The sequence below is a fragment of the Calidris pugnax genome, unplaced genomic scaffold, assembly GCF_001431845.1.
Source record: "Calidris pugnax isolate Ruff unplaced genomic scaffold, ASM143184v1 scaffold11, whole genome shotgun sequence".
In the NCBI taxonomy this organism is placed as follows: domain Eukaryota; kingdom Metazoa; phylum Chordata; class Aves; order Charadriiformes; family Scolopacidae; genus Calidris; species Calidris pugnax.
In genome coordinates, this window is record NW_015090803.1 from 14575787 (window position 1) to 14647276 (window position 71490).

Below are 71490 nucleotides of genomic sequence, written 5' to 3' on the forward strand. Positions count from 1 at the left end.
TGCAATATCTAAAAACAAAAGGCCTTCCAGTGTTTTGAAGATTTTCTTTTCATAAAGCTTTGAAAAATGGCACAACTGAAAATCTGTTTACTGCACCAAGCACTTGAGTTACATACATTCTTACAACAGCTATCTTAACAGTTTCAAATACAAAGAAGAAAAATCTACTTACCACTGTGCCCTGTTTAATATGAAGGCATCAAAGCAGTTTTTAAAAGCAGAACTAGGAACTCTCTATGAAATCAGCTTTCCAAAGTAAAAAACCCCTGGGAGTCAAACATTGCAATATTGACCACCATCACTCCCAGTCTTCACCACAGTGTGGTCCAACCCAAAACAAGCAGCAGCTCTATAAAAAATTCACACCCATCTTGATGCTAGGACCTTTGTGGAACAAGTAACAAAGAAAAAGAAGGAAATCTTTTATATAGGAGTAACTCATCACTGAAACCTGAATCCTTCACTCCCTTTTCTTTCCTCCATCAGTGACACTACTGCATTTTTGCTTCTCTCTTTAAACTCAGAGCCTTTTGTCTCACTCTTATAAAGGAGGGAGCTGACACTACCAGGCTTACAGGGAAAAAAAAAAAAAAAAAAAAAAAAAAAAAAAAAAAAGAAACAAAAACTTAAAAAAAAAAAAAAAAAAAGAGAGTCAAACCATTTGTTTTCACCTGCCAAAGAAATGTGGTCAGGGTTTAATGCAATTGAGCTGGAAACCTTCCCTGGCTTCCCACACCAAGACCAGCTCACCTGCAGCAGCAGACAGCAGCAGCACGGCCAGCAGGCTCCTTCCAACACATTTCACCAGCTCCACTCCTTCTTCTTAAGCTATAATTTCTACAAAATTAGGATAGCTTGACTGAGAGATGCAACAAAGTGTCTACATTATAGGTGCTAAACCAGAAACCAGCTTTTTAGAGGGTCTTAATAATCCTCTTTATTACAGTAGTTGAGGTGTGGTTCACATCGTCATCCTCTTCATACCTTCACCTGAGCACAGAAAGAGGCCGGTCTCCGTGGAACCCAAAGATACAGGAGCAGCAGGGAGGGGGTGTCAGGCAGGAGTATTTCAGTTCTGCAAGTACTGAAGGAGGAGATTTTTTAAAAGTCAAAAGCATAACTGAAAATTTTTATTTTCACTTGAATTGTAGATACTTCATTTTACTTGTAATCCAGGTTTCTTCTACTAAGCCTGCTGCAGTTCAGGGGATGTCACTTACCCTCTTGAGGAGAAGCAGTAACCCATGAGAAACCACACAGAGCAAAGATGTGTCACTGCCTGATCTTTTTCCTTAGAAATTCTTTCAGATGTGGACTTTTTTCACCTTCTATTCTCATGCTATAAATTTACATTCAGTGCATTCATCAAATTCAGATTTGTACTCCGCTTAAGGGCTCATATAAGTAAGTTCCCACGGGCTAACAAATCTGGTAGGGTTATCAGGTTATCATTAAGCCCAGCATTGCCTGCATTTGTGTGGGGGTGTGTGTGACCCAGAGCTTCACACCAAACATGCTGAGCACATGCAGAAGAAAGCAGGGACAGAGAGCCAATAAGGTCCCACCTAACTGAATAGGTGCTGTGAAGGTATCCAGCTTGGATTTAGAAAGCATTACCATAATTTTTTTCCAGTATTAAACCTCGACAAGGTCCATTTGACCAGGACTGCCAGCCTCTCCATGGAAAGACTGGCAAAGGCTGAAATTATTATCTTCAACTATAGAACACAGAAGACAAATTTCTGAACATTCACCTGCCAAAGAACACTCACAGGTAGCTCAGCACTAATTTTAATCTATCATCTGATTGAGTATCTACTCCTTTACTCCTTGCAATAAGAAACCTGTGCTGTGAAGAACACGATATTTCAAAGCTGAAGAACATAATATCTCAGGGTTGAGCAGCAATACACTTCAGTACACTGGAAAATTTCTGTATTTCTAGTTATTTAGTGATCTGTAATTAGTTGAAGAGTAAGAAAAATTGAAGCTTCAGTGCCTGGAATTTCTACATGAAAACCCAAAGCTTGGATAGAGGGAGGTATTTTAAATCACCCTTGGTTTGACTTCAGATAGTCTTCTTCATTTACTTAAAATTTAAATGAATAAATGTAATATAACACTTTGATTTAAATACCTGCCTGCACTTCTTTTGTAACCAAACTCTGTTCCTTTTTTTTTGCAGCCATTCCAGGAGCTAAGTGTATCATGGATTTCAATACAGTTACTATACTTTTTTTTTAACTGGAAATGCAAGTTTGAATTCTCCATTACAAACGTTGAATAAAACTCAGCACTAAAAATACAGAAAGTCACATTTTGCACTTTTTGGTACAAAAGTAGTTGATAATACATAATGCAAGAACCATACATCATTAATCATATACCTGCCAGTGACAACAAAGATCAGGAGATCAAAGCATCAAAGACAAATAAAAATTCAGACTTTACATGAAAAGGAGGGGGAAAAAGTGTAACCATACAGTCCATATAAACAAATACATGGGAGAGGAAGAACCAAAAGAAGATTGCTTCTGATTCCCTCGCAAAAACTACCCCAGGAGGAGGGAAAAGGTGATCCAGCAAAAATGATGAATAAAGGACTTTGTATTAGTGAAGTTAGGTCAAAATTATATGAAGCATCATGTCCAAAGAATCAGACCATTTTTAAACTGCGATTCAGAGAAGCAATAATCAGATACTTTAAACTATATTTTTGAAATAAATAATTTTATTTCCCTCTCAAAAAAAAAAAAAGTTCCTTTTATTTGTTAATTACATTCCTCTACACAAAGTAACCTTTGTGTCTTCCGATGAGGTTCATACCTATCTCCCAGCATCAGCGAACCCAGCCATTCACTGGGAACAAAAGCACCCACAGTTCCAGCTTTCGTTGGTGGTTTCTTTTTTCACTGGCCATGAGCCAGGCTCAGCCTGTTTGAGGGGGGAAGCAACAGACACACATAAGCCAGTATTTGTTTTCAGTCCTCATGCAAGACACCTGATACAAGCCAAGATGAAGAGCAATCCAAGGGTGCAGTGTACGAGCATGGGAACTCACAGGAGCGAAAGTTGGAGGGATGGCAGAAAAGAAAGGGGGAGGGTGAAAACACGTGAATTTGGTTTTCAGCTAAAAGGTTCCTCTCAGTTTTTCCCAGGTGAATGCGCTGTTGTTGCTACACAGAGACCTGGGCAGCTCAGGTGTTCTGTGCTAAAACCACACTGATTTTTAAATAACCAGTTCCAGAAAAAGGACCTTCTATCAGGAGAGCTGATCGCTGCTGGTGAGCAAATATTTCTCACTCTTAACTTCCCTTTAGTACTGTGATGAGGTTTGCTTGTGCATGTATTACAAGCCTAGTTATACAAAAAAGACAAATGATAGATGCTTAGAGATTAGCTAGAAAAACATTTGTTCTGACAGAGAGATGAAGGCAATCTATATGGCATTGGTTGTCATTTTTTTCTCTTAATCAATTAACTAGCACTGAATCATGTAACATCAAAAATTCAGAATATTTAATTTAAACTGCCTCCAGCTACAGCTCTATAAATTATCTCTCCAAACTCTATTGGGTTTCTGTAAGATAATAATCAATTATTTAAGCTTCAGATTATTAATAGTGTGACTTTAAGAGACTTACACTTTGATTTTTCCACAAATACATCATGAAAGAAAGAATGGATTCACACGTTCCGTACCTGTTTTATCTGGTGTGATTTCAAAGTCATAACTATTTATGGTTAAATAGGACTTTAACATAAATGCTAGATTTTGTTATTAACATCTAATAGGTAAACTGATACTAAAGATAGTTACTAACTTTCACATAGAACTGCTACAAATACTCATTTATCAGGAGTATAATATTAGGGTGTAATGACGTACTTTTGCTGACTGGTTAATGATCTGCACAAACGTGGAAAATTGGAACGGAATTTTTATTACCAAAAAATCCTCATCCCCCAGACTTAACTAAAAGTTATAGTTTCTCCTTAGGAATCAGTGGGAAACTTCACATTTTCTTATTAAATATCCATAATCTGCAATCATCAAATTAATGTGCATAATTAATAAGCTCCAAAGGAGACTCCTTTCTCAAACTCAGTCCACAGTAGCTGATGGGAACGAGCCTGAGGAGGAACGTATGTGAAACCAAGAACAACTCCAGGGTTGTGACACCATGGAGGGGAGAAAGGGACCTGTTGTGAACGAGACACGGAGAAAAATATAATTAATATATTAATTATTTTAGCAACCCAGGGAAATTCCCTCAGAAATATAGAATTCTTACTATGATGCTTAATTTTTTCTAAAATTTTGCACAATTTAACATGCAATCTTGTACAAATAGTGGAAGCCGTTAGTTATACAAAGAGTGGAAGCTGTATTTGAATTTGTTCACTAGAAGTCAAACTGTTAACAGTGATGTTAGCAATGTTGAGGAATTCATTAAATTAAGGATAAAAGCTGCTGCACTTTTCATGCCTCTCTGTTCTAAGAAGCACGGAGCATCTTCTTTTACAAGTGGTCAGGGCTGTAGTTCCATACTGGATATCACTTTTAAATTCAAGTTTGACATTATCAATACAGGCAAAAGTGCTTGGGGGCAGGTGTTCTTTTTTTATTATTTATTTAAGTCAAAGCACTTTCTCATCCTGGCAACTACTAAAGCTCAGCCTCTGAAAAGTGAAATCTCCAGTGAGAACTGATGAGCCAAGTGAGTGGTATCCTGGGCTATATGCATTATATTTTTAAACTTAATTCAAGTCATCAGGTATCCACCTGAACACAAGAGCTTAAAGATGATTGTACGGGGAGAAAGAAGACTTACCACTTTAAAAAAATTGGCTTTGTAATGCCTTTCCTCAACCATTGCTTTTGTTCTCTGACTTTATCAAGACCAGAAGTCACTGAATTTCTTATAATGATCTCTGTCAGGAACAGAAGCAAACATCTTCAGAATACCGAAGCAGCCAGGAGCACAGGCAGATTCTCTTATTAAGCAGGATTTGAGCTGAAAATCAGTTTGAAAATGCCATGAAGAATGGGGAAATTTTTGAGTTTCATTATGAAAAACAGCTGGAAGTTTCTTTGACGTTTATCTCACAATCTTTAACATCCTGTTTCACAGAGTGCAGGCTAAAAAAAATGATGCCAGTTTCAACATTCTAGAGGGATTTTCCAATTTAAAATGTATTATAACCGGAGGCATATACTTGTCAATTTTCCTATCTTATTAAGAAAGATATCATGAGACATCTTTTCACCAAAAAACCTACTGTGCATGTAAAAGATCCCAAGCTGTTATGTTTCACTGACAGTAAAAAACTAACAGAATGAACAGAATGAGCAACTAGTAGCGCTGTCTTGAAATTTTCATGATCCAGTATGACAACATTATAGTAGCTCTCCAGAATCAAATGCTGGGTCAGATTCATGTAGAATCAAATGAGCTGAAATTCACTTTGCTCCCCAGATTACACTGGAGTGAAAACTGTCCCCTGCAGCCTGAGTTTGATAACCGAAAGCAGTCCCACATGATAAAATTAAGAACCTCCATTTTGCACTAATCTTACAAAGAAACACATTGCTAGAAATAACCAAAACTGTCTCTGTAGTATGGATTGTTAGGGGGCCTACAGGAGAGATGGGGTGGGACTATTTATGAAGGAGTGTAGTGATAGGATGAGGGGGAATGGTTTTAAATTGGAAGAGGGGAGATTGAGATTAGATATTAGGAAGAAATTCTTTCCTGTGAGGGGGGTGAGACACTGGAACAGGTTGCCCAGAGAAGCTGTGGATGCCCCATCCCTGGAGGGGTTCAAGACCAGGCTGGATGGGGCTTGGAGCAACCTGGTCTGGTGGGAGGTGTCCCTGCCCAGGGCAGGGGGTTAGAACTGGATGGTCTATAAGGTCCCTTCCAACCAACATCATTCTATGACTCTATGATACCACTAACACATTGATTTACACTGCACCAGGTAACAAATCCATGCGACTAAAGCTGTTGCTTTGTTTTCCAGTTCCCTTGCTGTGTTGAGAGGGATCTTCTCAAAGGAATAATGCTCCATTCAACATTGGCCTTATCTCTTCTGCTAATTGCTGTCTCTTCCAACCTTGCAATGGCAATCAAAAAGGAAAAACGAGCACCTCAGACACTGTCAAGAGGTAGTGTATATTTACTCTGGGTAGTTACCTCCTTTTTTTACATATAGGTCAGCAAATGTTTTTATTTGGAATATACTTGAAAGCACATATATACTTACTGAGGTATGTTTCTCTAGTGTTAAGCAACACTCTAAGTAGTGCATCTTCTTATTCCACATCCTTTCTGGCAATTTTGAAAAAAAAAAAAAAAAGTCACAGAAGGCAAGTGTCAGTTTTCCAATTCTGATTTCTGGCCTTTTGGGATGCCTTGAGCACTTTACCTGCAATTTTCACAGATCAAAGGGGAATACTTAAACCTGCTGTAAAATGGCCCTTGCTGGCTGACTCCTCTGTGCAGTTATCATCTACGTCAGCAGTTGAGTCCAGCCAGGGCTGGGAACACGCTGGTCAATGTGCCAGAATCCCACCACCAACCAGACAGATCTGTAATTGAAATCGCTCTCCTGAAAGCAGAGATGACCTCGTAGCATCACAGGCAATTGTCCCGTGAGAAAGCTGATGGCAAATCTCTGCATAACCAGGGCTGGTCCAAGCGCTGCCCAGCCAGCAGAGAAGGCACAGAGCCAGAAGCTGTTCTTCAGTTCCCACGAGGGATGTCATGAATGGAGCAACTCACGTCCTGGGAAGCAGGGATTTACTACACAGGGCCTGGGCGTCTTTGGAGTCTGAAGGCATGAAACCAACTGGACAATTTATTTTTGAGATCAGTGTATCACCATCTATGGATGAACTATGAAACTGATGATTCATTTGGATTTTGTTTCGATGGAGATTTTTACGTAACAGCCATTCTTTTATTAAATTATTTAATTAAATTAAGTACTTGCAACTCCAGGGATTGAAATTCATTACTTGGGAGTTAAGTTTATAACCCAAGCCTGTTCTAACACGATTCATATTAAATTTGATCTTATTTGGCTGTCTTTTTTTAATTTTTTTCTCTTTTTTATAAGCCAACTTTGTCTATAAGCCCCAGGGTCTACATGAAATAAAGAGCAGACAACATAAAGATATAAAGGATTTAAGGACCTCTGAGTATTTAGAAGGATATCTAACACATTTGTCAAAGGACATGAACTGGATATGCAACCAGCTGAGGGGTTTTGGGGGTTTTGCTGGTTTGGTTTTTAATCTTCCAGTGCATCTCAGGAGACGCAGAATTAGCAAATCCACAACGTTTGGGAACCTTTGACTAAAATCCCCAAATCCTATTTGTGTACAACTATTGATAAATATAAGAAAAGGAATTTGTTGTGAGTTACTTGCCTAGCCACCAGTTAATCCTTTTGTTATATTTCTAGGGTGGGGAGATGAAATTACCTGGGTACAAACTTACGAAGAAGGTCTTTATCAAGCAAAGAAAAGGTAAGAGATTAAAAAACAGTTTGAAAGACAAAGTTGTTAGTCTTGTATGCTTGAACATACTATAATGAAACAGAATAGAGAAACACCATGACAGCTGATATGCAGACCACCCGGACAAACAAAACAGATTTTGTGTCTGTAAATAAAAGCCACTGTAGGGGTCTTATGACTCTGAAGCAACATCATGGGCTGATAGATTAACATTGTCACTTCTTTGTCACAAGTCTTGTCATTTTCCTCAGTATCATACACCTCTGGTTCCTTCCTTAATCAACGGCTGGAAATCAGTTAAAATAGCTCTTGCATGGTGATCTACTGCCTCTGATGTTTTGCCTAACACTATATTAGTTGCAATATACGAATGGTGTACTCACAGTTTCTCAATGTCTTGGTAGAAAAGAAAGCTCCCATTTGAATCTTCTCTGGGATCCCTTCTCATAGATTCAGCTGAAAATGTATCTGACAATTCATAACAATACTTACTGAAATCCCTTTTACAGTTCATTTTAGATCATAATAGTATAGCATGAGATATTGTTAATTTGAATACAAATTATATTTAAAAATAATAGGCAATCAGTTTCATGTACCCTATGTGAAAATGGTTACAAACTGAACAATGCTTGACAGTGATAGCAGATCAAGCATTCGTAAGTGATTTGCTGAACAGCAACATTAGTCTAAAAAAATCCTACAGAACAAAATGCAGTTTTTATATTTTGACATCCCAAACCATAAACTTCTGCTATTTTACCAAACTATTTACAGAAAAAAAATATTATTGTATATCTGTTCAAGAAAGCTTTAAAACCATAAAAAAATTCATAGAAAGTTTTTGATGATAAACTCAATTTTATAAAAATTATTTTATTCCAGTTCATTAAGATTATTCACATCTAAGCAATGTTTAATACCACTTCCGTTTGATTATATACTAACTGGGAATGAAATTATGATGGCTCTTTTTTTGTTTCTTTTTGCTAGAATCTCTTACTTCATAAAATGTATTTAGATATAGAAATTCTATTTCTCTATTTTTTTTTTCTTTTATGAAGGAGTTATGTTCTTTTCCCTTCCTCAAAAATTTCTGTGATTCCTTATAGAATGTCTGTGTGGTTTAACTGTGGGTTACCATAAGATTAAATATAATTTACTTTTTCCAGTCTGCTACTAAAATCACCCATTTACATACTTGTCAAATGATCTAACTACATCTTTTATTCTTATTAATAAAGTAACAAGCCACTGATGGTAATTCATCATTTGGAAGACTGTCAATACTGCCAAGGTAATTTTGATTTTTTGAGTGTTAAAATTTTGTGAATATTTTTACAAGGAACTGCACTTACCTACATATTTATCTTGCACTTACTGAAAATTATTTAGAGAAATAGGTAAATGAATATGTACTTGAAAAGCTAAGGATTTATTACTGTTATTTACAAAAACTCCGCTATGAAACTGCCCAATACGGAACATGAAAAATATTCAGTGCTGCTATCCCTAACGCAGCGCTCGTCAGTTTAAATTAAGAGACACAGATTTGCTACTGACTCATTGAACAGATTTAATATTGTTTGGCTCTCCTGAGCTGGTAACTAAAGAAGGAGACGAGGACGGGGCTGCTGAAATCGATCTAATAAGAATTTTCTGAGAATAATGCGCTTTTGTCAGGCTGAGACATGGTATCCATTGAGACGACAGGCTTCATAAATAACAGAAGAGAGCTTCCATTTTCATAGCCGGGAGGTTGTGCTGACATGGGTCAAAAAAACCCCAAAAAGGAGTGATAGAGCCCTTAAGTGTCTCCTCAGGAATGTGAATCAGCAGAGACAGGAACAATGTGGCCAGTCTCCGGCCAACGTGGTGCCCAAACGCAGAAGGAAAAGCAGCGTTTGAGATGATGGATTTCAAAATGATCGTGTCTTTTCTAGCGCTGAAGAAAGCCTTTGCAGAAAATGAAGAGATACAGGAAATGGCCCAAAATAACTTCGTTATGCTGAATCTCATGGTATGAAGGGTTTGGGGCAGTTTGACTGATATCTTTTTTTGGCATGTTTTTCTCTTTCTTTGTCTTGCTTTTTCATGTCCTTTTAGCTAAATATCTCTGGCACTTCAGTTACAGGCATTTCCGTATGTGTATACACACACAAGTAGTACCTTTTTCAGTTTTTTCTCTGGTACAAGAGTATTCAGCAAAATTTACAGAAATATTTTAATAACTAGCTTTAATTTCTCTGCCAGCATGAAACCACAGACAAGAACTTGTCACCTGATGGACAATATGTGCCACGGATCATGTTTGTAGGTATGTACAATATTAATGTATATTCAAAGTTGTGATATCTGAATATATGTCCTCCTTTGGGGAATCAAAATGATTCATTTTGCAAAAAGGAAATGCAAAATTGCAAAAAGCTCAAGATTTATCATTGTCATGGCATTAGTCTGGAACTTGGAAGATCTGAGTTCAGGTCTCCCTCTATCTTAGACTTTGACCCTCATAAACTTCATGTTCTGGAGGGTACCTAATTTGTGCTTGGGGGATGTTTAAATATCTGTTAGTATCTGGACTTTTGCTCTCCATGCTTCTTGCTAGCACTCTTATAAGACAAAGTTTACTGAAAACAGTCAAATATCTGATTGAATGTAGAAGCGTACAGTGTGGACATCATTACCACAGGGCAAGTCAATAGTCAGTGGCATCTAAGGAATGATTTATCCCATCATAAAGCCAACTTCTGGAATAGGTTGAATGAATCATGCCCCAGAGTGCCTGTTCCTTTTCACTGACTGTACAGGGACTCTAGAGTGACCAGCTCTCTGGTGGCATCCAAAGTTAGGTGAGATGAAGTCCACACTTAGACAGAGAGCAATGCAGTAACAGGAGGCAGCTAGTTAACAAAAGGCTTGGATGGGGAACTGGGAGAAGAGATGTCCAAAATAACTTTCTCCTATGGTTGAAACATTGAGAATCACAAGATTTTCATTCTGAAGGCTCTAGATAGGTCATGCATTATGAACACACAACCCTCACTATGTATGCAGTGAGTCAAACTGGCCTCCCCTGATGTAAAACAGGATATTTTTCTTAAATATAAATGAAATGCAAGTCTAATCCGTCACTTAAAGTAGCTGCAAAACATAAAAATGAGCATTAGGTTTTGTTCAGGATTTCTCCAAGAGCAGTTAGTTGGAACAGAGCGTAACGGCCTCGTAATTGCCTCATCGATGAAATCAGAGCAGCTCAGAAAGAGGGCTGCCAAAGCAGCACCACTCCCATCACCCTCGGCCATTGTGTGAATGGAAAGCAGTGTTTAACACCATTACTTTTCCAGACCCATCTCTCACAGTGAGAGCTGATATCACAGGAAGATACTCCAACCGGCTTTACACTTACGAACCACAGGACATGCCATTCTGTAAGTGCCCCCTTCATTGTGTTCCTTTACATTTCACGTTTTAAGCAGCCAAATAGACCCCATCCCAATCATTTGTGCTTGAGAACCTGTTAAGATCTCAAAGTAATGAATAAGGACTGTGTGTGAGCATTTGCTCAACCATTATAATAGTCTAACCTGTTCCAGCAAAACACACCTATTGTCCCATTAAATTTATTGGGACCAGTCAGGTAAAACAAGTTGAAAGATCACAGGTAAAAACTTTCAGGATCAAGATCTGAGCAAGTTGTTGGAGAATGGTAAAAGTCACTGTGCTCAAAGGTATCGAGCTGCGCAGTGTAAACAGGCAGTGGTGGGAGGGAATCAGAAAAGAAATGCTGGTGGTTACCTGGGTACCACCTAACACCCGCATTTCAGAAAGGAATGTGATTTTTCAGGCTGAGCTAGTCCTTTCTCTATAACACCTATCTGACACCGATGCCGTATCTCACCACAAATATGCACGTCACATCTGATTACCAGACTTGCTGTTGAGAAATGAAAGGAGTCTTGTCAAATCCCTTTAAGTTAAACATTTTGATTCGTGAAACTTTTTACTTTCTGCTTTGCTATCAGTGTCAGGATTTTCACAATAGAAAGCTCTAAACTATAATGTGTCACCATAAATTAATTTCAATATGAACAATTTAGTAATCAAGGTGGGTTTTTTAATTGTACAAATGCGCTTTAAGTAAATTTTTACTGTTCTTATTTATTTTTCTTTCAGTAATAGAGAACATGAAGAAAGCACTGCGCCTCATTCAGACAGAACTGTAACCATCAACAGTGAAATGACCATAGCCTCTGCGAGGTGAACCTGTATTAGGAAACACAATATTTTAAAATATTTTAGTTAACCTCTCTGTCTCTACTAGCATTTTGAACTCTTACCAAGCAGCTTTGGTATATCAGATTTCACAAGAAATTTATATATGTACAATATGAAGAATAAACATATAAAGACTATTGCACCCATTTGGAAAACAAGAGGAGAAATCTATTAAACACTTTGAAATTAGTTATCTGAATAACTGAAAGTAATGGTTTAAAGTGCAGCAACTTTGAGCTGTATTTTATCAATCCAGCTATGACCTCATTAAGTCAGCCATGACTTCTGACCAAGAGTTACAACCAATATTTTTGATGTCTATTTGCAATTTATTATAGAAGTTCATAGCTGCATCTCAGCTCCTAATTTTTATTTTTTTTGTAAGAACCTTGTAAGTTGTTAGAGTATCTCTGTTTTATGCACTTATTTCTCATGAAAGGAAAAGAAACTTTGCTGGCAAATCAGACAGAAAGACTTTTCCTCTAGATTTTGGAATCGCTTATATAGGAAAAAAACAGTGATTTGGGCTCAGCTTTCTACTGTATAATTCCTTAACTATCATTCTGGTAGCTGAAATCAGAACAGACACTTCACGCTGAGCACGTGACATCACTGAGGTGATAATCATCAAATAGCAGCTACAGGTTTTGCTACGATAAAGACAGAGTGAAGGAAGAGAGGTGGAAGGAGATAGTCCCAGGACTGCAGTCCCGAGGCTAAGTGATGCCTGTGAAGTCTGGTATGGGAAAAATGAGCAGGCTTGTCCTGTATCTTTTCATTTAAGTGGCACTTGAGTCATGTGAAGCTCATCCCAGCAGATTCCCCCATTTTCTGCAACATCCCAACCCAGACATCATGGTGGCAGCTTGGTGAGGGGATCTACATGTATGAAGTCTCCACAGAACCTCCCCAGGATCGCTGTACGCAAAGGCAGATGCTGCTTCTGAGTAAAGAGCTGAAGTCAGTTGAGACAGTTTGTTATCCCAGCAATGTGCTTTCTCATTAGGGCAAAACAGTAAGTGATTCCTTTGCAGTAAAAGCACATAGGTTAGGTTACGTTATGTCTGAAGCACCAGTGCCATTTGTTTGTGCTACCTGCCATTTCCTGTCACATTGCCTATCTACACATATAAAAGATGAAGGAAGGATCTTTGCAGGACAGCTTTGCTGTTTTACAATACCTAGTATTAATTTGTCATGAATGAGTTACATTGTGCCTATCTATGTCTTCATAACTATGTAAAATTTGGGTATAAGAGCATATTTCAACAGAATGGTGAAAAATGACCTGTACACAAAGAGGAAAAAAAAATCTTGTATTAGTCATTAACAGTATATTATCTTCATAGTCAGTTAAATGATTTTATAACCTATGGGAAAATGCTAGAAACAAAATTAAACTGGTAATCACATTCCTTTGGGTTGTGTGTAGCTCTACTCATTTATGTCCATATCTGTTCCAGATTTGGCAACATTTCCCAGTTTGTGGGCATACCCTCTGTCCAGCATGCCAGAGATGTTCAGGAGAAAGGGATGATGTTCAGCTCGCTGCCAGAGATAACCTAGAATAGCCATGGCAGCACTTTCAAAGTAGGGTCAAGAGAAGATTTAGTTTGGGGAGAAGCACAGCACAAAATAGGAAATGTTTAAGTATGGTAGATTCAAAATATTATCAAAAGATTACTTGGAAATTGATAGGTCTTTGCTGTCATATGGCAGGGAAGTTTTTTCCCTCCTTACGTTCACTTTCAATGCCAACTGACAGGGGACATGGGCTTGAAGCATCCTCTGCTCTAACAGAGGCAGGAAATCAAGTGTGGGATAGTTACACTATTAGCCAAAGCCTGCTCCACCCACTTAAGATTCAGAAGACCAAGGTTTCAGGCTCTGGATGGAATACTGCCAAGGTAATTTTGATTTTTTGAGTGTTAAAATTTTGTGAATATTTTTACAAGGAACTGCACTTACCTACATATTTATCTTGCACTTACTGAAAATTATTTAGAGAAATAGGTAAATGAATATGTACTTGAAAAGCTAAGGATTTATTACTGTTATTTACAAAAACTCCGCTATGAAACTGCCCAATACGGAACATGAAAAATATTCAGTGCTGCTATCCCTAACGCAGCGCTCGTCAGTTTAAATTAAGAGACACAGATTTGCTACTGACTCATTGAACAGATTTAATATTGTTTGGCTCTCCTGAGCTGGTAACTAAAGAAGGAGACGAGGACGGGGCTGCTGAAATCGATCTAATAAGAATTTTCTGAGAATAATGCGCTTTTGTCAGGCTGAGACATGGTATCCATTGAGACGACAGGCTTCATAAATAACAGAAGAGAGCTTCCATTTTCATAGCCGGGAGGTTGTGCTGACATGGGTCAAAAAAACCCCAAAAAGGAGTGATAGAGCCCTTAAGTGTCTCCTCAGGAATGTGAATCAGCAGAGACAGGAACAATGTGGCCAGTCTCCGGCCAACGTGGTGCCCAAACGCAGAAGGAAAAGCAGCGTTTGAGATGATGGATTTCAAAATGATCGTGTCTTTTCTAGCGCTGAAGAAAGCCGATGCAGAAATTGAAGAGATTCAGGAAATGGCCCAAAATAAGTTCGTTATGATGAACCTCGTGGTGCTCTTTTTTTGTTTCTTTTTGCTAGAATCTCTTACTTCATAAAATGTATTTAGATATAGAAACTCTATTTCTCTATTTTTTTTTTCTTTTATGAAGGAGTTATGTTCTTTTCCCTTCCTCAAAAATTTCTGTGATTCCTTATAGAATGTCTGTGTGGTTTAACTGTGGGTTACCATAAGATTAAATATAATTTACTTTTTCCAGTCTGCTACTAAAATCACCCATTTACATACTTGTCAAATGATCTAACTACATCTTTTATTATTATTAATAAAGTAACAAGCCACTGATGGTAATTCATCATTTGGAAGACTGTCAATACTGCCAAGGTAATTTTGATTTTTTGAGTGTTAAAATTTCGTGAATATTTTTATAAGGAACTGCACATATCTATATATTTATCTTGCACTTACTGAAAATTATTTAGAGAAATAGGTAAATGAATATGTACTTGAAAAGCTAAGGATTTATTACTGTTATTTACAAAAACTCCGCTATGAAACTGCCCAATACGGAACATGAAAAATATTCAGTGCTGCTATCCCTAACGCAGCGCTCGTCAGTTTAAATTAAGAGACACAGATTTGCTACTGACTCATTGAACAGATTTAATATTGTTTGGCTCTCCTGAGCTGGTAACTAAAGAAGGAGACGAGGACGGGGCTGCTGAAATCGATCTAATAAGAATTTTCTGAGAATAATGCGCTTTTGTCAGGCTGAGACATGGTATCCATTGAGACGACAGGCTTCATAAATAACAGAAGAGAGCTTCCATTTTCATAGCCGGGAGGTTGTGCTGACATGGGTCAAAAAAACCCCAAAAAGGAGTGATAGAGCCCTTAAGTGTCTCCTCAGGAATGTGAATCAGCAGAGACAGGAACAATGTGGCCAGTCTCCGGCCAACGTGGTGCCCAAACGCAGAAGGAAAAGCAGCGTTTGAGATGATGGATTTCAAAATGATCGTGTCTTTTCTAGCGCTGAAGAAAGCCTTTGCAGAAAATGAAGAGATACAGGAAATGGCCCAAAATAACTTCGTTATGCTGAATCTCATGGTATGAAGGGTTTGGGGCAGTTTGACTGATATCTTTTTTTGGCATGTTTTTCTCTTTCTTTGTCTTGCTTTTTCATGTCCTTTTAGCTAAATATCTCTGGCACTTCAGTTACAGGCATTTCCGTATGTGTATACACACACAAGTAGTACCTTTTTCAGTTTTTTCTCTGGTACAAGAGTATTCAGCAAAATTTACAGAAATATTTTAATAACTAGCTTTAATTTCTCTGCCAGCATGAAACCACAGACAAGAACTTGTCACCTGATGGACAATATGTGCCACGGATCATGTTTGTAGGTATGTACAATATTAATGTATATTCAAAGTTGTGATATCTGAATATATGTCCTCCTTTGGGGAATCAAAATGATTCATTTTGCAAAAAGGAAATGCAAAATTGCAAAAAGCTCAAGATTTATCATTGTCATGGCATTAGTCTGGAACTTGGAAGATCTGAGTTCAGGTCTCCCTCTATCTTAGACTTTGACCCTCATAAACTTCATGTTCTGGAGGGTACCTAATTTGTGCTTGGGGGATGTTTAAATATCTGTTAGTATCTGGACTTTTGCTCTCCATGCTTCTTGCTAGCACTCTTATAAGACAAAGTTTACTGAAAACAGTCAAATATCTGATTGAATGTAGAAGCGTACAGTGTGGACATCATTACCACAGGGCAAGTCAATAGTCAGTGGCATCTAAGGAATGATTTATCCCATCATAAAGCCAACTTCTGGAATAGGTTGAATGAATCATGCCCCAGAGTGCCTGTTCCTTTTCACTGACTGTACAGGGACTCTAGAGTGACCAGCTCTCTGGTGGCATCCAAAGTTAGGTGAGATGAAGTCCACACTTAGACAGAGAGCAATGCAGTAACAGGAGGCAGCTAGTTAACAAAAGGCTTGGATGGGGAACTGGGAGAAGAGATGTCCAAAATAACTTTCTCCTATGGTTGAAACATTGAGAATCACAAGATTTTCATTCTGAAGGCTCTAGATAGGTCATGCATTATGAACACACAACCCTCACTATGTATGCAGTGAGTCAAACTGGCCTCCCCTGATGTAAAACAGGATATTTTTCTTAAATATAAATGAAATGCAAGTCTAATCCGTCACTTAAAGTAGCTGCAAAACATAAAAATGAGCATTAGGTTTTGTTCAGGATTTCTCCAAGAGCAGTTAGTTGGAACAGAGCGTAACGGCCTCGTAATTGCCTCATCGATGAAATCAGAGCAGCTCAGAAAGAGGGCTGCCAAAGCAGCACCACTCCCATCACCCTCGGCCATTGTGTGAATGGAAAGCAGTGTTTAACACCATTACTTTTCCAGACCCATCTCTCACAGTGAGAGCTGATATCACAGGAAGATACTCCAACCGGCTTTACACTTACGAACCACAGGACATGCCATTCTGTAAGTGCCCCCTTCATTGTGTTCCTTTACATTTCATGTTTTAAGCAGCCAAATAGACCCCATCCCAATCATTTGTGCTTGAGAACCTGTTAAGATCTCAAAGTAATGAATAAGGACTGTGTGTGAGCATTTGCTCAACCATTATAATAGTCTAACCTGTTCCAGCAAAACACACCTATTGTCCCATTAAATTTATTGGGACCAGTCAGGTAAAACAAGTTGAAAGATCACAGGTAAAAACTTTCAGGATCAAGATCTGAGCAAGTTGTTGGAGAATGGTAAAAGTCACTGTGCTCAAAGGTATCGAGCTGCGCAGTGTAAACAGGCAGTGGTGGGAGGGAATCAGAAAAGAAATGCTGGTGGTTACCTGGGTACCACCTAACACCCGCATTTCAGAAAGGAATGTGATTTTTCAGGCTGAGCTAGTCCTTTCTCTATAACACCTATCTGACACCGATGCCGTATCTCACCACAAATATGCACGTCACATCTGATTACCAGACTTGCTGTTGAGAAATGAAAGGAGTCTTGTCAAATCCCTTTAAGTTAAACATTTTGATTCGTGAAACTTTTTACTTTCTGCTTTGCTATCAGTGTCAGGATTTTCACAATAGAAAGCTCTAAACTATAATGTGTCACCATAAATTAATTTCAATATGAACAATTTAGTAATCAAGGTGGGTTTTTTAATTGTACAAATGCGCTTTAAGTAAATTTTTACTGTTCTTATTTATTTTTCTTTCAGTAATAGAGAACATGAAGAAAGCACTGCGCCTCATTCAGACAGAACTGTAACCATCAACAGTGAAATGACCATAGCCTCTGCGAGGTGAACCTGTATTAGGAAACACAATATTTTAAAATATTTTAGTTAACCTCTCTGTCTCTACTAGCATTTTGAACTCTTACCAAGCAGCTTTGGTATATCAGATTTCACAAGAAATTTATATATGTACAATATGAAGAATAAACATATAAAGACTATTGCACCCATTTGGAAAACAAGAGGAGAAATCTATTAAACACTTTGAAATTAGTTATCTGAATAACTGAAAGTAATGGTTTAAAGTGCAGCAACTTTGAGCTGTATTTTATCAATCCAGCTATGACCTCATTAAGTCAGCCATGACTTCTGACCAAGAGTTACAACCAATATTTTTGATGTCTATTTGCAATTTATTATAGAAGTTCATAGCTGCATCTCAGCTCCTAATTTTTATTTTTTTTGTAAGAACCTTGTAAGTTGTTAGTGTATCTCTGTTTTATGCACTTATTTCTCATGAAAGGAAAAGAAACTTTGCTGGCAAATCAGACAGAAAGACTTTTCCTCTAGATTTTGGAATCGCTTATATAGGAAAAAAACAGTGATTTGGGCTCAGCTTTCTACTGTATAATTCCTTAACTATCATTCTGGTAGCTGAAATCAGAACAGACACTTCACGCTGAGCACGTGACATCACTGAGGTGATAATCATCAAATAGCAGCTACAGGTTTTGCTACGATAAAGACAGAGTGAAGGAAGAGAGGTGGAAGGAGATAGTCCCAGGACTGCAGTCCCGAGGCTAAGTGATGCCTGTGAAGTCTGGTATGGGAAAAATGAGCAGGCTTGTCCTGTATCTTTTCATTTAAGTGGCACTTGAGTCATGTGAAGCTCATCCCAGCAGATTCCCCCATTTTCTGCAACATCCCAACCCAGACATCATGGTGGCAGCTTGGTGAGGGGATCTACATGTATGAAGTCTCCACAGAACCTCCCCAGGATCGCTGTACGCAAAGGCAGATGCTGCTTCTGAGTAAAGAGCTGAAGTCAGTTGAGACAGTTTGTTATCCCAGCAATGTGCTTTCTCATTAGGGCAAAACAGTAAGTGATTCCTTTGCAGTAAAAGCACATAGGTTAGGTTACGTTATGTCTGAAGCACCAGTGCCATTTGTTTGTGCTACCTGCCATTTCCTGTCACATTGCCTATCTACACATATAAAAGATGAAGGAAGGATCTTTGCAGGACAGCTTTGCTGTTTTACAATACCTAGTATTAATTTGTCATGAATGAGTTACATTGTGCCTATCTATGTCTTCATAACTATGTAAAATTTGGGTATAAGAGCATATTTCAACAGAATGGTGAAAAATGACCTGTACACAAAGAGGAAAAAAAAATCTTGTATTAGTCATTAACAGTATATTATCTTCATAGTCAGTTAAATGATTTTATAACCTATGGGAAAATGCTAGAAACAAAATTAAACTGGTAATCACATTCCTTTGGGTTGTGTGTAGCTCTACTCATTTATGTCCATATCTGTTCCAGATTTGGCAACATTTCCCAGTTTGTGGGCATACCCTCTGTCCAGCATGCCAGAGATGTTCAGGAGAAAGGGATGATGTTCAGCTCGCTGCCAGAGATAACCTAGAATAGCCATGGCAGCACTTTCAAAGTAGGGTCAAGAGAAGATTTAGTTTGGGGAGAAGCACAGCACAAAATAGGAAATGTTTAAGTATGGTAGATTCAAAATATTATCAAAAGATTACTTGGAAATTGATAGGTCTTTGCTGTCATATGGCAGGGAAGTTTTTTCCCTCCTTACGTTCACTTTCAATGCCAACTGACAGGGGACATGGGCTTGAAGCATCCTCTGCTCTAACAGAGGCAGGAAATCAAGTGTGGGATAGTTACACTATTAGCCAAAGCCTGCTCCACCCACTTAAGATTCAGAAGACCAAGGTTTCAGGCTCTGGATGGGTATTTGAGGGAAGGCTGCACTTGTGGAAGTATTTGCATGGCTATGCTTTCATTCCAGTGTGAAACAAAAACTTTCCATTTCTGATCTGGAAAGCAGCTGCAAAAGAGACCTTTTCTCCTCCTTTAACTCTTGTAATAACATCTTGGTCCATGGTATTCTTGTTTCCTTGCTTACTACTACTACTATTACATCAATATCAAAGATGACAATGACTGCCATAAAAGACAACTTTCATGGATTACTGTAGTCAGTCCAGATACTCCATCAGCCTTTCAGTAAAAGAAGGGCATCCTCACACATACAAATGCTGAAGAGCATAAACACGCCGAGGGATCCTCTGGGATTATATGGTGGATGAGCACTTTCTCATCTCTTCTTTCCTGTCAAGTAGATCCCTGCACATATATACAGCCCAAACCCAGGTATGATGTCCTTTTTGTGCTGATGGCTGTCACTCTTCACATTGAAATGATAATATATCTCTAAAGTGAGGGAAGCCACAAACACTGTCTAATGTCACATCAATGTAACTCTACAAGATGCAAGAGAAGGCTCAGCAGGTATCTTATTAATGACTATAAGTTATAGATCTTATTAATGACTATAAATACCTAAGGGGGGTGTGAAAAGAGGATGAAGCCAGGCTATTTTCAGTGGTACCCAGTGGTGGGACCAGAAGCAATGGGCACAAACTGAAACACAGGAGGTTCCATATGGACATCAGGAAACACTTTTTTCCTGTGAGGGTGACCAAGCATTGGCACAGGTTACCCAAGGAAGGTGATAGAATCTCTATCCTTGGAGATATTCAAAGTCACCTAAACACAGTCCTGGGCAACTGACTCTAAATGGCCCTGCTTGAGCGCAGGTTGGACCAGGTGACCTCCTGAAGTCCCTTCCATCCTCAACTGTTCTGTGGTCAGCGGTCCAAACTCAGTGGGATTATTTAACTGGATTTATAACTTAACTGCTTTTAGAGAATGCTCAGCTAAAAATAAAAGTCACTACTTTTAGTGAATAGAAAACAAGACCTGCTTGTTTAAATGACGAGCAAAATTGCAAAAGCAACATAATTCACAGCAACAAGGTCTTTACTTTTACAATTTAAACTGTCTGGGTTATAGAGATGAGGGGTGGCCCTCATAGCAAATGAATGGCTAACGTGCAAGAGCTATTCCTAGATACAAGGACACGTGTAGTTGCTCTGAGATAAGGTGACCAAAGCCAACCCACATCTCATGCCTGTGGTTGCCCTCAGTGAATTTACTGTTGTTCTCAGCCATAGCTTTGACAAGTGGGACTAAATCTTTGCAATCCTTAAAGATTCAATTCCAGTCCTTTTGGTGGAGCTAGATATTCAGGTAAAAACCACCCTGTGTGCTGCATACATATTTTCTGTTCACAGCTCAGTTCAACATTCATCCTTAATTTTAGAACTGCTACTATCTTTCTGCCTTCTCCTCTTTGAAGATTATTTTGCCAGGTAATATTTCTCTTGATGGAACAGGAATTCAGATCTCAGATGAAAGTCTCATTGCTCTGGTATAAGTCTGTAGCCTGTGCAATGACAGACACAACACAGTTCTTTCCTCTTTTTTCCTCTGAAATGAATAACGAGACACTACTCCCTTTTTTCTTCCCTTTTTGTCTGCTTGTGTGCCACACAGCTTTACTCACAATATTAGTGGGCAGATTTGTAGTCATGCTCTTTGCTTCCTTCTCTTAAGAAAGAGTGGGAAACTGTTCCTTTTGTTCCCTGGTTAACTGGAACTAAACCAACCAGGTTCATTTCACCTCTGTTGTTTGGGTTAGAGCTGAAGGAAGAGAATAAAAGACTGAAAATGGGAACGTGAGAGCAGTTGTTTTACACAGAATAAATTAAGTCACAATATTGGGACCAATAATTGAGATAGCCTACATGTGTAGGCTGTGTGCTTTTACAGTTTGTAACCTGGATACTACCTGTATAGATATTAATGTAAACATGGGCATAATATAGCATCACCCATGGAAGCCTGTGTTTTGCATAAAAGACTTCTCTGAGTTCTGCCTTTGCTACGGACACGACACATTTCAGGAAGCAAACTTTACAGCCACTAGTTCCCATATCCATACTTTGCTGTGGGGACTTATCTGTTGTAATCAGACCGAAGGTAGTCAAACAAACGTGGGCTTCACGTCAGCGAGGTGAGGCACAGGAATCTGAGAACTGACAGAACAGGATCCTCCCCTATGTATCCGTCTCAGCGCAGAAAGGCGTTGCCTTTTCTGGGCAGATGGCTGATGTATTGGTCTCCAGAGCTAAAACATTTTCCCATGTGCAAATATTTGCGCTTGACCAGAACAAAAGAAAAGCCACCATACCTTTGTGTGCTGTGGAGGCGAGAGACTGTGGGACACCTCAGCAGTAAAAATGCAAAAGCAACTTGAGCTTGCAGAATAAGGCTGATACACTTTGGATTGTTCCATGTGCTACACGTGTTCTTGCCAAAGGCTGACACTGAGAAATTTCCAAATGCTGAGGTGTCCTTCACAGGATTGGCCAAGTCACTGGTCTGCTTCCTTTTGTTTCTTCCTTTGTACAAATGGATGCACAGATCCACGGTATGAGTCAGGTGGGGAAAAAAAATGTCTCCGTGGCAATTAAAAAGTCAAAAAACACCAATCAGAAAGGGAGGAATATTTATTCTTCCACCAGAAGAATTTCCAGAATTTAAAATCTATATATTCATATCTTCTCCTTGCCATTCAAGGTGCTCATGCCATTCGTCAATTACAATCTCAGGTTGCTACTGTGTATTGTAAAGTAATTGACCCACTAGTCACTAAAAGTGGACCTATTTCAGCAGACTGTTTTCTTTTAAGAGGTATCAGACATTTGCTGATCCCTTTAGAATAAGAGACAAAACCCACTGTTTCCCCTACTTTTGCATAATAAGAAAGAACCCAAATACAGCAGAGTTATCCTTTAGTTCACATTGCCGTATCAAACACAACACAAAATTTCCCTATAATTCCAACTCCAGCTGTTCTTAAGTGGATGTTCATCAAGTTACCCTTTCTAGAATCACAGAATCATAGAATTGCCTTGGTTGGAAGGGACCTTTCAGATCAAGTCCAACCACCAACCTAACACTGACAAAACCATGAGTGAACCATGTCACTAAGCACCACGTGTACCTGTCTTTTAAATACCTCCAGGGATGGTGATTCCATCGCTTCCCTGGGCAGCCTCTTCCAATGCTTGATTTCTACACCCTTTCGGTGTAGAAATTTTTCCTAATATCCATCCTAAACCTCCCCTGGTGTAACTTGAGGCCGTTTCCTCTTGTCGTTTCGCTTGTTACTTGGGGCAAGAGACCAACTCCCAACTCTCTACAGCCTCCTTTACATGTACACATTTTTTTTACAAGTGTGACCTGTGAAAAAAAGAAGAGTACCTTACGCAATAATTTTTCAAGGCTATAGTGTTCATGGGACAACACTCCTTGGGTTGGTTTTTTTTTTTTCAATGCTTCGACTTGGTTGTTGCCTCAGGAAAGAGCCGCCTAAAAATGCTTCCAAAAGATCTACTGTGTCTGCTGTTACCTTTCTGCGCTCCCTGAGGATCACTCGTCAGTGGTTTTCACAGCCTGGCTGCACCTCCCCAGGTGATTGTTTGTAAAAGGTTGGCACACACAAATCCACCCTGCTATTTAGCACTCAGCCAGCTGGGGAGAGCCGAGTTCATGGTCACACACACACACCTCTGGCTTCATTGCTTACATTCACATACAGGGAAGAGGAGGTGAGGTGTACTCTACAGGATGGGGAGAAAAAGGAGCCCTGCTAAGGTATTTTTTGCTTCAAGCCTTCAAGCAGGTGGGGCTGTGATTTGACAGAGCTCTTGAGCATTTGTATGAGAGCACAGTAAGAGCAGAACAAGAGCCCGCATCTCCCAGACTTGCACTGCTTCGCTTGGAAGAAAAAACTCCACATTCAATACACACTCAATATATGTTACTGGTATCAAATAGTTTCACATAGACATGTCCACTGAGGAGCACTCTCACTCTCACTGAAAGAAATACTTGCTCATGGCCTCAGGGGCTTTAGTTCTCATTAATTCGTATACCTTCTCAACCTTGACCAAAAAAAGACAAAAATTCCTAAATCCCCTAATGAGTTCTCAAAAGGGAATTCAAAGATTCAGAGCAGCAGTTACCCTGGGCCTGGAAGCTCAACCTTTCCTTCATTGGAAAAACGCCCTTTCTTATTTACTTACCAAACAAATTAATGCGCCAGGAGCCACACTCCAGTGAAAATGAAATATGGGTTGTTCTGCTTTCTGGGACTAAAGATACGGGATGTGGAACAACTCATTCGAAGAGAAAGAAGGCTTTGGGGTTTGTTTGATTGTTGTTTATAAAAGCCAAGAAACAACTTTGTTGGTGTCTCACGGAGATTTTTAAATGAATAAGTATTCTTTCATATGAAGGCAACGGTGCAAATGTGACCCTATCTTAAGTGTTTATGTGGTATCCTCTCTATTAACACCATCAAGTATGACTACTGGGGGTACTCAAGGCTGCCTTTTCTGACCAAATGTGTTGACTGCAGAGATGGCGAGCTGAATCTGTACAGCCCCAGCTACGGCTCTAGGGCATCTCTGGAGCACAGAGGACTGGACAGCTTCAGCATTGGGCAACACTGTTATCCACAGGTAGATATGCTGCCTGAAGGCACGGAAGAGCATGAAAGAGACTGATGGATCCTCTATTGGTTATTTGAATTCTTGAAATTTAGGGGGGAAAAGCATCGTGCTAAGATAAATGAAAGAGAGCACTCACAAGTTTGTCACCAATGCATAAACCTTAAAGCATAAAGCCTTTTCTCCCTCCACTGAAACAAATCAAAGCATACGTGTCCTTCTAGAAAAAGGATGACTCACCAAGAAAGCTAAAGAAAATTCTTCCTGTGCTACCTCGGGACTGCAGTCCTGGGACTAAGTGATGCCTGTGAAGTCTGGTATGGGAAAAATGAGCAGGCTTGTCCTGTATCTTTTCATTTAAGTGGCACTTGAGTCATGTGAAGCTCATCCCAGCAGATTCCCCCATTTTCTGCAACATCCCAACCCAGACATCATGGTGGCAGCTTGGTGAGGGGATCTACATGTATGAAGTCTCCACAGAACCTCCCCAGGATCGCTGTACGCAAAGGCAGATGCTGCTTCTGAGTAAAGAGCTGAAGTCAGTTGAGACAGTTTGTTATCCCAGCAATGTGCTTTCTCATTAGGGCAAAACAGTAAGTGATTCCTTTGCAGTAAAAGCACATAGGTTAGGTTACGTTATGTCTGAAGCACCAGTGCCATTTGTTTGTGCTACCTGCCATTTCCTGTCACATTGCCTATCTACACATATAAAAGATGAAGGAAGGATCTTTGCAGGACAGCTTTGCTGTTTTACAATACCTAGTATTAATTTGTCATGAATGAGTTACATTGTGCCTATCTATGTCTTCATAACTATGTAAAATTTGGGTATAAGAGCATATTTCAACAGAATGGTGAAAAATGACCTGTACACAAAGAGGAAAAAAAAATCTTGTATTAGTCATTAACAGTATATTATCTTCATAGTCAGTTAAATGATTTTATAACCTATGGGAAAATGCTAGAAACAAAATTAAACTGGTAATCACATTCCTTTGGGTTGTGTGTAGCTCTACTCATTTATGTCCATATCTGTTCCAGATTTGGCAACATTTCCCAGTTTGTGGGCATACCCTCTGTCCAGCATGCCAGAGATGTTCAGGAGAAAGGGATGATGTTCAGCTCGCTGCCAGAGATAACCTAGAATAGCCATGGCAGCACTTTCAAAGTAGGGTCAAGAGAAGATTTAGTTTGGGGAGAAGCACAGCACAAAATAGGAAATGTTTAAGTATGGTAGATTCAAAATATTATCAAAAGATTACTTGGAAATTGATAGGTCTTTGCTGTCATATGGCAGGGAAGTTTTTTCCCTCCTTACGTTCACTTTCAATGCCAACTGACAGGGGACATGGGCTTGAAGCATCCTCTGCTCTAACAGAGGCAGGAAATCAAGTGTGGGATAGTTACACTATTAGCCAAAGCCTGCTCCACCCACTTAAGATTCAGAAGACCAAGGTTTCAGGCTCTGGATGGATATTTGAGGGAAGGCTGCACTTGTGGAAGTATTTGCATGGCTATGCTTTCATTCCAGTGTGAAACAAAAACTTTCCATTTCTGATCTGGAAAGCAGCTGCAAAAGAGACCTTTTCTCCTCCTTTAACTCTTGTAATAACATCTTGGTCCATGGTATTCTTGTTTCCTTGCTTACTACTACTACTATTACATCAATATCAAAGATGACAATGACTGCCATAAAAGACAACTTTCATGGATTACTGTAGTCAGTCCAGATACTCCATCAGCCTTTCAGTAAAAGAAGGGCATCCTCACACATACAAATGCTGAAGAGCATAAACACGCCGAGGGATCCTCTGGGATTATATGGTGGATGAGCACTTTCTCATCTCTTCTTTCCTGTCAAGTAGATCCCTGCACATATATACAGCCCAAACCCAGGTATGATGTCCTTTTTGTGCTGATGGCTGTCACTCTTCACATTGAAATGATAATATATCTCTAAAGTGAGGGAAGCCACAAACACTGTCTAATGTCACATCAATGTAACTCTACAAGATGCAAGAGAAGGCTCAGCAGGTATCTTATTAATGACTATAAGTTATAGATCTTATTAATGACTATAAATACCTAAGGGGGGTGTGAAAAGAGGATGAAGCCAGGCTATTTTCAGTGGTACCCAGTGGTGGGACCAGAAGCAATGGGCACAAACTGAAACACAGGAGGTTCCATATGGACATCAGGAAACACTTTTTTCCTGTGAGGGTGACCAAGCATTGGCACAGGTTACCCAAGGAAGGTGATAGAATCTCTATCCTTGGAGATATTCAAAGTCACCTAAACACAGTCCTGGGCAACTGACTCTAAATGGCCCTGCTTGAGCGCAGGTTGGACCAGGTGACCTCCTGAAGTCCCTTCCATCCTCAACTGTTCTGTGGTCAGCGGTCCAAACTCAGTGGGATTATTTAACTGGATTTATAACTTAACTGCTTTTAGAGAATGCTCAGCTAAAAATAAAAGTCACTACTTTTAGTGAATAGAAAACAAGACCTGCTTGTTTAAATGACGAGCAAAATTGCAAAAGCAACATAATTCACAGCAACAAGGTCTTTACTTTTACAATTTAAACTGTCTGGGTTATAGAGATGAGGGGTGGCCCTCATAGCAAATGAATGGCTAACGTGCAAGAGCTATTCCTAGATACAAGGACACGTGTAGTTGCTCTGAGATAAGGTGACCAAAGCCAACCCACATCTCATGCCTGTGGTTGCCCTCAGTGAATTTACTGTCCTGAGAAATCCTGATGTGCAGCCTTTGCTCTGGTTTCTCTGGAGATGGCGCATATTGGCTACCCTCACTCAGTCAAAACCAACTTTATCCATTCTTCACTGCTGATAACAACTGCCAGTAAAATACACACTTGTATATATTTACTTTGGCTGGTGCAGACTTATACTAAATTGGATACTACTGTTGTGCTTCCCTCTCAGCATCTCTGATGCAGCAGGTAGGGTATCAAGTTAAAAGACTAAAATTAAATACGTCTTGGTCCTTATACAAGCACAGAACTCCAGTATATACCCTACACTCTACTCATCTGTCAGCAGATGGACGTCAGCTTGCTTGATCTGAAACTTGTATGTTGACTATTATTTTACACAAACATTTCCATGTTTAGGGGTTACATTTGGGTCGCTTCTTTCAGTGGATCCATTCATAAACAGAGAGATGGCTGTCAAGAATCCAAACCTGGAATCAAGATTCCAAAACTGGAATCCCAAAAGGTTTGTGATACAAGACCACACTCCAGAACTTGTCTGGGCTCAGGAATGCTAAACTCCGTAGTCTGACTGGCTTCAGTGCTGTAACAGAAAATAAGTGGGGGAATTATCATTATTTGGGATTGTGGAAAAAAACAAGTAATACAAGCCATGGACCTACAAGGCTTCTGTTGTCCTCCTGATTTGGGGCATTTGATATTGAGCCAGCAGACAGGAAATAAACTATGTGAATTAAATAAAATACTATATTATAAATAACAAAATTTTCAGAGCATTGCAATGATCACTGCTTTCATTCTTGAACAAAAATTAGCCTTTATATCTACACTGCAATGCATGTTATTGTAACATTTGAATAAAATCTGGGTTAATTGCCAAAGGTATTACTGATACTGGTTGCATCTGTAATCCATAACAGTATTTTCCACTGCAGAAGTTTCTGTCAGCTTTAACAAACAACTCATCCAAGCAGACAGCAGCCAATTTCCACAAATGTCACAGACACATCTGTGTCCAATGAGATCTACTTTTCAAAGGGACTAAAGGGGATTTTACCCTCTTTTTTCCTTTCTCAGATCCCCACAGATACCAGGTCAAAATCTGTTCTCAGCCATAGCTTTGACAAGTGGGACTAAATCTTTGCAATTCTTAAAGATTCAATTCCAGTCCTTTTGGTGGAGCTAGATATTCAGGTAAAAACCACCCTGTGTGCTGCATACATATTTTCTGTTCACAGCTCAGTTCAACATTCATCCTTAATTTTAGAACTGCTACTATCTTTCTGCCTTCTCCTCTTTGAAGATTTTTTTGCCAGGTAATATCTCTCCTGATGGAACAGGAATTCAGATCTCAGATGAAAGTCTCATTGCCCTGGTATAAGATAAGTCTGTAGCCTGTGCAATGACAGACACAACACAATTCTTTCCTCTTTTTTCCTCTGAAATGAATAATGAGACACTACTCCCTCTTTTCTTCCCTTCTTGTCTGCTTGTGTGCCACACAGCTTTACTCACAATATTAGTGGGCAGATTTGTAGTCATGCTCTTTGCTTCCTTCTCTTAAGAAAGAGTGGGAAACTGTTCCTTTTGTTCCCTAGTTAACTGGAACTAAACCAACCAGGTTCGTTTTGCCTCTGCTGTTTGGGTTAGAGCTGAAGGAAGAGAATAAAAGACTGAAAATGGGAACGTGAGAGCAGTTGTTTTACACAGAATAAATTAAGTCACAATATTGGGACCAATAATTGAGATAGCCTACATGTGTAGGCTGTGTGCTTTTACAGTTTGTAACCTGGATACTACCTGTATAGATATTAATGTAAACATGGGCATAATATAGCATCACCCATGGAAGCCTGTGTTTTGCATAAAAGACTTCTCTGAGTTCTGCCTTTGCTACGGACACGACACATTTCAGGAAGCAAACTTTACAGCCACTAGTTCCCATATCCATACTTTGCTGTGGGGACTTATCTGTTGTAATCAGACCGAAGGTAGTCAAACAAACGTGGGCTTCACGTCAGCGAGGTGAGGCACAGGAATCTGAGAACTGACAGAACAGGATCCTCCCCTATGTATCCGTCTCAGCGCAGAAAGGCGTTGCCTTTTCTGGGCAGATGGCTGATGTATTGGTCTCCAGAGCTAAAACATTTTCCCATGTGCAAATATTTGCGCTTGACCAGAACAAAAGAAAAGCCACCATACCTTTGTGTGCTGTGGAGGCGAGAGACTGTGGGACACCTCAGCAGTAAAAATGCAAAAGCAACTTGAGCTTGCAGAATAAGGCTGATACACTTTGGATTGTTCCATGTGCTACACGTGTTCTTGCCAAAGGCTGACACTGAGAAATTTCCAAATGCTGAGGTGTCCTTCACAGGATTGGCCAAGTCACTGGTCTGCTTCCTTTTGTTTCTTCCTTTGTACAAATGGATGCACAGATCCACGGTATGAGTCAGGTGGGGAAAAAAAATGTCTCCGTGGCAATTAAAAAGTCAAAAAACACCAATCAGAAAGGGAGGAATATTTATTCTTCCACCAGAAGAATTTCCAGAATTTAAAATCTATATATTCATATCTTCTCCTTGCCATTCAAGGTGCTCATGCCATTCGTCAATTACAATCTCAGGTTGCTACTGTGTATTGTAAAGTAATTGACCCACTAGTCACTAAAAGTGGACCTATTTCAGCAGACTGTTTTCTTTTAAGAGGTATCAGACATTTGCTGATCCCTTTAGAATAAGAGACAAAACCCACTGTTTCCCCTACTTTTGCATAATAAGAAAGAACCCAAATACAGCAGAGTTATCCTTTAGTTCACATTGCCGTATCAAACACAACACAAAATTTCCCTATAATTCCAACTCCAGCTGTTCTTAAGTGGATGTTCATCAAGTTACCCTTTCTAGAATCACAGAATCATAGAATTGCCTTGGTTGGAAGGGACCTTTCAGATCAAGTCCAACCACCAACCTAACACTGACAAAACCATGAGTGAACCATGTCACTAAGCACCACGTGTACCTGTCTTTTAAATACCTCCAGGGATGGTGATTCCATCGCTTCCCTGGGCAGCCTCTTCCAATGCTTGATTTCTACACCCTTTCGGTGTAGAAATTTTTCCTAATATCCATCCTAAACCTCCCCTGGTGTAACTTGAGGCCGTTTCCTCTTGTCGTTTCGCTTGTTACTTGGGGCAAGAGACCAACTCCCAACTCTCTACAGCCTCCTTTACATGTACACATTTTTTTTACAAGTGTGACCTGTGAAAAAAAGAAGAGTACCTTACGCAATAATTTTTCAAGGCTATAGTGTTCATGAGACAACAGGGGAGAAGCACAGCACAAAATAGGAAATGTTTAAGTATGGTAGATTCAAAATATTATCAAAAGATTACTTGGAAATTGATAGGTCTTTGCTGTCATATGGCAGGGAAGTTTTTTCCCTCCTTACGTTCACTTTCAATGCCAACTGACAGGGGACATGGGCTTGAAGCATCCTCTGCTCTAACAGAGGCAGGAAATCAAGTGTGGGATAGTTACACTATTAGCCAAAGCCTGCTCCACCCACTTAAGATTCAGAAGACCAAGGTTTCAGGCTCTGGATGGATATTTGAGGGAAGGCTGCACTTGTGGAAGTATTTGCATGGCTATGCTTTCATTCCAGTGTGAAACAAAAACTTTCCATTTCTGATCTGGAAAGCAGCTGCAAAAGAGACCTTTTCTCCTCCTTTAACTCTTGTAATAACATCTTGGTCCATGGTATTCTTGTTTCCTTGCTTACTACTACTACTATTACATCAATATCAAAGATGACAATGACTGCCATAAAAGACAACTTTCATGGATTACTGTAGTCAGTCCAGATACTCCATCAGCCTTTCAGTAAAAGAAGGGCATCCTCACACATACAAATGCTGAAGAGCATAAACACGCCGAGGGATCCTCTGGGATTATATGGTGGATGAGCACTTTCTCATCTCTTCTTTCCTGTCAAGTAGATCCCTGCACATATATACAGCCCAAACCCAGGTATGATGTCCTTTTTGTGCTGATGGCTGTCACTCTTCACATTGAAATGATAATATATCTCTAAAGTGAGGGAAGCCACAAACACTGTCTAATGTCACATCAATGTAACTCTACAAGATGCAAGAGAAGGCTCAGCAGGTATCTTATTAATGACTATAAGTTATAGATCTTATTAATGACTATAAATACCTAAGGGGGGTGTGAAAAGAGGATGAAGCCAGGCTATTTTCAGTGGTACCCAGTGGTGGGACCAGAAGCAATGGGCACAAACTGAAACACAGAAGGATCCATATGGACATCAGGAAACACTTTTTTCCTGTGAGGGTGACCAAGCATTGGCACAGGTTACCCAAGGAAGGTGATAGAATCTCTATCCTTGGAGATATTCAAAGTCACCTAAACACAGTCCTGGGCAACTGACTCTAAATGGCCCTGCTTGAGCGCAGGTTGGACCAGGTGACCTCCTGAAGTCCCTTCCATCCTCAACTGTTCTGTGGTCAGCGGTCCAAACTCAGTGGGATTATTTAACTGGATTTATAACTTAACTGCTTTTAGAGAATGCTCAGCTAAAAATAAAAGTCACTACTTTTAGTGAATAGAAAACAAGACCTGCTTGTTTAAATGACGAGCAAAATTGCAAAAGCAACATAATTCACAGCAACAAGGTCTTTACTTTTACAATTTAAACTGTCTGGGTTATAGAGATGAGGGGTGGCCCTCATAGCAAATGAATGGCTAACGTGCAAGAGCTATTCCTAGATACAAGGACACGTGTAGTTGCTCTGAGATAAGGTGACCAAAGCCAACCCACATCTCATGCCTGTGGTTGCCCTCAGTGAATTTACTGTCCTGAGAAATCCTGATGTGCAGCCTTTGCTCTGGTTTCTCTGGAGATGGCGCATATTGGCTACCCTCACTCAGTCAAAACCAACTTTATCCATTCTTCACTGCTGATAACAACTGCCAGTAAAATACACACTTGTATATATTTACTTTGGCTGGTGCAGACTTATACTAAATTGGATACTACTGTTGTGCTTCCCTCTCAGCATCTCTGATGCAGCAGGTAGGGTATCAAGTTAAAAGACTAAAATTAAATACGTCTTGGTCCTTATACAAGCACAGAACTCCAGTATATACCCTACACTCTACTCATCTGTCAGCAGATGGACGTCAGCTTGCTTGATCTGAAACTTGTATGTTGACTATTATTTTACACAAACATTTCCATGTTTAGGGGTTACATTTGGGTCGCTTCTTTCAGTGGATCCATTCATAAACAGAGAGATGGCTGTCAAGAATCCAAACCTGGAATCAAGATTCCAAAACTGGAATCCCAAAAGGTTTGTGATACAAGACCACACTCCAGAACTTGTCTGGGCTCAGGAATGCTAAACTCCGTAGTCTGACTGGCTTCAGTGCTGTAACAGAAAATAAGTGGGGGAATTATCATTATTTGGGATTGTGGAAAAAAACAAGTAATACAAGCCATGGACCTACAAGGCTTCTGTTGTCCTCCTGATTTGGGGCATTTGATATTGAGCCAGCAGACAGGAAATAAACTATGTGAATTAAATAAAATACTATATTATAAATAACAAAATTTTCAGAGCATTGCAATGATCACTGCTTTCATTCTTGAACAAAAATTAGCCTTTATATCTACACTGCAATGCATGTTATTGTAACATTTGAATAAAATCTGGGTTAATTGCCAAAGGTATTACTGATACTGGTTGCATCTGTAATCCATAACAGTATTTTCCACTGCAGAAGTTTCTGTCAGCTTTAACAAACAACTCATCCAAGCAGACAGCAGCCAATTTCCACAAATGTCACAGACACATCTGTGTCCAATGAGATCTACTTTTCAAAGGGACTAAAGGGGATTTTACCCTCTTTTTTCCTTTCTCAGATCCCCACAGATACCAGGTCAAAATCTGTTCTCAGCCATAGCTTTGACAAGTGGGACTAAATCTTTGCAATTCTTAAAGATTCAATTCCAGTCCTTTTGGTGGAGCTAGATATTCAGGTAAAAACCACCCTGTGTGCTGCATACATATTTTCTGTTCACAGCTCAGTTCAACATTCATCCTTAATTTTAGAACTGCTACTATCTTTCTGCCTTCTCCTCTTTGAAGATTTTTTTGCCAGGTAATATCTCTCCTGATGGAACAGGAATTCAGATCTCAGATGAAAGTCTCATTGCCCTGGTATAAGATAAGTCTGTAGCCTGTGCAATGACAGACACAACACAGTTCTTTCCTCTTTTTTCCTCTGAAATGAATAACGAGACACTACTCCCTTTTTTCTTCCCTTTTTGTCTGCTTGTGTGCCACACAGCTTTACTCACAATATTAGTGGGCAGATTTGTAGTCATGCTCTTTGCTTCCTTCTCTTAAGAAAGAGTGGGAAACTGTTCCTTTTGTTCCCTAGTTAACTGGAACTAAACCAACCAGGTTCGTTTTGCCTCTGCTGTTTGGGTTAGAGCTGAAGGAAGAGAATAAAAGACTGAAAATGGGAACGTGAGAGCAGTTGTTTTACACAGAATAAATTAAGTCACAATATTGGGACCAATAATTGAGATAGCCTACATGTGTAGGCTGTGTGCTTTTACAGTTTGTAACCTGGATACTACCTGTATAGATATTAATGTAAACATGGGCATAATATAGCATCACCCATGGAAGCCTGTGTTTTGCATAAAAGACTTCTCTGAGTTCTGCCTTTGCTACGGACACGACACATTTCAGGAAGCAAACTTTACAGCCACTAGTTCCCATATCCATACTTTGCTGTGGGGACTTATCTGTTGTAATCAGACCGAAGGTAGTCAAACAAACGTGGGCTTCACGTCAGCGAGGTGAGGCACAGGAATCTGAGAACTGACAGAACAGGATCCTCCCCTATGTATCCGTCTCAGCGCAGAAAGGCGTTGCCTTTTCTGGGCAGATGGCTGATGTATTGGTCTCCAGAGCTAAAACATTTTCCCATGTGCAAATATTTGCGCTTGACCAGAACAAAAGAAAAGCCACCATACCTTTGTGTGCTGTGGAGGCGAGAGACTGTGGGACACCTCAGCAGTAAAAATGCAAAAGCAACTTGAGCTTGCAGAATAAGGCTGATACACTTTGGATTGTTCCATGTGCTACACGTGTTCTTGCCAAAGGCTGACACTGAGAAATTTCCAAATGCTGAGGTGTCCTTCACAGGATTGGCCAAGTCACTGGTCTGCTTCCTTTTGTTTCTTCCTTTGTACAAATGGATGCACAGATCCACGGTATGAGTCAGGTGGGGAAAAAAAATGTCTCCGTGGCAATTAAAAAGTCAAAAAACACCAATCAGAAAGGGAGGAATATTTATTCTTCCACCAGAAGAATTTCCAGAATTTAAAATCTATATATTCATATCTTCTCCTTGCCATTCAAGGTGCTCATGCCATTCGTCAATTACAATCTCAGGTTGCTACTGTGTATTGTAAAGTAATTGACCCACTAGTCACTAAAAGTGGACCTATTTCAGCAGACTGTTTTCTTTTAAGAGGTATCAGACATTTGCTGATCCCTTTAGAATAAGAGACAAAACCCACTGTTTCCCCTACTTTTGCATAATAAGAAAGAACCCAAATACAGCAGAGTTATCCTTTAGTTCACATTGCCGTATCAAACACAACACAAAATTTCCCTATAATTCCAACTCCAGCTGTTCTTAAGTGGATGTTCATCAAGTTACCCTTTCTAGAATCACAGAATCATAGAATTGCCTTGGTTGGAAGGGACCTTTCAGATCAAGTCCAACCACCAACCTAACACTGACAAAACCATGAGTGAACCATGTCACTAAGCACCACGTGTACCTGTCTTTTAAATACCTCCAGGGATGGTGATTCCATCGCTTCCCTGGGCAGCCTCTTCCAATGCTTGATTTCTACACCCTTTCGGTGTAGAAATTTTTCCTAATATCCATCCTAAACCTCCCCTGGTGTAACTTGAGGCCGTTTCCTCTTGTCGTTTCGCTTGTTACTTGGGGCAAGAGACCAACTCCCAACTCTCTACAGCCTCCTTTACATGTACACATTTTTTTTACAAGTGTGACCTGTGAAAAAAAGAAGAGTACCTTACGCAATAATTTTTCAAGGCTATAGTGTTCATGGGACAACACTCCTTGGGTTGGTTTTTTTTTTTTCAATGCTTCGACTTGGTTGTTGCCTCAGGAAAGAGCCGCCTAAAAATGCTTCCAAAAGATCTACTGTGTCTGCTGTTACCTTTCTGCGCTCCCTGAGGATCACTCGTCAGTGGTTTTCACAGCCTGGCTGCACCTCCCCAGGTGATTGTTTGTAAAAGGTTGGCACACACAAATCCACCCTGCTATTTAGCACTCAGCCAGCTGGGGAGAGCCGAGTTCATGGTCACACACACACACCTCTGGCTTCATTGCTTACATTCACATACAGGGAAGAGGAGGTGAGGTGTACTCTACAGGATGGGGAGAAAAAGGAGCCCTGCTAAGGTATTTTTTGCTTCAAGCCTTCAAGCAGGTGGGGCTGTGATTTGACAGAGCTCTTGAGCATTTGTATGAGAGCACAGTAAGAGCAGAACAAGAGCCCGCATCTCCCAGACTTGCACTGCTTCGCTTGGAAGAAAAAACTCCACATTCAATACACACTCAATATATGTTACTGGTATCAAATAGTTTCACATAGACATGTCCACTGAGGAGCACTCTCACTCTCACTGAAAGAAATACTTGCTCATGGCCTCAGGGGCTTTAGTTCTCATTAATTCGTATACCTTCTCAACCTTGACCAAAAAAAGACAAAAATTCCTAAATCCCCTAATGAGTTCTCAAAAGGGAATTCAAAGATTCAGAGCAGCAGTTACCCTGGGCCTGGAAGCTCAACCTTTCCTTCATTGGAAAAACGCCCTTTCTTATTTACTTACCAAACAAATTAATGCGCCAGGAGCCACACTCCAGTGAAAATGAAATATGGGTTGTTCTGCTTTCTGGGACTAAAGATACGGGATGTGGAACAACTCATTCGAAGAGAAAGAAGGCTTTGGGGTTTGTTTGATTGTTGTTTATAAAAGCCAAGAAACAACTTTGTTGGTGTCTCACGGAGATTTTTAAATGAATAAGTATTCTTTCATATGAAGGCAACGGTGCAAATGTGACCCTATCTTAAGTGTTTATGTGGTATCCTCTCTATTAACACCATCAAGTATGACTACTGGGGGTACTCAAGGCTGCCTTTTCTGACCAAATGTGTTGACTGCAGAGATGGCGAGCTGAATCTGTACAGCCCCAGCTACGGCTCTAGGGCATCTCTGGAGCACAGAGGACTGGACAGCTTCAGCATTGGGCAACACTGTTATCCACAGGTAGATATGCTGCCTGAAGGCACGGAAGAGCATGAAAGAGACTGATGGATCCTCTATTGGTTATTTGAATTCTTGAAATTTAGGGGGGAAAAGCATCGTGCTAAGATAAATGAAAGAGAGCACTCACAAGTTTGTCACCAATGCATAAACCTTAAAGCATAAAGCCTTTTCTCCCTCCACTGAAACAAATCAAAGCATACGTGTCCTTCTAGAAAAAGGATGACTCACCAAGAAAGCTAAAGAAAATTCTTCCTGTGCTATATCGTTTCCTAACATGCTCTACTGAGTCATAACAAACACAGAAGTTACAATGTCTTTGAGAAAGAGTAAATTCCCAAAATATTTACGGTAAAACTGTTTTAGCTACAGTGATAGAGGTCTTATGGTAGCTACCTACCATGTGTCCAGGTAAAGTTAAAATTAATTTAGAGAAGAAACTGTGGTTCCAAGTCTAACAATAGCAAATATTGCCAGTGCCATTAATTCCTTTGGTGTTACTCGATGCGTACATTTCAGTCGTGTAGACTCAATAAGTTTGTGGTGGTATGTTGATAAATCATGGAAATGTTCAAACTACTATAGGGGCAAGTTGCCAAAAAGATGTCAGGCTGAAAACCACATTTCAAAACAGCAAAGTTGAAAAATAAGTCAAATCTTCCATGAAAATAATTACTGTAATTTAAAATGGTGTGGGGAAAAATAAAGAGCTTATGTATTTGTATGCATAAATTCTGAATGTATTGGCAAAACTCATTTCTGAAATCTGGAATAAAAAATATACTTCTAAGGGTATTTCCTTTATAGAGGTGTAAATTTCTTTGCATGCTGGTCTGGGGATGAGGGAATTATGGGTGGCACCACTATGGCTCCCGTGCCTTCTGTAGGCCACCGGCATAACTGGTGCCTCTCTCAAGTGCCTGTCCACTGACACACAGGGCATGGGGAACAAGCAGGAGGAATCAGCAGAATCCCAGTTGCTGGACTTACTAGGACTGTAATGGGGGACAGAATTCAGCCCCAAAAGGAGTACTTAGGCTGATGTGAACTCATTTCCCCTTTTTGGCCATTATACGGCAGCTGCGGTAGCTGCTGTGCTATTATTGTTCTTCTTGGTTCGTTTTGACACATGATTAAACAATAATCTTAATCCCTTGGTTGTTACAAGTTTATCTAAAGTTTATCAAGTAGCTAGTTGGCCTTGTCCAAATTAAGGGATGAGACTTATGTTTAAAGGCAGAGTACCCACTGCAGCTCGAGGCAGGCTACGGGATGGGGAAAGGGACGGTGCTATATCTACCACACATGGAGCTAACTGCTGTTTAGAGAACAGTGATCACCTCAAACCAGAGCCCTGCTCTTAAATGTGCAGTCTTGAAGTTTTTTTCTAAGTTTTTTTTCTCTGATGTTTTTAGTACTACTCTAAAATCAGAATAACTGTTAGCATAAAGTGCCTGAATTAGAACAGGTGCACTGAATTCCCTATTTTTACCCGAATGTGAGCGTACACAAGCTACGAGAACCTGTCACTCTGTGTGACTTACCTACACATGAAGTGCTTTGATGCCATTTAAGTACATATTTGTAACATGTTATCTGTCCTGTAATGGGTGTTAGTATTTTTAATTACTAATTTTATTGCCTATAAGAAGATTATTCTAAGTGTGTTTCTGCAGTTAAATTGTGGGGGTGGTTATAATCTCTTCTTATAAAAAGCTTGATATAGAAAGGCTGTGTCCTCCTGGTATATTTTAGCTTTAATCACTACTTTATGCACCTATCAGGGGAACAAAACATCTCTCTAATTATCCGAGTAGTTACCAAGGTGATTATCATACAACAATTACAGAAAATTTTCAAGCTCATCTCCTATATAAGCCAGGCTTTGTGCAACCAGAATAGAACAGCAGATAGAGATTACCTTCTTTAACAGAAAAAGGACATCTTGCACAGTTGAAGTCATAATGCTAGGCAAGAGTAGGTGCTGAATTAACATACAGATTTCTTTTTTAATTTTGGGTGCCAATTGATGTAAAGAAGTGATAACTTACATAAGTGTAACTTTTATAAGTAACTTACTTAGTATAGCCACTTGACACTTTAATTGAGCTTGAAGAAGGTATTCTCTTTCTACAACTGTTTTTTTTTCTTTTTCATTTTGACAAAACCACAGATACCTGATTTTAGGGTAATGGACATATAACACGTGGTCCCAAGGAGCTTGGGAATCTGGCCTCCCCATTAACACATCGCTCTCTCTCTCATATCACTGGACCAGGCAGCTTCCTCACACAGGCAGACCGTGTCTTGGTCCTTCCCAGGAAAAAGAAGATAAGGAATTATAGGCATGGCCAAAGAGAGGTCACTTGGATTAGTTGAGCTGGTAAATGAATCAAAGAAGGTAAGAGTCACAGCTTCTGCAGCAAGGGGTGGTGTAAATAAGGAAATACTTCTCCTGCTGATTTCTCTCAAAAGTGACTAACGTACGATTTTATCACCAGGACAGACAATCTAGGTGTTATTCAGAAACCAAAGGATTTTTCACAATCAGAAAAAAAATACTATAACTAGGACATTATTTTTTAGGTAAAATGATAGATATGATAGAGGGTTTTCTTTCATAAAAACAGCACTTTGTCTTTTTCCGTATTGTAAAATTAGCTGCACAAATGAAATCATCCAGAAACGGGCATGTGTGCTTGAAAGCAAACTTCTGGCTGCTGAATAGAGTTTTGATTGTTGCTCAACACCTCTTTGTAATTGTCTGGTTTATTACATTACCATCTATTTGCCTTCATTTACCTGGAGATCCTTCTTTCTGAAACACCAGTGAGAAGTGAGCCAAGCCCTTCACAATGCAGCTATTCACTGTGGGCTCCTCTCAGCAGCCGCTCAAGGTTATTCGTGTCAAGGGTGGTTGCAATTCTTCCTAACAGGGTTTGTGGGAGATAACAGAATCCTTTCCTGCGCTACAGGAAGCCCACACCATAAGTGTGTGTATCACCACCCTGATTCTGCATTTCCCTCTCCGGCGGAGCGGCATCCAGCCAGGAAACAGGCAGGAAGGGCTGTCAGTGACCGTCACACCCTCCCTTTTGGGCACAGAAAGCACAGGGCAGGTTTCTTCCCTTTTTGCTGCATGGCAGCTCCTGTGTTTCCTCAAGGATGCTCTGCGTGACAAACCAGGCTGAGCTCCTGCCCGCCTTCCCCTCGCCTCCTGGCACCAGCCATGCTGTTCCTTCTGCAGGGGCACGGCGGGGGCAGCGATGCAGAAGCTTCATTTCCAGACCTCATCTATCCTTTGCACAAAGCAGCCTGTGCCTCTTCCTTCTCTGCCATAACTCCGCTGGATGCACAGCGGGGCCTCACCCTGGGCAACGAACTTCAGGGATCAAAGGTCTAACCGAGCATTTACAGCACACAAAGAACAGGCAAACAACATGACAGGAATGATCGAGTGTTGAAGAACCATTCCCTGCCACTTCGTTTGCTAGGATGTGCTATTTCCTATGCTCCCTGGAGCTCAGAATCATACAGAGAGGAGAAGAGGCACTGATGGAGAGGGTCCAGAGGAGGGCCACAAGGATGATCAGGGGGATGGAGCACCTCTGCTACGAGGACAGGCTGAGGGAGCTGGGGTTGTTCAGCCTGGAGAAGAGGAGGCTCCGGGGAGACCTAATAGCGGCCTTCCAGTACCTGAAGGGAGCCTACAGGAAGGCCGGGGAGAGCCTGTTTAGAAAGGCCTGCAGTGACAGGACAAGGGGAAATGGCTTCAAGCTGGAGGGGAACAGATTTAGACTGGAGATTAGGAGAGGGTTCTTCACTGTGAGGGTGGTGGAGCACTGGAACAGGTTGCCCAGGGAGGTGGTTGAGGCCCCTTCCCTGGAGATATTCAAGGAGAGGGTCGACGAGGCCCTGGGCAACCTGGTCTAGTTGGGGGTGTCCCTGCTGACTGCGGGGGGGTCAGACTAGATGACCTTTGGAGGTCCCTTCCGGCCTGGGAAATTCTATGACTCTATGATTCTATTATATTAATCTGCAATAATCAGGCAAGAAAGAGACAAAGAGCTAAGGACAAGATGATAGCTATTTTCCCACGTGGGTATATTTAAGGGCTTTGTTGAACAGGCTACCATGTGAAAAAGAAAACTATATTTGCTCCAGTGCAGCAGCTTCACACAGCTGTTTGCTCTCTTGTTTCTGGGCAAGAATAAAATCAGAGCCAGCACTGAAATGCTCCTCAGCCTGGGCTGGCAGAGCTGAGCCCCTGTCCTCTCCCATGCTGGAGAGGAAAGGCAGCAATTTCACTTAACACTAAACGTGCCACGGAACATCACACCAGGCACCGTAAGGCAGGGGCTGGGCACCCCTGAAGACACCGTATCTGTTGTCAATGGGTAGATTCATCCAAGTCCTGGCATGGTTTATTGGTTTGGAATAAGTTCACCCCTGGGGAGCAGGCATTGGCTCTGCTTCGGTGTTTCTCCTCCAAGGTAGCATCACTGGTGGCAGTGCTAAATACTGGCCGTTGACCACCATGAAAAGATCCCCAGATGGATAGCCTTGACATCACTCTTCACCAAACAAGCAGAAAAGTCCATGAGGCTCTTCAATTTTGTAACAGCAAGCGGTGTCCTTAATGGATACCAAATGTTTGAAATGGCCGTGAAAAAAGCTTGCTTCCTGTTCCCAAATACTGACCCAAAAAGAAGCCTGCGTCACTCCTTCAGCAAGACCTCTTGTCCTTTCTGGAGTCGGCATGTGGATAGTCATACATAGACAGATGTTAAAAAAAAATTAGTAGATTTGACAGACAGACACAGCAATCTGAAATTTGTAGAGTAGATTTGAATGATATATGGAGAGATTTGCATTTATTAGAAACAGGAAAGATAACAAGAATGAAAGTAAACAAAATTTAGGATAGGTCTGAGATTTAGGACAAATTATTTAAATTTAACCAACATATAAATAATTGCTTAATATCAAAGGAAGTGCTTTGAAACTTAAATTAGCAGCAGCTTGAGAAGCGGAAACTTTCATGGATAAATATAGCATGGGTATATTGTATCCCTGAAACTGTTCTTGAAAACATCAAGGCAGTAAGGAATAGGGAGGCAGCCATTCACAGCCTGACACGTATTCTCTCCTTCAGTAAAAGTGTTTTGAAAGGGATTTGCACGGCAGGAATTCGGAACAGATTTGCTGTGGCTTAGCAAAACATGCTGCAAGTAGAGCAACATTTGCAGCAGACATATTATCTGACCTAGGTCACCTCCTGATTAAACATATATAGATTGGAAGATTAGTCATTAAACGAAGTAGAAATACAAGCCAAGTCTACAGCTTACAGGGAGAAACTATATCCAATTAGCTTTGCAAGTGAGCTAAAAGCAGGAATTAAGAGAAAGGGAGTTCCAGGACACTCCAGCCAGCACGTCCTGTTGGGGATGCCTGAGCACACGCTCCCTCCATTGCATGTGTCATTTATATTTCCACTTTCTGCTCCACGGGAAGAGTGTTTCAAAGATTATTAAATCTTGACATCTCCACGATTGGAAAGACGAAAAAGGATGGAATTCATTAAAAAGATCGAGACAGGTAACAAAAAAGCTGCTGTGCCACATTACCTTAAAGCCAAGAACTATAATCACATGTCTATGCACTGTCATGTCCCCAGGTCATTCAGGAAGTGGGCTGAGATTTCACTCCAAGCTGGTGCCTCAGTCCAAAGCCAGCCCCCAGAAACTGGCCAGGAACCAGGATGCAACTGAGCACTTCCACATGACCCACGGGCATACCGCAGCCAGCTTAGCCTTAAAACCAGGTCTGGCAGGAGGGAAACTCCTCATACAGTCCTGGTGAAGGAAAGGGGTATTCAGCAACACAACACAGCTCACCCAAGAAGAAAAAGTTCTCCAGTGACTGAGAGAAAGGAACAGTGTAGGAATGAAGGCACCTGGTTATTTGATTTCCTTTTTTGGAGGCATAAATGGTAGAGGTCCTTTAAAGAAAAAGTGAACTGAAGTTGTAGGTACCATGTAGAGATGCCCAACAAGAACTCTAGAATGATCCAGGTTCATATCCAAAACAGGCTTCTCCAGAAAGGGAAAAGCTGTAGGCATTGTGCAGTGCTAAGCATCTAACCCATGTTTAACAAAGCATTTCTAATCATCAAGAGCATGAGGGTGACTGAGTAGAGAGCTTCTGAGTAAATTGAGTAATAGTAGCCACCAAACACAAAACTGGGTTGTGGACACAAGTGCTGAGTCCGAAATTGCTCAAATTTCAGCGATGTTTTGTCATTGTCACAAGTTGCAGATCAAATGAATCACTGCTTCAAAAATTTTAACCTTTTGCTCTAATATTTCCAAAAGTCTCACTGAACTTGAAGGAGCACTTAAATTCACCATTTTATTCTACATGGCAAAATTCCACTATCACATTTTCTATCAAGAGCGGAAGACTCTTGTGAAGAACTACTTATTTCTTCTGTCTTGCCACATTTTTCCCCACCGTCTTCTTACGACTTACGTAACTTAGTTCATCTAACTAATCTCCCACCGGCCTGTCCACCTGGTTAAATCCTTTCTAAAACACAGACTTTGAAAGTGATTCATGCTTTCACTGAAAGCATTCTTCATGCTACCAGTTCTTACTGGATGTCTGTGAGTTAGAGGCAGCCCAGGCAATTCTCTGCAACACAATTTCATTGTGGAAAGTGAAGCCAAAATAAATACTTTTTTAAAACAATTTTTATCTTTGAGAAAATTTGGAAAAGTCTTACTTTTCATTCTCAAGGAGATGTGGGGATTTTTTTCCAGAATGACCATTTGACACAGCAACAATCCTATTCTTTGATCAAGCATTCAAATATTAGGCACAAAAACATGAGCATTTCCCAAAACACTTTAGTGATACCACTGTAAGGCTGCTATGCTTCACACTGTAGCTCTACACTGTGAGGTAAGTACTGGGAAGCTTTGTTTGGATTTTTTTATTAGTAGCATTCGAAAGGTGTTTAGCTGACAGGTAATAGCTCTATGGATCTCCAGTCTTCCCTTTCAAAAAGATTACCTAAGTCATAGTTTTGATCCCTCTACAAAAGTTTGAATGAAATGAAAAATGCATGAATAAAGATAGCCCTGAATCTGACTCCAGTGTTATTCTGAAGATGTACATGGTGACTCTATGAAAAGGTCATGGGGCAAGGGGTGTCTTCACTAAAACAAAGAACTAGTGCTATTATTACAGCTTCCAAATATGCCTGTATTTTCCAAAATATCAATGCTGGCACCTCCAGCTAATGGAGAGAGAAGCATTACTGGGTCTTTCCTTAGTATCTTTAACATGAACTGGAGAATAATGCAATCTTAAAAGGGGAGAATGATATAACAAAAACCAAAAATTGCAGGGTGGAGCTTTTATTTGCATTTAGTTTTATATCCAATTCACTTCCTGTTAGCAAAACTGCAGTAGAATTCTGTGTACAACTTGGCTGCAAGCTATTGTTTAACCAGCACAATAAACCCGGCATTAATTTCCAGCCTTCTCAGGTCAGCTGAGAACTGCATTGCTGCATTAGGATGCCCTCTCCAGTACATCCAGAACGCAATACCGTCCTGCACAAAACACAGAAAAAGAAAGGAAAAGGATATCCTCCTTCTTGGACAGGAGAAAAAAATCTTGCCACCTGTCTGCCATAAAATGTAAACCTAATTACTCTGATAAGCCACAGGTGTGCTCTCTCACCCCCAGCTCCTTCCTTCATAAAACTCAAGGCAGCGAGTAGAGTATTTCAATTATTAATTAAACAAAACCCCTCCCAAATTGCTCTGGTGCCACGCAGCAGAGAGCCAACACCCAGGGCTGCTGCTATTAGAGATTCCTGCTCGCCAGCTCCGCGAGTCGTCCTGGGTGAGACTCACTCACGGGGCAGAATTCAGTGAAACGGGGGAAACTGGGGAGCAGTGTTTTTATGCACGGGCTAGAAGGTTTTACACAATTCAAGCTTCTCCCATGATGTCTCTGCCACTTCCAACCAAAGCATTTTATCAAGCAAGATTTCTATATAAAGCAATTTGTAAGGAGAGGTTTTAATTAATTTATTAGACCAGCTGATGCAAAGAGCAAAGGATGTTCAGTTTGAGATTCATTTAACAAGGGCTGAGCTGCAAAAATGGAGACATTTTCAGGTTCAGGTCACCTGACAGACCATCACAGTAGCATTCCTTTAATGATCTTTTGACAAGTGGTCAAGAACAGAGCCTGGCTTTAATCTAACAATTTTTAGAAACTGTGTTAGGATAGATTTAGGAGAGCTGCACAGAGAAGTTGGAAGCTTAAGCCTCTCTGCGTAGGACGGACTGGATGACTGAATGAACTCAGAGGAGGTGTGTTTGCTCACCAAACAGGCAACAGGAAAAAAAACCACAGCAAAGGGTGAGCTCTCATGAAGGCAAAATTCTGTGACTTCCCTAGAGGGGTCCTTGCTAATGGATTCACCTTGTGATGGTGCTACAGAGAGAAAGGAGTCAGTCTGCTTTAAATGAGCATTAATGACCAGAAAGAAAACCTTATGACCATGCAGTAGAAATAAACCCCCTGGAATACTTTTTTCTCTCAATTTAAATTATCTGTACACACAAAGCATCAGTTTCCTTTTCCCCACACTTTTGTGAATTTAACACCTCATCCCTTAAATGAACATCTTTAACCTTTTAACATGAAAAAAACATCCTTAAGTATCTTTAGTCTTCCAAAACACATGTCAGTTATCTGGAAAATACTTATTAAACAAAAACCTTTTTTTTTCTTTTCTACATTTCCCAAATCAGAAGGATCTAGAAAGCCTGTGAGTAATTCTGACCCGAGCTCTTCTAACCATATGCAGCAAATGATCCCACTGACTTAACTGGAGAACCTCAGAACCTACGCAGTACAACTCAGTTTCTCAGACAGGTTCAAACACTACGGCAGCTCCCGGACACTCTTACAGCCTCCAACTGAAATAGTTAAAAGGTAGAGCTACTTACATCAGGAGTTTCATATTCCTACATTTCCTGTACTTAATGGAAGAAATGGGGTGGTTTTATTTCAAAGCCAATTTGACTGCCTCAGAGAGACAGTTGGAGAGTTCCTATAATTATGGTGCACTCATGCTTAAGTTTCATTGACATAGCAGTGTCAATCACTAAAAGGATGGTCTCCTCATTCAAGATGCAGCTTGCTACTGCTTACATCAATTCTTAGGCTCTTATGATGACTGTACCTTAATTAACCAGGTAGAAGAATGTTATTTATTTTTCGGGCTGAACCACGACAGTAAGAGCAGAAAGTGGGGCTGGTTCTGCCTAACACCTACATGAGAGACAAAGTCAAGCAAACTTGATGCTGATATACTGCACACATTAACCAGGAAGTTTGCAAGGAAATACAGGTGCAACAATCTTATTGGTCAGAAGAAAGAAGAAACCTGAGTATAATGAACAGCTTTAATAAAGCAACAATGAAGGCATCCTTAGTTGAACCCACTGTCTGACAGACTGTCATTTTCTTCTAAAAAAGGAGAGAAGAGAAAGATTTTATAGCAGACCATGCCAGATATCATGACTTCTAACCACAGAGCACAGCTGCACGCATACACAAGCATGACATTTGGAACATCTAATTGTCCACATCAAGCTCATCTAAACGTTCAAGTCATTTTTAGCTTTTAGATGACATCTCTGCCTATTCCTTTGGGGATTTTATATAGAAAAGACAGGGAGCTAGAACAGATGGTAGAGTCACGGATTATTTGATCATCATATAAGACAGGTGAAAGAAGCATGTATCATATAAACCTTTAATTAAATTAATAGTAATACTTACAGGCTCCTATGCCTGAGGTCTGTTGGCATGTAGTACCCCCATAGTTGTACATTACTGAAGAGTAGAGCACAGATTATTTGCTTCTTTCCACGTAACTGGCATCTTCTACCTGACTGCTATTCATTACCTTCAGTTTGCTTAACTCTTTAGTAAGATATTTGACATTTTAAACTTCTAGTCAGTGGAGGGAGCAGCACTGTGTAACGTATCAGCAACTTGCATCTCAGCCCTGCTAGCCAATCCACCAAAGCAGCAGCCATCAGAGCTTCACACTAACCAAGCAAAACCAGGCATAGGAGGACATTTCCCCTGTTCACCCTGTGCTGCTGATTTATATCCCCCCAACCCAGGCCAGAAGGTCAGGGGGTGCCACCAGTTGGCCCCAGGTTATTTCTGCCCAGCAAGAGCTGCAGAATGCAGCAGGCTGGTGGCCACAGACAGGGCTCCACCAGCTGCCTGTTTGCTCTGCAGCTCCAGTAGCCACCCCATGGGAAATTGGAGTGGGGGAACTGAAGCCCCAGCCTGCTGGCATTTGTAATGACTCGATGCATTCAGCTCCAAAAACTTGGCTAATTAAAGTAGGATAGCCACAGGTCTATCAATAGAAAGCAAGGAACGACACCTTCTATCATCTTTTCTTTTCAGACATGTTAAAAGCACAAGTGGCTCCTAACAGACCTCCTAACATTGAGACTCTAGTGTGTGCAATGTTACATAGATAATGTAACTCCTCATGAAGTTTTAAGTGCTCTGCTTTCAAATCATGCTCCCATCCCCATCTTTCCCACCCAATTTTATTGGCATGTAGGGATTAGACCACCTGACCTGACTATGTGGGAATTCCCTGCCTCCCAGGGAATCTCCAAGTGATGCAGCTGGAAACAGCTGGATGCAAAAAGACCACAATGCCTCAGCTCGCTTCGATTTCAGCCGTTCTCAGCTGCTGGGGTGACCTTACGGGGAGGGAGGTGAAATGACAGCTGGATGCTCCATCCCAACGTCTGAGTCTCTATGCTAAGGACAGCTAAAACACATCTCAGCCCTTGGACTGTTATAAACGAAGTATTTCACGAGATTTGGGATAGCATTGCTTATGCCAGCTAGCAAAAAAAAAAAAAGCAGTTTTAAGGGAGCATTGTGCATTTTAATGCTGAGATAGAGACACGTTATCTTCATGCCACTGGCTGGAACTGGGCCAGCAGGAGAGCAGGAACACCCATCCTCCTATCAGCCCTCTGTGACAGGTTCTGCTTACTTAGTGTCACCACCTGTGGGAGTGTGCTTACCATTTCCAGGCCATAACGTTTAAACAAGACTTTAAGTACACGTTGCCTTAAGTCACTCTCATTGGCTTAAACAGCCAGCGAACTATTCCGATAGGGATATTACAACTGTATTTGTACAGCGTATGACCCACATGGTGGTGAAACATGAGCACCTCATGGGTAAAAGTTAATAACCATTCATTACTGTTCCAGCAATAATATCCTCATCTGTGACCACAGTATGGCATCTTTCCATTAATTTAGCTTTTATGTGGCAACAGGTCAGCTGTAGCTGAGAGTGGGGTATGTCTGAATTCAATTATAAATTCACCTTTGCACCAATTAATCTTTCTCTTGTATATGCTACACATGTAGAATCACAAAATAATAAAATTGTGGGATTTGGAAAGCATCTCTGGAGATTGTCTAGTCCAAGATCCCTGCTCAAAGCAGGGTGACCTAGAGCAATTTGCTCAGGGGCATACCCACTCAGGTTTTGAATATGTCCAAGGATGGAGACACCACAACTTTTCTGGGCAGCCTGTTCCAGCCTTCAATCATCCTCACATTACATACACACACAAAGTTTTAGCTTACATTTGCATGAAATTTCCTGAATTTCAGTTTGGGCCCATTGCCTCATGTCCCGTCACTTCATGTCAGAGAAGAGTGTGGCTTTGTCTTCTTTACTTCCTCCACATCAGGTATTTACACACATTGATGAGATCCCCCTGAGCCATCTCTTCTTCAGGTTGAACACTCCCAGCTCTCTCAGCCTCTCCTTGAATGACAGAGGTTCCATCTCTTCAGCATCTTTAAAGCCAGACTTGCTCCAGCTAGACTTCCTCCAGTATGTCCATATCTCATCTGTACTGGGGAGCCCAGAACTGGACCCAGCATTCTGGACGTGGCCTCGCTTCCTTTGACCTGCTGGCAATGCTTTGCCTAATGCAGCCTGGGGGCTGTTGGTCACCTTTGCTACAAGGGCATGCTACTGGCTAATGTCCAACTTGCTGTCCACCAGGAACTAAAGGTCATTTTTTGCAAAGCCTCTTCCCAGCTGGTTGGACCTCACCATGTACTGGTGCCTTCACAGGTGCAGAACTTTACATCACCCTTTGTTGAAGTTCATTAAGCTCCTGTTGGCCCATTTCTCCAACCTGTCAAGGTCCCTCTGAGTGGTATCACAGCCACCTGGTGTATCAACCACTCCTCCTAGATCTGTATCACCTGCAGACTTGTTGAGGGTGCACTCTTCCCATCCATTAATGAAGATATTAAATGATACTGATCCTTGTATTGACCCCTCGGTTACACCACTAGTGACTGACCTCCAGCTTGTTCCTTTACAACAGATGATCTTTGAGAAGCCACCACCATTGATCCTGCTCCTGCCAGCTTTCTGCACAGTCTTCAGCAAGAAACTCCAGGTAGTGTATTGGTAAGGTGTGCTAAGAGATTATTAGCAGTAAAATGTTATACTTCAAAGAAATAGAGGGAAAAACTTTCATCCCTGTGAGATGGTCTATTTTTGCAGTAAGTGGGATTTAGGCAGGAGGAACACTGAAAAATCAGCAAAACTTTATACTCACTCAATCAGGGAATGCAAAAAGAGGAAGAATTCCATCCTGGGACTATTTTGGGATTTCTACTCCACAAACATATTTAGAAGTCATCTTGGTTAAGACATTTTAAATGTGTATGTCCATAACATTTCTGTTATATTGGCAAATCAGAGATTATTGTAGGAGCCAGAATATCAGCACAGCACAGAATACAGGCAACCTAAAAGAAAAAACTAAGGAAAAAAAAATAGAGTAGGATGGCTTTATTCAGCAGGAACACAAACCAGTGGTCTAGAATATGTTGTTAAGATACTGTGTAAGAAAAAGAACTGTATTATGTCAATATTTGCAGCCAAGAATTGTTGTGAGAAGTCTTCAGAAGCTCATTCAGCAATCTGCATTAGGAACCACCTCATAGCATGAACCAGCTGGAACAGGCTCCTCTGTTACTTCAAAATTCTTGTTATAAACTGTTAAACAGTTGAAGGTCAGGGACAGGATGAAGGTACTTTTTCAAGCCCCGTCCCTCTGCATGATGCCTGAATAATGATATTAAGATTCAAACTTTGTTGAACCAGCTCTTAGAAACCTGACGGCAGAGTTGTCCCTCTACCTCTCTGGGTCATTTTTGCCACTATCCTCCTCATGAAGATGCTTTTCCTGATGTCCACAATGAACCTCCTAAGTTAACTTCCTCCTAAACTCTCCCGAGGATGTTTCACAGTCCTCAAACTGATGGAACAGTTTGGATCCTTCATCTTTGTAGCTCCTGTTCAAGTAGTTGCAGGCTGCTCTTAGGTAGCCCTTACCCTCTACATTGACAGATTAGACAAGCCCAGCCAACTTGTTGAATTTTAGTGGAGGAGGTCAGTTGTGACATTAGACAGAAATGTAGAGTACCGCACTTGAGGAGGCGGGGGGAGAACCAATTCTAACCAACTTGCCCAGTTAATAAGACTAGATAAACAGTCTTCTCCACAGGCTGTGGTACATCCCCAGCTTCCCAATCGCTCTCATCAAAGAATCCCTCTTTACTCATTCACTGCCTCCCTGAGGAACTGAATAAGACATTTCAAAGTTACATCTAAATGTTAGGATCAGGTTTTCTCTTAGCAAACACAGGCTGAGCAACTAAGTCCTACATAAGCTGAAAATGTTGAGACTCCTTAGTGTAACAGGTCATGATAGTTTCCTTACTGTTGTGGAAAAGGACATTAAGCAATACAAGAGCAAGTATATTTACTGTGGGTGTTCAAATGACTTGCTGATTTTCAAACACATCATTCAGCAGTGCCTTCCAGACATCCCAGTGCTTCACAGCTCAAAACATGAGTATAATATAAGAACTGGTTACATGATGAATACCCGGCTTTATCTGAAGCTATGTTAAGGATGCTCTGTGCTTGCATTCCAGCTCGCCAATTTCTATATGAAGTCGTGGTGATTTGTATTATAAACATCACATGTAAGTGGGAAAGAATGTCTTCAGAGATATCAAAACCCTGATGGATTTGTCTTTTGTTTTGAAAGCAGTGATTGAAGGCTCAGAATGTCATATTTTAAATCCTAACCATCTCTTCTGCTATCCAATTTGAAAAATATTACCAATAACCTGCAGTTACTGCAAGTTCACTGAGTAATTCATTCAACAAAAAAGAGGAAAGTGTTAAGATGATGTATTTTGGGAAATCATTGTCCTTCAAGATAAATCATCAGATTCTTAGCAGATATTTGCCTGAACTCTGGTTACCAGCTTTAAGTGTTTAAGCAGAAGAAATCTGCTGAATTTTTGACTTTCCTGCTCTGTATTGAAACGCAGCTTTGCACTGAACACAAAGTAGACAGGAGGACGGTTGAACCATCGCCTTCCAACTCCCAGGAGAATATCTGGACCACTTATAAGATACCAGGTCCTTCCTAGTCTTTCCTTTAGTAGTGCTCTCCATTTGCACGTACTAGCAAAAGTTACCTGAGCCAACGTGAGAAAAAACACTTTCTTGCCTAACAGACCGACAGCTAAGGTGGGAAGTGGGGTGTCTGGGGTCTGGTACCTGCTCCAGCATAAACGACTATCACACAAAAAAAAAAGGTCTTGACAGAGTGACTGGGAACATCGCTCACCAAACCACATCCCAATCCAGAGAGCACCTACCTATCTTCAGGGTAAGGATTTGAATTATTTCAGAGGAGGAGGGAAATAGAATGGGACCTGCAGCTGCCATAGGTGTCAGAGGTGTCTCAGCTCCTAAATTTTGGGGTGAAAGGCTTCTACTAGAGATCTAAAGATCTACCAGATAGATTATAGCAGAGAAGGAAAAATCTCCTGGGATAGTCCTGTTTTGGTTTAAGCTCTCCTGGGGCAATTCCTGCAGGATTTAGTCACTGAGGCAGAGAAAGTAGCCCCTGATAAGTGCTCAGAAGCCAACTGAGTGGCTGGGTACAGTCTCAGAACCTCAGAACCTAAACAGGAAGCTGAGGGAGAGGAGAGCTCTCCTCTCCCTTCATTAACAAGGCAATAGAGGTAGTTGAACATGTCTCTAAACCATCTCGGGCAGGAGCCAAAGAGTGGGTGGGGGCTTTGTTTTGAAAATGCATTTTTAGACAAGACCCAATTTAAAAAAAGTGTGTGAGTGGGAGCCTACCTGCTCATTATCTCTTCACACAACCAGAGAGCAACTACAACTTCTGTTACGGGCTTTAAAACTACCAAATGCTATCTGAGAAGATAGTCAATGAGAGCACATTAAATTACAATTATGAATTGCCTGAGCTGAGGCCAAGATTTTGAAAACAGGTACCTAATTTCTGACTGGTACATCTGCATTGAAATGGATAAAGGATGTAACCTCATTGTCCAAAGTAAGTGCTCACATGTCCAAATACGGATCTTCAAGACATATTTTGGTTTATGTTTTAGAAGAAAAACTGAGTGGATGGGATTTGAAGCTAACAAAAATACATCTCTGATGGAGGTGGAGCAGAGATTGATATGCAATTTCTTTCTCTCATTTAATTTCTTTAGCAGGCTGTAGATGACATGAAACATACAGAACAGGGAGTTAAAATGACTGGCCTCCCTGGGAGGTTTGGTTTCACCCTTCTAATAAGTGAAGCATCAAAGCAAAGTACAGTTCTACTGTATATTTGCAAGGAACAGCAATATTAATGGTTTTTTGCTTGAGTTTACCATCTTGCTTCTGTATCTCATTTTCCTAATTACTACCTATAAAAGAACAAGGGGAAAAAACCCACAACAGCCTTGATCCAAAGCACTAAATTGTTTTAGGTATATTCATAAAAAATGGGCACTGCTAGCAGCCATCAGAGAGCACTGTGAATTTCAAACAGGAAAATCCATATCTGATGGATTCCACCTACCCAACAGAGTAATGTTATGCGTTCACTGGCCTTGAACATGTGATTTTAATCTCACTGAAATATATGAGGCATGCACCGAGGAGAACACACTGTAGTTCCAACATATATTGCTGAGGACAGAATCACATTGACCCCTGAGGAAGGACCATCCGCAGTCAGTGCAACACTAGGGATGGCCTTCCAGCCACCTGAGAAAGTCTCATTTTCCTAAGAGTTGTACTGTATTAAATGTTTATCTTCAACCTAAAACGCTTGATTTTCATCTTGTAGTTATAAATAAATGTCTACACAACAAATAAAACATGGAATTTGAAATGAAGCTTTACTTAGACCTCCGCTTATAAGCATAGTTTGTTGTTATAGCTTCCAAATGCGTTTTTGTGGAGATCTTTACAAACTTCCTTTTAGGTTTTATTTCAGTTATCCTATATGGTGTTATACATGCATGTGTACACGCACATCTATATAATGTGCATAGCTAATTATCTAATTAACATCTGAAGTTCCTAGTCATCAATTCGACTTTTTCAGAGGACTACAAGAATGGCAACCCTTACTGATGTTCCAGCCAATCAAAAAAAGACAAATCACTCTTCAGGCAAATCAGGAGTCTTGACTTAAGCTTACCTGGACTTGGATCTTTGCCAACATTGTAAAATCGCCTTTCACAAAATGTCCCAAAATGTCCCCAAACATCTCTGATCTTCAGGTGCAGTGTCTGACAGCAAACTGCAGCGTTAGTTAATTGCGAACTTAACCCTGAATGTTTTGGTGGAGAAAAAAACTGGAAAGTTTAGCTCTTTGGAAGTAGCATTCAAATTCAAAGCTTGTGGGTGGAGTTGGGGTGTGTGAAGGTGCATAAATAGGCAGCAGGAAGGGCAGTGTTCACAGTGTAACCGGGATCACCTTCGCACCCTGGCCCGTGTCTGGGAGAGGAAAGGAGGTAAGGCTCGCACGCTCTCGCTGCCGGGGAAAGTACCTGGGGGAGCTGGAGCCCAGGGTACCCGGGGCTGGGGCAGCTGGTCAGGGGAGAGAAAAATCTGCAACAAGGCAGGCACAGCTCAGCACAGCTTGCTAGGGAGGAAAAAATACTTAGAGAAATGTTGGCTCGGCAGGTTAAAAGAAACAGGAGGGGAAAGGGGGCTTTTTGGGTGTGTTAAGTACTTAGCAAAGCCTTCCAGAGGTGACATTTCTAAGCAGCAGGTTTAACATTCCTCTGCCATTGTTTTCTGCATCAGCAACAGCATAAAATTTGCCTGGTCTTTGATTTCCTGGTTGTCCCATACCTTTTTTTTTTTTTTTTTTTTAAGCATTATTCCCACTATAGAACTCCAGCCAACACAACTCTGGAGGCAACCCTGAAAATCCACTGCGTCTAATTTAACTTAATGCAATTTTCTTCCTTGCCAAGGAGACTTCTCTTAGGGCAGGAAGGCAGCCTGCTGCAAAAGTCGTTTTTCATGCCCTTGAAACGGTGACTCATTGGATGTTTGCGGTCTGTTGGGCATCCCAGTAGCAAAGAGCACCGTACCACTGACGGAAACTCAGCTAATGCCTCCTCCTGCAGTTCCTACCCAGAAATAATGCTTCTCTTTCCCTGCGCTTTCGTTTTCATTGTCTGAATTTTAAAAACGGTCAGCCTGTTGTGATTTTAGCATGAATCTCTTGAATTTTCTGTATTGCTTTTGGAATATCTTAGGTCTTCCTACTGTACCCACTACACTGGTTCCCTAGTTTCCAGGAGGAAATTTAATAAGAAAACACAGGCTCGTGTTGCTAAAGTGTTTTCCCCCTTCAAAGAAGCATCCCAGCTGAAACGCTGAGGAGGTTCTCATCAGAATGTCTCATTTGCTTAAACCAGCAAACTGCATTTCAGCTCTCACTGTTCCACACAGCAGCTCCTCCCCACTCTTCTTGTTATAGGTTCTACTGGGTTTGGCTTTAAGGATTAGATGATACTTTTAAGGGGGAAGACAGGATCTGAAGTTTCAACAGCACCATTAGGCTCTGCTTATGCCAATGGCTCCCTGTAAAGCCTAGCTTAGCATCCTGACTTCTCATTTGAGTCGCTCTTGCTGCAAAAATGAAGGAAGGGGTGAGATAAATTCATTTTTCAGCACCTGGGCCACTAAAGGACTTGGTTACGATAACACTGGGAGGTCGAGGTCTAACTGTGAACTTCTTAGGACCCAAAAGTACTTTTGGAATTACCCAAACTCAGTTGTTTTACTGAGCAAATTCAATAGATGTAAATAGAAGAGAGAAGAAACTAACACATAGGCGCTTAAAAGGCCCACAGCCCAAGGGCACGAGTGGAGTAGTAGAAAGCAGCCAGGTGGCAATTTTCTAAGCAAAGCCCATGCTCCCTTGAGGTTCCCCCAGGCTTGCAGCAGTTGGGCTCAGCCCTGACTCACCCTGCTGCATACCTGGGACCTGACCTGCTGCTCTACCCTGTCCTTATCTGCTGGGTGCCTCCAAGCGAGCCGCAGCCCGGGAGGCACCCCAAGGTGAGGTTTCTCTCCTCTCTCCCTTCCAGGAGCAGCCATGGAGAAGAGTTACGCGTCCCTGTTCCTGCTGCTGGTGGCCATCTCCTGTGCTCTGGCAAAGGATGTGGGCAAGAAGGAGACAAAGGAGACCGCTGCTAAACCAAAACTGCCTCAGACACTCTCTAGAGGTAAAAAAACCAACAAAAAAAACCTCGAAATTTTTAAAAATAAAAATAATAGTGCAATCTGCTGAAGTTTTGACTCCTATGCTGTTTTATTAAATTAGTTTTCTTGCCATTCGTTCTGCAAATACATTTTCTACTATTTCCTAGCATCCCCCTTACTCCTGATTTTAAGCCCTCTGGCAAGCGCGGCTGCTCAGAGCCCCTGCCGGCAGGGGCGGGACGCGAACCTGCCACCTCCGGCCCCGCCTATAACGCGCCTCCCCTCCTTCCCTCTCTCCCGCAGGCTGGGGGGACCAGCTCATCTGGACGCAGACGTACGAGGAAGCCCTTTTCCGCTCCAAGCACAGGTACCCCCTCCCGGCTCCGCGCCCCCCACCTCCTCCCCGACCCCCACCGCCTCCCCTAGGCCACTCTGGCCCCTGTAAACACTTGGCAGTGTGAGTTTTAATCAAACATCACCATTATTTAGCTCCTTCTCAGATTTTGGTCACTAAGTCTGCTTGGAAATGTGATTACACTGTAAGTGATTATCTTGAGTTAATAACTTAATTGTGATAGCCCTGTATCTTTCATAACACATGTATGACAATAAAATCCTCACACCAGTAAGGGTTTGTGACACTGCCTGTAGTGGAAACTGGTGGTGTGTTTGTGTAGACACACAGCATAGAAGGTGCATAAGAGTTGTCCCGGCAATATTTGGACTCTTAGACTCGAGAGAATCTGGAAGGCTGATGATGCAGTTCAGCTGCCACATTTAGCAAAAGAACATCAGGTACTTGAGATTCTTGAGTTGTTCATGGTGATTTTTATCACAAAGTTGAAGTCTTCTTCCCCTACCGCCCCCCTGCCCCCTAACCAGGGCTCTTGTCTTCTTCCAGCAACAAGCCCCTGATGATCATCCACCACCTGGATGACTGCCCACACAGCCAAGGTAATCCTTTGCACTGGAAAATAATAATAGTAATAATACAAACAAAAAAAAATAGAAGAAAAAATTAAAAATCAGAAATGAATCACAAAAAACAGAAATGAAATGAAAATAGTAATTCCGAATGGATACGGAAACCAGCACAGGTCACACGTTCTAACCTGTGACAAATCTGGTTTCACTTCGCGTCACAACCAGCCCAAACCAACATTAACGCCGGAAGTAATTAAGTAATTCAAGTCAACCTTGAATATAAGAAGTTCCACCTAAACATGAGGAGGAACTTCTTTACTTAGAAGGTGGCAGAGGCGTGGAATGGGCTGCCCAGAGAGGTGGTGGAGTCTCCTTCTCTGGAGACATTCAGAGAGAGAAAGAGCTGGAGAGAGCTGGAGGAGGACTCTTTGCCAGGAAGGGGAATGATAGGACACGGGGAAAGGGTTTTAAATTGGAAGAAAAAGGATTCAGATTAGATCTCTGGAAAAAATTCTTTCCTGTGAGGGTGGTGAGACACTGGAACAGGTTGCCCAGAGAAGCTGTGGCTGCCCCATCCCTGGAGGGGGTCAAGACCAGGGGCTGGATGGGGTTTGGAGCAACCTGGTCTGGTGGGAGGTGTCTCTGCCCAGGGCAGGGGGGTTGGAACTCAATGATCTTTAAGGTCCCTTCCAACCCAAACCATTCGATGATTCTATGACTCAACCCCCACCTGGACACGTTCCTGTGCAACCTGCTCTGGGTGGACCTGCTCTGGTGGGTGGGTTGGACTAGATGATCTCCAGAGATCCCTTCCAACCCCTACCATTCTGTGATTCTGAGTAGCGAAAACCAGTCATTTACTGGGAAGGATGTGTACAGCTCCCAGTTTCATGGTGATGGAGACTGAACGTGAGCAGGGACTGAATTAAAGCAGGCTGGGACCCAGTCCTTGCGGGGTTCCTGGTCACTGGGACTGCTCTTTTCCCAGTGCTTCTGAATTGACTCCAGGACCTTTTTTCGGGTGAGATGATCCACACTGTGTCCATCCACAGCTCCTGCAACTCCAGAAGGATCTTTGCACAACCATTAAAATCCTGTCGAACACCTCGGGCTTGGAGTCCGACACCTCCATACTGGGCTTAAAGGGTTAAACGCCCAAATTCAGCCTTGAGCAGATAAATTTGGGAGCTGCATTAGCCAAGGCAGGAGGGATGTTTTGTACCTTTATATCGCAGAATAGAAACGAGTCGCTCATCTTCCCGTGGAATGAACTTAAAAAAAACCCCACCCTTCATTTGCTGTCGGTGTAAACTGGGAACTCTCCCTTTGATTCCATCAGTTTGTTTGAATTCCTTTTCCAAGGACAACAGATTTCAGGGACATGTCTTTAACCTTCACTCTGTTCCCACTCCAGCCCTCAAGAAGGCCTTTGCTGAACACAAAGAGATACAGAAACTGGCAGAAAAATTCATTCTCCTGAACCTGGTGGTAAGTTTCCCAGCTACACTGCAGTAAGTGAAAGCAATGAAGTTCTATTTTTAATTACAGCTTCTCTAGCTATAATCAGTCAGTTTAGTAGCTCAGGTTGGCTGCGAAGATGACCATTGCTGAAGTATAATAGTTTGAGTAAAAAGTTTCTCATCTGCAGCCATCAGAAACTCTAAATATGAGGGAATTCAAAGTTTAATAGTAACACAGGCTGTTGTTATCAATTTTCAACTCCGGCTGTTAAACGATTGCATCCCAGACAGTTCCTCTTTAAACTGCAAAATGTATTATTTAAGCTCTGTTTCATAACACAAACTGCAATGAAGAAAAGAAATATTTATGTACCGTGCCCTCCTGCAGCCTTGACTGGGAACCTTTTCTGTTTTCTTTCAGTATGAAACCACGGACAAGAACCTTTCTCCTGATGGCCAGTACGTCCCTCGGATTCTGTTCATAGGTGAGTAAGTTCCTCCAGCGTCAAAGCTGACCTCAGGTGGAAACCGCTGCTGTGCCACGCAGCAGGAATTTATTCCATGAGAAATATAAGATATTCTAGTTGGTTTTGTTGGAAGAAATTTCAAAGCAAGCCCAGCTGTGTCATTAGCTTCACCTGCCCAGCCTTCCAACCTCGCTGATTCCACCAGCGACATTAATTCCTTCCATCGTGTCATCGAAGTGATGTGATGCCACCGTCACAGGAATGGGCAGGCACCAGCTCAGCCTCGCTCAGCCTCCTGGCTTCAGAAACACTGTAAACCCACCAGCTCTGTGTTTGTACCACAAGTCTCGGGCTCCGTAGGAACCCAGATGCTTCAGGGGCTGATTTTCAAAGCTCCATACTCAGCTCTGTGCCCCACCAACCCGCACAAACTCCTGCTGTTGGCCTTTTGGAGATGCATTAGTGGCCATGCCCACATCCAGGGATTAGAGTCACAGCATCCCCTCTCCCAGAAGAGATACCCTGCACAGGTACCATCAGCACATACCTTTATAGATCGAGGTCACGATGACCATTTTCAACAGACCAAAGAAAATGCCGTATTTTTGCTCCCTTGATTATTTCTTTTTTAATAACCTTTGTAGCCTGAGGGCAGCCTGAGCTCATAGGGTTCATTCAGGTACTACGCGGTGGCCCAGGGTGTAAAATTAATCAACACTGATGAGAATAAAACCCATCCCCTTCTCAATAAAGTTGCAAATACAACTCTTAAAGTTGAAATGGCGGTGACTGTGTAGAAGAACAATCTCTTGGTTGGTGGTGGTGGCAGACTTGTCTTGCAGAAACCTTTAGGAAGCAAGCGGAAGCGCAGAGAGGTTTGTTTCCTCCTTCTTGAAGGTGGGTCCTCTCCTCTGCAACTTCTCCCATCCTTTTTTCCAGATCCTTCCCTGACTGTGAGAGCAGATATTACCGGAAGATACTCAAACCGTCTCTACGCATACGAGCCCTCTGACATTTCCCTGTGTAAGTACCGTATTCTGAAATATCCTGAGAGCAGTCCCATTTTTCACACGTGTGAGCAAAAGCTTCACTATGACATTTTCTCTGCAGTACTTGCAGTGGCTGGCAGAGGAGGTTGGGACAAAAATAACACGTATGAATATTTCATTTCTAGTGTACTCAAATATGCAGAAAGCGCTGAAACTCTTGAAGACCGAACTGTAAGGGGAAGAAGGAAGCCCTTGAATACTATGAAGTCTGATCTTCCATCTCTTTTCCACTCATTGAAATTGGTGAAGAGACTATTTGGGGTGGTATTTAGTGATGTATAGTGCTGGTTTATATACATAAACACTGCAGTTTTACATTAGCACTTTTGTACTGGGCAGCGTTTTTGAAAGCCAGAGGCTTTTAATTTAAGGCATACAGAATAACACTGTATGATCAACTGTAAAAATGATTTTTTAAAAAATAAATCCATTTCAAGTGTTTCCATACAAAACATTGCTGTGGTTTTTTGTTTGTGTTTTCCCTTATTATTATCTATCATTATTAGAAAGAGTAAAATCACCGTGTAACTTGAGACCAGAGCTTGCAAGTTTTACATCCGAGCAAAACAAGGAATTAATTCACTGCTTCCCATGGGCAGGCAGGTGCTCAGCCACCCCCAGCAGAGCAGGGAAGACAAGTGTCCTAACTCCAAATATCCTCCCCCAGCTTTTATGGCTGAACACGATAACATATGGTATGGAATGTCCCTTTGGTAATTTGGGGGCAGCTGTCCCCGTTGTGTCCCCTCCCTGCTCGCTGGCTGGGCAGTGTGAGGAGCAGAGAAGGCCTTGACTCTGTGCAAGCATCAGCTACAACTAAAGCATCCCTGTGATCAACTGCTTTGGTCACAGATCCAAAGCCCAGCACCATACAAGCTGCTAGGAAGAAAACTAACTCAACCCAGCCAAACTCAGCAGAGGAAAGCAGTTCCAGCAGCGAGCCAAGCTCTTTAGTGCTCAGCCTGCTTTATTTCCATTTATTTTCTCATAGCACCAACCTATGTTGAGGTCTCACCATCAGCCTTTTCTTTACAGTTAGAGAACAAGAACAAAACCTCTACAGAAAAATACTTGAGACTAGTGAATAGACTTGGTTCATATGTTTTTATTTCTTTTTTTAAACTGGCTGCATTCCGAAGTAATCCAAGGATCACCTTGTCTACCTGAAGACTTTTGATTTTTTTTTTAAAGATTCCTATTCAGTTACCAGCTATAGATTTTAAGGTGCATTTTTACAGGTATCTATTCAAATTATGCAAGCTTTTTCTTTATTTAAGAAATTGTTGTTTTCAAATGAGAGGAGTCAGATGCTATGCAGTGGTATCAGCATGCTAGTTAAGATGTTTTCACTTTCTTACACAGACAAAGAAGAGCTATATTTTAATATTTTATAGCCAGTTATTTTTATGTGATAAAAATGTAGGTGTCTTGAAAGAAGTCAAGAATAATTTTCCAGAATAACCTTTTTCCAGAATGTATTTTCCAGAATAACTGAGTTTAAGAAATCATCTCAATGTAACTAAAGTCAAAAGACATCTAACAAACATTAAGAATGCTCCAAATTAAACCACTCTGTTGTTTTGCTGCTCTGCTGCTGTAAACAGCTTCTAGGAAATCTGGTTACAATTACACCCAATTCTCAAGCAGATAAAAATTAAAATGCCTCTCTAGAAATCAAACAAAAAACATCTTTATACAACCAGAACTATTTTCTCACGAGGAAAAACTTTGTTCTGCAATGAACAAAGCAAACTTCAAAGACAAAACCCACCAAGAATAGGTATAAATTAAAAAATGAAACAAAACCAAAAAAATGCTCTATTTCAACACATCAGAACATTCCTTGCACACTGACACAGGAGTCAGACCTCTCCTGAAGGAGGCTGTTCTCCCCAAAGAAGTCAGACTATCTTATTGCCCCACTTAAAAATCAGGTTCCAAAAGCAAACCCACATCTCTGGTGTGAATTTCAGGGGTTGTGGGGTTGTTTATTTTTAAATTACAGAAATAAAGAACAAAGTATTGAGGTAGAAAAACATCAATCAAACCATAAGATCCACTGATCTGTGTTTTTTGACTACTTAAAACTTAATGAATTTAAAACAAATTCACACTAAGTGTTCTGACACATGGGAATTTCTGAAGTAATAAATGTTTTCAGTATTTTTTCAGTGATGCACATTTACACTCCAATTAACACCTACCATATTTATGAAACCACAGCCACCCAAAACCAAGCACTAAAAACCAATTAGGAAAAAAGTTAAAATTGAAGCAGCAATACAGTATTATTTTAAGCTTCACTCACCCTCTCCATAAGGCTCCTCCTTTAATTTATTACAGTAACGTATACTCTCTTGACATGTACAGAGAATGGCTGGTGAGTTGCCTAAACAAGACAGCACTTGGGCAAGAAAAGCTGTGTACATGTACATTATACTTCAGTAATAGTCTGAAGGCTCTTAAGGTCTTTCAGCACACAAGTGGGCTCTCACACTGAGTGCACAAGTGTGTGCTTGAAACAGGCACCAACACTTCTCAACACCGGTAGCAGCAATTGACAGCCCCAACACCAGGAGATGGCGCTGACAGCAGATGTTGAAGGACCAGCTACACCTCAAGAGCAGCTCTCTTCAGCAAGCTCTCCACATCCCTCTGCCTTCAGGTTCAACTCTTCCCCTTCCAAACCTCGAGACAAGCCCTTCTTTAGGAGCACTGGCCACACAAAAGCCTGACAGTGTTCTGAGGAGGTGTGTATTTCAGCTTCTTTTTGTCACAGGAGCAAGGAGGCATCTCCCTAGTAAATAGCCATCTTTCAGGCTACAGCAGCCACCTACCGTGCCAACTGCATGAAGGAAAGGTACACTGCAGGTCTGCAATTCCGTGTGGTTAGAAACAAAGGAAACATCACGAACCTTGGGTGTTGCCCTGTCTGATGTTCCAGCTGATGCATCACTTCTGCTCCAAGCTGGAAGAGGGACCAGCTTTCCTTCAGCTCAGACAACACTTACTACACGGATAATGTACTGTTCTAACTTTAGCACATCTCTTTTCTTTTCTTTTTTTTTTAAAGAAAAAAACTACTGGAAACCATCACTTTTTTTTACTTTTTTCTTTCTTTTTTTTTTTAACACATCATTCAATATTCCATGAAATCAAGACTGTTAGCTGAACAACAGAGGAATATATACTGCTGAGTTATTACAACAATAATTTTACGCCATCTGAAAAAAAATAGCTGTACAACAGCTTTCCAGACATCAAGTTTCTTACATTAAAGAGGACAGACCACTATTGATTCTGATGTTGTGCAAATACCAAACTTCATTCACTTGTCAAAGAAAAAAAAAAAGTTTCAAGTTAATCAGCTGCAGATTACATTCTCTCGGTTTTCTTCATTCATTTTCTCATAATGAAGACACCCATTAAGTAGTAAAGAATTACTTTGATTCTCAACAAAATGCTAAAGCTACCAGAAAGCCAAAACAAAACAGGGAAGGGGATGGGTGAAGCTACAGTAGTCATTAACACACACTTACGTGCACTACAGAAAATAACATCTTTATCTTCTATTTTTATCTTAGCAGGAAAGTGGGAGACCATTATTAAGACAAAAGGTTGACTAGAGTTCATCCTAAAGCCTAATCAAATCATACAGCCCAACCATCCACCATATATTTTTATCATTTTAATGAGAAATCATGTGAATTTTTGTGATCAATGAATACAGCAGAAAATACTCTCAGATTGTTTTGGACGACAGAGAAGCCAGTAGTGCTATAAAACTCACTGTCTAGAGTTCACCATATCCATTTATGAAGTTATTTAACCAGCTCAGAGCAGCAGTCTGACTCTGCCCAGCCACTGAATGCACCAGTCTACTTCAAGATAGAGATTCTTCCAAGTAAAATAGCGGGAAATTAAATACGAAAACTACACATTTGTTACAGAAAATAAAGTTTTCTTTTGCGTATATGTAGAATACCTATTATGGAGAAACACCAAACTGTGGCGAATCAGTAGTTTGAAGTAGATAGTGCAGAAAGAAGATTCAGTCCTTTATAAACTTATCAAAGAAATGCACTGGGGTTTGCACGGGGATCCTTTTGGTTCCTGTATCTATACGTCAGCCAGATTCCCAGAATCTGAAAACAAAACCCAAAGATTTTATTAAGCAGAGGGTCTTCACCCCATCTTCCATCAGTTTTACAGAATTTGTTTTAAACATACAATCCTGATGACAAATCTCCACTACATGAGTTGAGGATATTTTACTATTGCTAAAATTGCACAACCAAACACCAGCTTTCTTCATTAGAAAAAAGAATACACCCTCTCAGAATGAATTCAAGAGAGAGATGAACAAAGAAAAAAAAGACAAAACCGTATCTGCAATGCAATGCAAAATATTTCTCATAGGCATGTCTAACCTTATATTACTCTCCCCTTCCCCAAATGATAAATATTCATAAACCTGTTTTTAGTGTAATGGTAAACAAATCCTCCAAATTGTTTCATTTTACAGTTACCACTATTTTTCTAGTACATTTTCAAATCCTGTAATTCCCTCCAACTGCCTTCCCCCCTCCCAGCAGCATCACATTTTCAGTAGAGAAATTGAGGGCAGATGCCAGAGTGATTCTGTTTAAGTTGCTCTATCTTTCTCATTGCTGTAATATCTACAATCCTTCTGAAAACTGCACTAAGGAGCAGCAGGAGTATCTTCACATGTGCTGCTGTGAGGTTATGAAAGACCTGGTCTGCATATTTTTTTATTCACTGACCAATAAAGCAAGTATAGTTGCAGTTTGCAGCCTAAATAGCATAAAGGTGCAAGAATTCCCCGTGTTAAATAATGACAAGCCGTCCTTTTGGCAGACTTAAGCAAACTTTTAGTCTGGAAAAATTTGACATAATTCATTATATGACTCCTTAGATAGTACTGAGAGTTCCTGTAATGAACCCCCTAAAATTAACTGTTTTGCAAAACAATGCCTTAAAAGTAGGGAAAAACCACCCAATTTTCTAACTTCCTACTTACCTCTGTGAAACTGAAGAAGAGTCCTATGCCTCCAACAAATCTCAGCACCATTCCAGAATATTCTTCTATTATTGGTGCACACGGTTGACAGTGGTGACTTCTAAAGCAATCCTGGAGCAGATTACAAACACAGAATTGCATTCCATTTTTCAATGACTCCTCATTGATTGAAAGCATCTACTTAGCTCTATAAAAGACTGCCAGCCATGCACAAACTCTAGCAGTTTTAAAAGACTCCAAAAAACCAAGTACACAAATGACAACGGAGTACAAGCTCTGCAGGGTGCTGGGTTATTATGTTTCTAGTCAGTTAACTAAAGAGCTTAGTATCATTGTAACATCTACCTCACACATTTTTTAAAAAAACCCTCTGCTTTCTGCCACTATAAACCCAGTTGTATCTACTTGAACAAACACAATGAAGTTGTAAGTTTTTTTGCACTTGAAGAACTTACAGAGGCGCAGGTTTCATTGGGATCAAAGACTCTGAATCCACAACAATTCAGATTTCTCTCAATGTCTGTTCTCGCGCTGTTAGTGTTATTCCATCCCACCTCCAGAAGTTGACTCTAGAAGGCATAAGCAAATACATATCATATCAATTGAACTGGCTTGCATTTCATTGGAAAACAATACATTAGGCCAAGTTGACAATTCCCTAACTGAAACCTTCAGATCCTGAAGTCTAACAGGATAATATATTAAAGAACTTGAATGTTCAAGCAGCCTGCGTAGCTAATGAAATAGAAGCACGTAGCTGCAGCACATTCACAGTTATAATTAATTTTCTTCCTTTCTTTTTCCTAAACTCAAAAGAGCACTAGTAACTAATCTAACTGGGGCTGCTCAGACTTTAAAGAAAAAGCGTGCTTACATATAGGAAGCAGATTACTCAGTCACTGTACCCTTGCCTGCTTCTTACACAGTCAAGAATTAATCTCCATACTGCATGGAATCTGGTTTTACTTTCGTACTTAATGGCCACCTCTGTTCTAATGTAGCCATGACCTTTTCAGTTACAAAAAAACAATTCAGTGGCTTTATCATCTTTACATTATGATTATTGAAGATTTCAGCAGCTTATCTAGCATTGCTGAGCAGACCAGATAGTCAAAATACCATGCTGTTACACTTGTGACCATAAACCTACACAGGAAGCTTAAAACCAAAACAAATTAAAAGGAAAAAAAGGACAGCTGAAAGTAATTTTAGAACCCAGATGTACTTCTGTCTAGCTACCACAGTCAAGCACTGCCTAAGGTCTAGTCCTTATTTAAAAGGATGACGCTGATTATCTTCAAATATGCCCTCCTCATTTTTTGGAAAACTATATACACATTTTAAAAAATAAAAGCGTGTGTACGTACATATATATGGTATTATGCTATAGATTAACTGAGAAGTCAGGAAACTTTTCTTACCTGCTGTTCCTTGTTTAGTGCCAAACAGGCACAGGAGACAGAAAACTGGACAATAAAGACTAGCAAAAGAATAATCATGTACTGGAAAGAGTTGTTAAGGATACACCCTCAATTTAATCTTCCTTTTGTAACACATATGCCTAGTGGTATTCCTTATGTCATTGGATAACAATATTCCCTTTAAAACAAAATAACCATAGAAGTAAATACTGACTGGATGCAGAAAAGATGACCCAAATAACGTTCCCAGAACTCAATCACCACGTATTATTCCTTTTTGGCTTCTACTCTACAGACCTGGTTTCTAGGTTAGGTGTTCTTGCCTAGCAAGGCAAGATGAGCAAAGAGGTTAATAAAAGGAGCTGTGAGAGAAAAATCTACAGCCCATTTCTCCAGTTTTAGGGAGTCATGTTGTTACATCACGATACCACACTTAAATAAAGTAGTAAAGAAAACACTTTTCTGGGTATTACATATTCAGATTTTTTTTTTCTTCAATGACATAATCTTGTAATTAATTTAAAAAGGTAACGTTAGCCTAGATTAAACAAATAAGTGAGAATTGCTTTTGGAACACAGCCTCACACACTTATGTAGTAATTCATCTGAAAACTGCAAAACAAAAAGAACAGGCTTTGATACTAAAGATCACGTTTTGAAAGCTGGGCACTGTCTTCAAATTTGGCTGCTGTGTTCAGAGGCAGATACTTATCTCACACAAATAAACTGCTTGTAAAGTGGAGGTCACTACCTATTTATAGACTGCAACCAAAAAAAATAAGAATTCTACCTGATTAATCTCTTTTCTCATCCAAACAAATGAATTTTGTTATGCAAGACAGCACCACAGGCTGCTTACACAGCATCAGGAGGCATAAAGGGGCAGCAAAGCACACTGAGAAGAGGCCTGTGCTCATTTCTAGTCTGGGTTTGGAATTAAAGACCAGGTATGAAAAGAAAGTGCTTCCTGACAGCCTGTACTACCCACAATGCATTCCCCTGCCAGCTACAGCCACCTCCTTATCAGGAAGTATCGCCTTTCTCTACTGTTAAACATTAATAGTTCACATACTCTAGCTTGGTGTAGGGTTGAGCACACAGCAAGAGGCACCTGTGAAACAGCAATCCACCATAAAAAAGCTCTCAAAAAATTAAATTATTTGATTTTTAGAAAGATGTGACCTTAATACTTCTGTCTTTGGAGCACAAACAAGGGAGAAAAAAAAGGAAGCTGGAATAAAGTTCAAGGGGAAGTAAGTCTTATTTTGACTGCACTTAACCAAAATAGGATCGTGAATTTCTTTTGTGTTTCTGAAGCAATTTCCACATCAGTCTCAGCCAACACAGCAGGTTGTTTACGTGGCTTGACCCAAGCTGCAATCCATGTAATGCATCAGAAGGATACAAAGAACAGCAACACTTGATGATGTTTCACCGCACCAATCAATCCGACTAAGGCAATAAGGAAGAGGAAGATTCCTACTGCAATTGCCACTCCAACAACTCTGAAGCTAGAGATGAGGCCGAAGCCGATTCCCCATGCCGCGATTCCAATCAGCAGGAGGCTCACCAGCTGGAGGGAAGAGAAAACTAAAAGTTAGTCTGCACATTAAAACAGGCTCAGACCACACACAGCTACATTCTTTACATTAAAGTTGTTACTACAAAGGTACAGGGTTTTTTTCCAGTGCAAAGAGAAGCACAACCCTGAATAAACCAATACCTCCCTTTCACCATAGAGGTAACTTCAGTTCCAGATGTTTTAATGCACACACATTCTTCAACACTGTTAATGTGGAGCTGTTACAGCTTCATCTACCTACAAGTCGAGCCACATTACATTATCTGTGACTGACTAGGAGCACCTCTCCTATGAAGACAGGCTGAGAGACTTGGGGTTTAGCCTGGAGAAGTGAAGGCTCCGGGGAGACCTTATAATGACCTTCCAGTACCTAAAGGGGCTACAGGAGAGATGGGGAAGGACTCTTTATCAGGGAGTGGATTGATAGGACAAGGGGTAACAGTTTTAAATTTAAAGAGGGGAGATTTAAATTGGATACTAGAAATAAATTCTTTACTGTGAGACACTGGAGCAGGTTGCCCAGAGAAGCTGTGGCTGCCCCATCCCTGGAGGGGTTCAAGGCCAGGCTGGATGGGGCTTGGAGCAACCTGGTCTGGTGGGAGGTGTCCCTGCCCAGGGCAGGGGGTTGGAACTCAATGGTCTTTAAGGTCCCTTCCAACCCAAACCATTCTATGACTCTAGAACTAGAGACACTAACTGACATGCGGATTATAACAGAATTGATTAATAAGCTAAAATCATTGGCTTGAATTCACACAATAAGAGAACGAAAATTCCAAGTACCTTCTGAAGCACAGGCAGTGCATTTACAGAAAATAGGATCTACAGCTTCAGAGCTCTGAACAAGTAAAAAGTGCACTTTCCTACTGTAATCAGGAATACAGCTGTATTGATTAATTAGAGAAACTTCTATGTAGTTGTCAATATAACACAACAGTTAACAAGGTCACACAAAAATACTTTTTAGATCTGTATCTCAAGGACTTAACATAGTAAAACAATAAAGATGCCTTGTTGCTGCTACATATTTCTTAAAGAAAATAGCTCTACTATGAAGTCAATCCTATTTCAATACCCAAAACACTCTTATTCTGTTTCCTTCCTCTTAAAGAAGGTATTTGGGGAAGAAAGGCAGAATCTGTTCCAGTAAGTTTACTGAGATTTATTGTTTATATAGGCAGGAAGCTCCAGCCTTTCCTGTTTCCATGCCAAATACAAAGAGCAAAATAAAATTCCAACATGAAAAGCTGCAGAGAAATTTGTAATGAGGTACAGCAGGAGAGAAGGAAGAGACAAAGCCAACCCAGATGTCCAATACATAAGATGCCCGATACGCTTGTTTGAAACAGTTAGACTTAAGTGTAACATATTGCCCATTACGTTGTCTATTATATAACACCTATTCTACATGCAAGTTTGAACTTTCCACCTCACCAAAAATATACCCAGAATTTGTATCATCACTTAAAAAAAAAAAAAAAAAAACACAACAAAAAAAACCCAAACCAAAACAAAAAAGTCCACCACAAAACAGTAAGAGCTTAGCCTAGTCCAACTACTGGCCTTTATTCAACAACAGAGTAAGCACTTACACTTGCTCACTAGTTTCCGTTCAAACAAGACACGTCTCATGCTGTTTTACTGCTCATCCAGAGGGGTGAAAATAATTAAATATATAAAAAGGACATTTGCAATTTATCCATTATTTCACTATACTTATCTTAGGGCAGGGCATTTTTTTTTTTTATTTTAATAACAAATACATCTGTGTATTTTTTCAACTTAACCACCTTTGGAAGACTGACCTATGTAATGCTGCTTTTGAAACATGGAAATCTAAGATAACATCAAGAATGCTAGTAAAACAAGTGGGTGTTTTTTCCTGGTGTTCACACAGGAACACACCTCAAAAAAAGATTTTATCACAAGTCAGTAATCCACAGAAGAAATTTAAGAGAATCTGCAAGAAGAAAAGGAGGATATTTGTCATATCTACACCTCTCTCACACCAGGTGATGAGACAAAAGAACGATAAAAAATTCAAAGGAATTGTCCAATACCAGTAGAGTTTTAGGATTAATTCACATTTGTCTTTGTTTCTCAAACAAAAAGCTTTAATCACCATGTTCAGTTAAAACCAAATCACTGGGTCAACATGTAGTAAATCTAGATTATACACGGGGACGGGGGGGGAATAAAACAAACCAAAAAGCCTTGGCTCTGCCACAGACAGATTTTCTGAATGCATTCTGCACAAGGCTATAAACTTCCTGATGTTATTATTATGTTAAAAATTAGCCTTGCTAATCAGACAGTTAACTGCAAGACCTACCTGTTCTGATCTACGCCCATTCACTGTATTTCATTGTCTCATACCACTGGGAAGATTTATTTTTCCATGTAGGTGTCAGAAGTGAACACCAAAAGAAATCCCATAACCCACTTTCCAATCAGGCAGTGCTGGCTCATGTCCCATGCTCTGCATCAACTTCTAAGCACTGAACTCACACTGCCACCACACAGCTTATAAAAAAATAAAATAATAATCTCAAAGGCAATGTCAAATTTCAATTTATTTCACAAAGAGAAGCAGAAGAAACTTTGCTCCTGATGATTTTCACTTCTTATTCTGGCCTGAGCTATGACTGCAAATATTTATTTTTACCAATCTGCCTCTGGGATACCAAAATGTGTATTTGTTCAGCTCTTTGCTAATTTCATAAGAGATCTAAAACAATTAATGAAATTAGTATCAAAATCAAAAGAAGACACCTAAACAAAATCTGTGCCTAAAACACCTCTTGAATAAATGCAGCTCACAAGCCACAGGGTACTGGTTGCCTCTTCCTGCCGTTACTCATCTCAGCTTCCATTATTTGAGGATATGTACATGATATTAGTGTGTACGACACTAGAAGGTATTACCATGACCCCCTGGCCCAAAAAGCTTTTGTGGTATGAATAGCCACATACCCAATCTAGAACTGCTAGAGTTTTCAAGTGGAAAAAAAGCCTCTCTGGCTTTAAAACCTGCTGTTGAACCCCAGATGTACAGGAATCAGGTGACCTGCTTCAAAAAAGGAAACAACGAAAAAATATAGTTTAGTTTCTCTTTTGATCATATTCTAGTTTTTTTAAAGCCATCAGCCTCCTTTTCAAGCTTTACCTCCATAATACCAAGGCTACACTTTCTCTCCTTTCACTAGACAAAAATATTTTAAAAAATTCGAGAGCAGACACATGGAAATTCAATACAATGACAGATCCATGTCTGGCTGGCAAGTTACGTGACAATGCTGTGTCCAGTCAGATACATGATTTGGATCAAAATAACTATTGGCTACTCCAATTTTGGCCACTTACAATTGTAAAAAAACTGACTTCTTGTTTCAAAACTGAAGTGGAGGAGAGTACAGCTTTACAAATTATTCCAGAAACAGATTGAGTATTAAATTCCTGTCTCCTCTGTGTGTTGACTGAGAGATTAAATGATGATTATTCCTTCATTTTCAGGTTTGGATTGGACAATCTAAATGTTGAGCAATAAAACTATATACATATATGCTTTTATAGAGTCATAACATTAAAAGCTAAAGTAAATGCACACTACTACAAACAGAAAAAAATAACTTAAGCTGTTTTGGGAAAAGGTTTTACAACTCTGCAAAATAATGCAAGGCTCACAGTGTCAGCCACTGTTTAGTTGCTAGAAATGACAAGTCAACAGCGCTTTTTCCGGGTTTTTGAAACGAAACCATTGAGATGCAGTATTTCTCAAAGTGAAACTGCTGAGACTTTGTAGTAAAACCCACTTGAAACAAAGTTGCTTAGTGATCCTAATTACTTTTGAAATGAGTAATATGTACCTTTCAAATGTACGAGCTTCATTTGCTTATAAAGAAGTCACCTACTTCGGGTAAATAAAAGAAAGAAAAGACTTTACTGAGCTCCTGAATGTCACGCTTTATTTTACTGAAACCACATTTCACAGCACTAAAATTCCCCCAAAGAAAACAGCGTCAGCCTTAGAAGACTGAAGTACATGTGAAACTCCATTTTCCCTGGATGAGTTTACTTACATAAAGCTACCTCTGGTTGCTAACGCTTCAAATATTTCCTTGATAAATCTACCAGAAATATATGAAATCGCAGTCCAGTTTTCAGTGATTTGGACTGACTGGGTTTCCCACAGTAGCCTCATTAATAAGCTGAAAAGGTATGGGTTGGAGAAATGGCCTGTTAGACTGAATGACAACAGGCTGGGCTGCTGAGCTTCAAGGGTAGTTATCAATGGCTCATCATCCAGCTGGGAGCAGGTAAGAAGCACCACAAAGGCTAATACCGG

At 40.6% G+C, this 71490-nt stretch overlaps 4 protein-coding genes across 4 annotated transcripts in view; 3 read left to right on the forward strand and 1 right to left on the reverse strand.

The window, feature by feature from the left end:
• Positions 1 to 3138: 3138 nt before the first annotated feature.
• LOC106885474 (anterior gradient protein 3) lies at positions 3139 to 13205 on the forward strand. Its single transcript, XM_014937689.1, has 8 exons — positions 3139 to 3284; positions 6028 to 6172; positions 7474 to 7537; positions 8773 to 8825; positions 9472 to 9548; positions 9782 to 9845; positions 10876 to 10959; positions 11705 to 13205. The coding sequence occupies exons 2-8, from the start codon at positions 6067 to 6069 to the stop codon at positions 11752 to 11754; spliced, it is 498 nt and encodes a 165-aa protein (XP_014793175.1). The 5' UTR covers positions 3139 to 3284; positions 6028 to 6066; the 3' UTR covers positions 11755 to 13205.
• Positions 13206 to 14328: 1123 nt separating this feature from the next.
• Positions 14329 to 19148, forward strand: LOC106885438 (anterior gradient protein 3-like). The gene is made up of 6 exons (XM_014937640.1): positions 14329 to 14414; positions 14716 to 14768; positions 15415 to 15491; positions 15725 to 15788; positions 16819 to 16902; positions 17648 to 19148. The coding sequence occupies exons 1-6, from the start codon at positions 14329 to 14331 to the stop codon at positions 17695 to 17697; spliced, it is 414 nt and encodes a 137-aa protein (XP_014793126.1). The 3' UTR covers positions 17698 to 19148.
• Positions 19149 to 53380: 34232 nt separating this feature from the next.
• On the forward strand, positions 53381 to 59553 carry AGR2 (anterior gradient 2, protein disulphide isomerase family member). Its single transcript, XM_014937618.1, has 8 exons — positions 53381 to 53493; positions 55087 to 55224; positions 55505 to 55568; positions 56103 to 56155; positions 57540 to 57613; positions 58007 to 58070; positions 58992 to 59075; positions 59227 to 59553. Exons 2-8 carry the CDS (start codon positions 55095 to 55097, stop codon positions 59274 to 59276), a joined length of 519 nt encoding a protein of 172 aa, XP_014793104.1. The 5' UTR covers positions 53381 to 53493; positions 55087 to 55094; the 3' UTR covers positions 59277 to 59553.
• A 2636-nt stretch (positions 59554 to 62189) lies between these two features.
• The window catches only part of TSPAN13 (tetraspanin 13), a 17679-nt gene continuing 8378 nt past the window's right edge, over positions 62190 to 71490 (reverse strand). The window contains exons 2-6 of the mRNA XM_014937921.1: positions 66969 to 67136; positions 65564 to 65644; positions 64598 to 64711; positions 64143 to 64253; positions 62190 to 63246 (exon numbers count right to left, since the gene is read on the reverse strand). Coding sequence (XP_014793407.1) covers positions 63172 to 63246; positions 64143 to 64253; positions 64598 to 64711; positions 65564 to 65644; positions 66969 to 67136 — 549 coding nt within the window. The 3' untranslated portion in view covers positions 62190 to 63171. The remainder of the gene's footprint in view (positions 63247 to 64142; positions 64254 to 64597; positions 64712 to 65563; positions 65645 to 66968; positions 67137 to 71490) is intronic.

Bases quoted from the DNA above. Each gene is read 5' to 3' on its own strand.
- LOC106885474 (XM_014937689.1), top strand. From the start codon at position 6,067: ATGCTCCATTCAACATTGGCCTTATCTCTTCTGCTAATTGCTGTCTCT. The intron at 6,173-7,473 runs GTAGTGTATATT...TTATATTTCTAG, and splicing joins ACCTCAGACACTGTCAAGAG to GGTGGGGAGATGAAATTACC. The intron at 10,960-11,704 runs GTAAGTGCCCCC...TTTTTCTTTCAG, and splicing joins ACCACAGGACATGCCATTCT to TAATAGAGAACATGAAGAAA.
- LOC106885438 (XM_014937640.1), top strand. From the start codon at position 14,329: ATGGATTTCAAAATGATCGTGTCTTTTCTAGCGCTGAAGAAAGCCGAT. The intron at 14,769-15,414 runs GTAATTTTGATT...TGTCTTTTCTAG, and splicing joins AGACTGTCAATACTGCCAAG to CGCTGAAGAAAGCCTTTGCA. The intron at 15,492-15,724 runs GTATGAAGGGTT...TTTCTCTGCCAG, and splicing joins TCGTTATGCTGAATCTCATG to CATGAAACCACAGACAAGAA.
- AGR2 (XM_014937618.1), top strand. From the start codon at position 55,095: ATGGAGAAGAGTTACGCGTCCCTGTTCCTGCTGCTGGTGGCCATCTCC. The intron at 58,071-58,991 runs GTGAGTAAGTTC...CCTTTTTTCCAG, and splicing joins CCCTCGGATTCTGTTCATAG to ATCCTTCCCTGACTGTGAGA. The intron at 59,076-59,226 runs GTAAGTACCGTA...TTTCATTTCTAG, and splicing joins GCCCTCTGACATTTCCCTGT to TGTACTCAAATATGCAGAAA.